At 39.4% G+C, this 72089-nt stretch overlaps 1 protein-coding gene across 1 annotated transcript; it reads left to right on the plus strand.

Moving 5' to 3' along the window:
- The first annotated feature begins 2156 nt into the window (after positions 1-2156).
- Hao1 (hydroxyacid oxidase 1) lies at positions 2157-52010 on the plus strand. The gene is made up of 8 exons (XM_028757014.1): positions 2157-2328; positions 7815-7966; positions 26042-26297; positions 33281-33456; positions 44185-44276; positions 48603-48761; positions 48893-48962; positions 51047-52010. The coding sequence occupies exons 1-8, from the start codon at positions 2192-2194 to the stop codon at positions 51115-51117; spliced, it is 1113 nt and encodes a 370-aa protein (XP_028612847.1). The 5' UTR covers positions 2157-2191; the 3' UTR covers positions 51118-52010.
- Positions 52011-72089: the final 20079 nt, after the last annotated feature.

Raw genomic sequence — 72089 nt, forward strand, 5'->3', positions numbered from 1 at the left:
TGCTGATGTATCAATCCAAACAGTAAATCATTGATAAACTAAACAGATCTCCTTTGATGCAATCAAAACTCTTTGCAAAACAGTTTCAAGCGTATATCCATTCCTGGTTTCATTTCCATTTTTCTCAGTCTACTATCATGGACCCAGTCTTCTCGACTAGCAACTAGTAATCTGTCTCCTGTTGCTGCTCTCAGTGACTATCATTGTGGGGATTTTGCATGACAGTTGACTAGGCTCCTTGTGTCTTCTGTGCTTTCAGATCCAAACTAAGCTGTAGATCACACAATGACGTTTTGATAATACATTTTTCTCCTTGGATGTTTTCTCATCTACAGAATATATTTAGAGATTGTTTTACTCGGTGTAAAATATGTTGATTCTACATTGTATCCCATTCACTCAATGGAGCCTTGTAAATTATGAACTAAGACAGTTCTTCAAAGAGTCTGGCTACATAAAGATCATTGTTGGATGGTAATCCTCATGAGAGTATAGAAAATAACTTGAACTAAGCAAATAACTATTCGATCAGATTGACTTGAAAACAGCAGCAGCTGCCTAGAAACCAAGGAATCTCATGCACTTTCATGTACTTTCAAGATTCATGCTGATATAATTGAGATTAAGAAAGCATTCTTTAAAAAAAAAAATCAGTCCATAAAGTAGAAGATGTGAAAGGGGGGATGTTTGCATAGTATCTGTTGTATTGCTTTCTCCTTGCTGTAAAAAGAATTGCTGATGCTAACTAACACCTCAAAAGGAAAAGTTGTTTATTCTGGTCCATGGTTTCTTTGCCACATGTAATTGGGCAGGACATCACAATAACGGGTAACAGAGGAGAGCTAGTCATTCCTGGCAAGTAGTAGGTAGAGAGGAGAGGACAGATGCTACAAGATATTACCATGGACCTTTCCTCCATGTTTAACTTCTTGTTAGGCCTCACTTCCTAAAATTTCCAGAACCTCCCATATAATCATTTTGGGATTAAGCATTTAACATATGAATCTATGGTGGATATCTCATATTAAAAAAACAACTCCTTCAGTGCACTGTATTTTCATTGATGAGATATCCTTTACATCTTCCCATAGATTTGGTATTAATAATTCTTAGTTTGGGTTTTGTCCAAATAGCACTGCCAGCCAGACAAGTGATCAGTGGAGATCAGGAAGTGAGGCTAGAAGAGACCCCAGAATCTTCCAGTCAGCACATGTTGTGGGCACCTGGAGCCTGGAATACAAGACACAGACTGAAGAGTAATCTTACCTGAGAGAGGAATTATCATAGCTTATGCTTCACTCCCTTTGACTTCTTTGCTGAGGTCTTTCGTAGAGCACCCACTGATACTATGGTACTTAGTGTATCACTTGGATTGGAAAGTAGGGCTCCAAGTTCAAGAAAGTTCTTTCAGGCTTATGCATTTGGAATTCAACTGTTGAACAGATGCGGGGGTGGGGGGGAGCTCACAGTGTGGTCTACTTGGTTGAAATCTAGGTCAACTCTATTGCTCTTCTAGCCATGCATTGCTCACCCAAATATTCCCCAGGTATTTCCTGACAAGGAGGGATTTTTATAATGACTACAACATCTTTCAGAATGGCACTGCCCTCAGCCACTCCAAGAGCAATTTAAAAAAAAAACCCTTAGATCTAGCTCTCTGTATTAAAGCCAAATATTTATGATTGGGTTAAATTTATATTATACAGAAGTTCTGCAGTCATTGGATAATGAAGTTACTTTATAACCTTTTGTGTTATTTTTGTATGGCATGTGCACTATAGAAGTGTACAAGGAAAATGAGGTGGAAGCTCCTTGTGTGTGCCAAAGCAAAGTGTAAAGGTATGGACTTTGCGAAGACCCAGCCTGATGGAGAAGTGGACCAATAGTGGCTTCAGGTCAGCCTCTTCGCTTTTGACTCATTCCCCTGCTTTGTCAATGTGACCAACCCTACCTATTTCTGCTATCTCCCCAATTCTAACTCTGTGGTTTTGGTACATTGGGTGGCTAGCCTGCAAATGAAATGTCAAAGTCTAGGCATACAATGTTTGCTCATTTGATGTAACCAAGAGAGAATTAAATATGAACTTTGGCAAAAGTCTATTAATAATTGACAAATAACGGAATTGTCTGGGCATAGAAAGCAATCCATGAAAACCATCCAGTGTATCTGAGGTTGCCGTACCCTGCCACAATGTTGCCTCGACTGGTCTGCCTCAGTGATTATGAACAGCATGCCCAATCAGTACTTCAGAAGTCAGTATATGATTACTACAAGTCTGGGGCAAATGATCAGGAGACTTTGGCTGATAATATCAGAGCATTTTCTAGGTAAGAAACTTGGTTACTTCTGTTTTTATATCACTCAAAGACATTGCATGAGAATGAAATGTAGTTTTATGTGATGGCGTAAAAATGATCACCTGAATTTGTGCTTAATAGAGTAGAACATTTCCAGCATGTGAGAAATCTTGATGTCTTAAAGATTGGTGGATTGGTGGCAAACGTGAACCATACCTTTTCTTGAACTGTGAAAGTAATTAATTTACCTATACATACAAAGTGTCATAAATGCTGATGGTTACTTTGCATTAGAGTGTGACAGAGAATTCCTGTGTTGATAGACTAGGACAGCTTTAAATGCAACATAAATGCAACATAGCAGCCCTATTCAGTTGAACTAGATAAGATTATTGCTTCCCATGTTCCCATCCTGCTGGCTTTCTCAGGTATCATTCATTTTGATTATGGGTTGCCTACAGTTTTGCTTCAGATTGCAGTAAGTCTGCGTAACATCCATCTTTCACCCTTGCTGTCTCATACCTTCTGTCAAGTGCTTCATCTCAATTCCACATTATTTTCTCCAGGCTTTCATATTTCAGACACAAGACAATAGGTGTCATAGTTTATGCTTTCTTTTTGTGGTAAAAACAAAAAGTAAGATAACTTTAAAAGGGTATGTTTTCTTTCTTTCTTCTTCTTTTTCTTAGCCAAGTAGCTGAGGGGGCTTTCCCACATCTCACTCTTTCCATGCCATTCCTCTTCCACTGTTGTCCTGAGTGATGGCAGTGGGCATGGGAGTTCTCCGTTCATGATTAATTAAGCAGAAAGGGACAGAAAATATCCAGGAGTATCTGTCTTCTTTTCTATTTCTTCTTTGATCTGGAGAAAACCCACTCAGAACCGCCTTTATGTTTTTGATTAGGAGAAATTAAATCATGTTAGTCAAGGCAGTCTCTTGTTGGCGGGAGTCATGTTACACACACGTTGGTAGTAGAGCGTGGGTGGGCATAGTGTGAAGGGCGGGATGTCTTCCCAACCTCTGAAGTCCTTGATTAGGCTTTCTCTGAATCCTTCCTGAACCCACAAATGCTAGGGAAGTTGTACATGGGGAGTTGGTTAATAATGCAGGAGCTGAGAGTGCTGATCTTTACCAAATTATTATTATTGTTATTATTATTAAACTTCTTCAACATTTCTTGCTCTTATAAATATTCCTTCTTGGGTTTATGCCTCTGTGTTGCCCAGGTAAATAGATTTCCTGAGTGCTCTCCTTAAACAACATCTTAGCTCTACTGGGCTTTTATAGCCAAAGACATTCCATGTCCTTGACTGATATGTAGGGCTGATATCTGAGCACTGCTGCTGGTGGTCACCAATTCCATTTCTATGCAGCCTTCTCTACCGCTTTAGACAATTCAGCTCGTATGGTCCAACTTATTAATGTATTTATAGTCCCATTACATAACTTTGTATGTTGTCAAACTAGCCATTCACAACAGGCTGACCTGGGACTTACAGTCATCCTCCTAACTCTGCTTCCTGAGAACTACAGGAATGTGCCAACATGCAGGATAATGATTGAATTATACTTTGAACTATTTCACAGGCAAGATTGCTACAAGCTGAGGACCCAACAATGATGCAGATAGAAAGTTCCTACCAACAGAAACTTGCATTTCAACAACTACACATTGACTTAGCTTTCATAATCTAATTGTTGGAGATGGTATAAAATACCCCCCAAACAGTTCACACACACATACACACACACACACACACATACACACACACACACAAAGAAAAAGAAAGAGTAAAGGACAGTAAGACAGACTGCCTTGCTAACCCTACAAATTCTAGAAACTTTCTGAGGCATAGAAGACTTGATGTCCAAGTTTTAACCAACCACAAGAGTCTCATGGCTTTTGTGAATTTGACCACACTCCCAATAGAATACCATCCTAAGTGTGGACTAATTTATCCCCATGACACAGATACTGAAACTGGGAAAGACAAGTGCCATGTCTTTCATGGAACTTGATGATTCTTTTGTTTCTTTAAATAAATAGAAAGGCATTCAGCAAAGTTCTTCAAAGGACAGCTGGTCCTTACTCCATGTTTGTACTCCAACAAATATCAGGTGTGATCACCTCTCTGATATCTCAACTCCTCCCCTGCCTTGTGGTTCTCTCCACGACCTGTAATACCTTGATTTGTTCTATTGAGCTTGTCATGTGGAAATAGGAGAATTTCTGCTGACTTTGGTAGCATTGTCTTGATACCAGGAAGGAAATCACCCTGAGGCTTCTCATTCAGTTTCAGACAAAGGCTACAAAACAGTCAGAGACATAACGAAAGGTCAGGGTGTTTCAAAGGCATTTGTGATGTTCATCCTCTTTTTCTTCCACCAGTATAGGAGACTCTTCACCAGCACTGTTCAACAGCACACAGATCTGACAACCATATTTTAGAGTTCTGGAAACTTGGGCCACTTGTGTGACCCACAACTAGCTGGAAATGTTTTTTGGTCTGATTCGGGACTAACATTATCATGGCCAGAAATAATATCATGAAAGGATGAATAAATTGAAACACCCAGAAGGATGAAATTTCCTGTTGCAAATATGTAAGAACAAGGAAAAAGATCAGAATGCCAGGTTGCTTCATTCGGAACAGCCTGACCAGATTGGAGCTAATTTGGAAAAGTGTACTACACCATTTCTTTTCCACACTGACATAAAGGAGCCTCCTCACTCAGGTTTGTCACACACTCCCTGGCTTTTTCTGAAGGTGTTTCTGATGGAAACTTTCTCCACGGTTTGGTTCTTTAGCAGGATCATGAGATCAGAAGTAGAAGTTGCCCCTTCCTGCTGTATCTTGATTGACACTGACAAATGGGAGGTTTAAGTTCAACAATCTGCTAGATAAAAATTATGCCAGTCTCAGTTTGTTATTTGGGAAACATTACAAAGTCGATAGTGGTATTTTCAATATTATGTAAGCAGAACCATTACAGCATCTCTCCACTGATCCATGAAATAAGTGAGGAGGTAGTATTTTCAATCAATGGCTTTAAATTTGTGGAGGTAAAAGCTAAGATAAAGAAACTGGGACACTGTACGTTGGTATTTTAGGACTATAGAAAAATTAATTCCTGGTGGTTTGCCATGTAATAAGTGGGCATAAGGCTTCAGTATTATGGAATTTGTGAATTCTTTCAAGGCGTGGTTTTGTCTGTTGGAGGGAGCATGTGCCTCTCTTGAGTTTTTGATTAGTTAGAACCTAGGCCTTTGTTCTATGTGAAGTGTAGTCTGAAAGTCCTGTTGTAAATTCCTTTGTTCATTTTGGTCTTTTAAAACAGTAGTTACTCAATGGTTCAGTAGATCTCTCTGTCTTAACAGGCTCTTCCTAAAGAAGACACCACAGGAATGCAACATAAGGTTATGGTGAAGAGTTATTTGTTGTATAATTGAGGCAATAGCTAGTTAAATTTGAAGTAGTTTTGTGTGTGTGTGTGTGTGTGTGTGTGTGTGAGACTGGGGGGGGGAGGGAGTAAAAAATGCTTTGAAACTGGTAGTTTTTGTTATTTGTAAAACACCAAAACCTGGAGGATGCTTTACAAGATGTACAATTCACCTTTTCACTTGCTTTATTTAATTTTACCCAGAGACGTAGGGGTTGAAGAGTTTCTGTAATATCTGAAACAGAAAATGTATTTCTGGAAAGTATGAGCATGTAATTATTAAGGTGACTGCACCACCAAGTGGACAAGTGTAGGGCTGTTGTTTATTGACAGATGGAGCTTTGGTTTGTAAATGGGTGACATTTATAAAGGTACCTTTTACATATGCACATGCACATATGCATGTGCAGGAGCGTGCACTCGAACACACACACGCACATGTGCACACACACACACAAGGGGGAGAGAGAGAGAGAGAGAGAGAGAGAGAGAGAGAGAGAGAGAGAGGGGACTGGTGTCCCACAGTGCTGTGTGTCTTCCATTGTTCTTTTAGTCATAAATAAATATTAATATAAATGCCTTTCAAAACCTGTGTGTCTGTCCCCATTATTAAATTCTCTTCCTCTCATTCTAACAACACTCTTAGAGATGTTTGGTAATAAAATCTCCCTCCAGGGCTTCTGCCTCTCCCCCTTCACATTGGAGATCAAAGCATCGTGCTGTAAGTGTCCATGGTGAGGAACAGATTTCCAGGAACAGAAACTGTGGTGTGATGGAAAATGATGACTGTTATGATTGTCAAAGAACAGCTCAGGGAGAAACCAACCAACCAACCAGCTTAGGAACCACTCGCTAAATTTCTTTATCACTTCATTCAAGAATGCTTTGTTTTAGTTTACGTGTAAGAAATGTTAGCTTGCAAACTTCTAGGAGGTCCTCAAGGTAGAACTGCTACTGCTGTGCCTCCTCCTCCTCTTCCCCCCACCCCAGATAAAACAGGTTTTATTCAATTAAGGACTTTCTCCTCATTTCTCCAGTGTGAAGCCACTCTTCACTATATTTGCAAGAACAATCTAAACCTCATTAGAAGTAGAGTTAAACTAGAAAATCAGCATACAGGACTGTTGGTTAGGCTTATATGTGTGTTATTTATTTATTTTATTTTAATAACGCCCAGTCTTGATCTGCCTACAATGAGGAGACTAAGTGACATAAGCAAGTAGAAAATATACATTCTGCTCATAGGAAAGATAGGTTAGTCTCCAGTAAAATTTATGGATACAATTTGGCTTAATAACTTCTGTTCTGACTTTAAGGAATCACAGAAAAAATAGTTTACAATAATTTCCAAGAATTAAAAATGTTAGTTTCTATTAACTATTTTGAGGAAAGTGCTTGACTGACAAAACGAGTAACCAAAGGTTTAACTCTTCCCTCAGGCTCATTCATCAGCAGACACAGTATATTTAGTTAATAACTTTGAGGAAAATAATCATAATTTTAAAAGCAATTGCTTTGAGTTACTCTCTCTTACAGAAGGAAGATCCATACCTTCTCCAGTCTAAATGTAGCCTCTAGGACTTTGTATATCATCATCTAGGTCTGAGGAATGTAAAATAAAATCTACATTTACCCCAAAGCCTATAAGTGGATGTTCATAGTGACTCTGTTTATCATCGATACAAAATAGAAATATCCCAAGTGTCCCCCAGGAACAAATATGCAACTCAGGTTCCCTCTGGGATGTGAAATAGATCAGCCCAATGGTACAAGCTGATGATACACGCACCAGCACAGGTGGCTATGAAGGAGACTGTGTCAGGCTCAAAAGGCTGTTCACTATATGAGTCCACCATATAACATTCTTTAAAAGCAGAAATATGAGGATGAAAAATGCAGACCAATGTTGGTCAGAAGTTTGAGGTAGGGAGAAAATTTTACTATGCAAGGATAGGATTTGGCTTAATGAAAAAAATATATTGTTTTATCTCTTAAAATATATGTTAAAGTTTTGGTTACGCCTTTGAAATTTTAAAATTATATCTATTGACATTAGTATTCTTTTAAATTCCAGGTGGAAGCTCTATCCACGGATGCTTCGCAACGTTGCTGATATCGACCTGTCGACTTCTGTTTTAGGACAGAGAGTCAGTATGCCAATATGTGTTGGGGCTACTGCCATGCAGTGCATGGCTCACGTGGATGGGGAGCTGGCCACTGTCCGAGGTAGGAAGAGGGAGACAAATAGAGGCTTCCTCCTCGAACACCCTTCCCAGGATGCCTGTATATATATATTTTTAAAATTACTTTCCTTGGTTCTACCATCAACTTTCTAGCCTGTTGGTTCAGGGCAAGATCCTCTCTATGTGCTTGATTTTCCTCTGTGAAACAGGGATCAAACTAGTAATTGTTGCATTTGGTTGCTGTGGGAGGGTCACAAAAATTATACATATAAACGCCTGGCACAGAGTAGTGCCCAGTTCATGTTAGTTGTTTTATGAGTAGTAATATCAAGATCTCTAAAACTGGAGATCTGAGAACTAGCTTGCCCAAGATCTCAGGTCTTGAGTGCAGAGGTAGGGTTATTCCAAACTGAAATGATTTGCATACTGAAAGAACAAAGGCAGAGATCTAGTTGGCTCTGTTTTCTTCTATGGAATTAGAACTTGATTCTGTTTTATAGGTGGATTCTTTTCCTAGTAGAGCATTTCCCACCGTCTCAGGAAGGAGCGGAGAGGAAAGGAAAAAGACTACAAAGAAATTTCTCCCCCTGGCTAATAGATTAGCTTCCTAGTTCCCTAGCAACACTGAATATGTGAAAGGCTATACATAGACCTCTGTGCATTCTGCTTTACAGACTAAGAAGTGTGGCTGAGGAATTCCTATTTGATATCTTTTGATGCCAATTGGGCAAGAAATGAAGGGCTGAAAGAGCATGAACTCAATGCTATTTTAAAGCTTTTTAATTCTGAGAATTAAGAATCAAATGCCTCTACCTTCTTCACTGAAATGACTCCCACAGAACTCTGCCAAAAACATCAAAATTTTGCTTTGACACAGAAAGTTTGTACTGAATACAAGCATAGGTCAGAGGCTGGCAGCATCCTTGATGCTGGAGAGTCATATGCAGCCGAGTGTGCTCAGAGACCCAGGGATTAGCTGTGGTAATCCAGAAACACAGCCCCTGGGATGGAGGTGGTGGGAGATGAGAGACCAGACTAAATGAATGTAGAGGGTCGGCCTATTTAAAGAAACTTAGGGTAACAAAAGCGGAGAGATGGTCATGTTAGATTAAAACTTGAGTGCACCAAAATTTTCATAAATATCAAAAGGAATTATTCCTTAGGATATTGCAATATTTTTGAGGAATTGAAAAACAGTTGAGAAAATAAGAGACTGCAAAGGGATAATGTTCACTCCATGTCAATATCCCTCAAACAAGAAAATGATGCAAAGACAAAAGTAAGAAAATAAGAAATTCATGAATGGAGACAAGAGTCAGCCAAGGAAGATATTCCACTAATATGCAAAGGAATATAAGCCAGTATCATAATTTTATTTTCTGGATGTGAGATTATTTATTTGGTGGTGTGATTTGGGAGAAATGTTTAGTTTCCAACATGGATCAGAAGAATGGAAAGCAAGGAATGTAAGAAATAATGTGGCACTCTGTATCAAGGATTTTAGATGTGAATTCCATAGGATGCTGTAACTTTTTTTTTTTTTTGGAAAAAGATTTGAACAAGAATTTCCATGATTTTAATTTTATATGACAGATGTTAGAAGAACTGATTTCTAATTAGAGATACTATAAGAAAAATGGCAAGCATATCAAAAGAAATAAAAATTTGAAAATGGTGCAGAAATTGATTATGATCTCTGTCCTTTGTCTCTTTTAAAATCCATCTTTCCTCCTATTTCTTTTTTCTCTTTTTCAGTTTTTTTTATAAGAATTTATTGTGTATCTGAGCTTGATCCCACTGCCTCAACCTCTTGAGTGCTGGGATTACAGAGGTACTAGCTACTACTCTTGAATTATTTCAATTAGCAGTTACAATTGGTAGAAAGGCACACAATTTCATGTTTTTATTAGTGGGCAGAAACAATGTTAGGGAGACTGTGTTGGAAGATGGAGATGCTCTTTGTAATTTACTAGTTTTTCAAAGCGGTGAGTGGGAGATTACTTTATGTTCTTCTAGGTTTTAGGCCATCCTTATAAACTATATTTGAATTATTTATTGTTCAAGAAGGAGACAATGAAAAATAGATTTGAAAGAGGAGACAAACCCAGAAAACAACTCAGAGGACAGAACAGGGGGCAGCAAGTAGATCAGTGGGCAGAGCTCTCCTAGTAAGTCAGCATGGGGCCAGAGAACTTGGCATTACTGTCCAATTTTGTGGATAAATTGCTAGTGTTTCAGAGAACCGCTTTCATAACCAGTAATGTCATGCTGTAGTCTCTAACTTCCGCCCAATGGTTCCAAAGCCGCGATTCTGGTAAGCATGGGCTGGAATAAAATGAACATGCTTATTTAGAAACTGTTAGGGAGGACTATTCATCAAATGTTATGTCTTCTGGCACGCACCAGGAGCTGATATTAAGCCCATTAGTTCTTACCCTTTTAGATTTATTTAGCACAAAATGATAACCTTCTAGGCACTTGTCTAAGTACATCACAGCTGTTAGGTTCTCATATTCTCAGAAAGCCCAGAGAAGCAGCTACATTACTAAGCCTATTTTACACATGAGGAACTGAGGCACATATAAGATGCGTCACTTGCCCAGGTCTACATGATTCATAAGTGACTGGAAGTGTCCAGATCCCAGCAGTCTCTCTTCAGAACAGTGGCTCCTAACTACTGTGCGCTGCTTTGAAAATGCATCAGAAGCCATGAGTTTATAGCTTTAGGTATGTATGAAGCAGGACTCTGGGACAGTGAAACATACAATCTACCTTCGAACGAAGTGTAAAAGGCATAAGGAACAGGGTTTGGAGATCCTTGTCTTCAAGAATCTAAAACATCTGAGTCATAGCATCTGAGGTTATAAGACAGCTGTATACCAAGGACCTCCTTCAAGGACCTCCGCATTCTTCCGGTTTCCATCTGTGTTTTCACGATCATCTATGATGCGTTGTTCTTTTTAATATAGGAATTAATCAACTCAGAGCAAAGGCTATTGCTTGGTCCGTGCATGTGGGCGTGGTCTGTGAATTTGGCCACAGTCTGCGCATTTAGGTGTGGGATAATGAGTTTCTTTGGCAGGAAAAGGAGGGGTCCTTGAGCTGATGCTGCTTGACTAGGGGTTTTGAATTCATTACTTCTTCCTGCCACTGTTGGTTTCTGGAGGAAATGTGGGCCAGGATAATAGCTCAGTGAAGGATGTAGTTAGCCACAAGAAACTTTAAGCAAGAGTGGAGCAACCTTCATGTTTAGTAGATTACTCTCTGAAACGCAGGAAACTATCACAGAATCAAGAATCTATTAATTGATTTATTCCATTATTCCCAGAAAGAATTAGACAGTCTAAGTCTGATCTTTGAAAATACTGTGAAATCTGTTCAAGTTACCATGGAAGAGTTTTGTCAACCTCTTAATTATCTGACCCCTAAATTTTGTATTTCCAAGGACACAGCCTATGTTGTAAAGATAGGAAGTTGGAGCCAAGTTCAAAGTACAGAGGTTAGTTTGTGATCTCAGGACAAAATGTCCCCATCAGCCTGTCAAATGAGACTAAATGAGGGTCATTCACATCCACAGGGAAAGGTCTGACCTGTGAAATTAGCATGTTCTCGTCACAGTTCTAGATATGGCCACAGCACCACAGTCTCACATTCCTTGTGTGATTTCCAGATTTCTTCCCAGAATCTGACTCAAGGGTCCTTTACTTTGTCCTGTCACCACTGTGGGCTCAAATCGGTATGGTGTAGATTCACAAATAGTATTCCCTGTTTTCCCATGGTCTGATGGTTTTAGAATGCACAGCCCATTTTATTTTTAATTTTGAGATGCAATGAGGATGCATACAAGGTTACCCGGTAAAACTCAGGGGCCCTTTACATTGTGGTGAACAGCTAGTCACTGGATGTAAACCAGAGCTCTACATTCTAAGCATTCTAGTGTGGAGTCATGAAATAGATGCTAGAAAAGCTGACAGCAGTGGTGCATGCCACTCGATCAATTGCTCCCCAGACCCCCAGATTCTCAAAATCTTCCTCTTTCATATATAACCTCTTTCAGGAAAGCACACTCTATTCATATCTTATCATAATGAAAACCTCTCTTTTTTTGAACTAATACTTTCATCTTACACTTAATGCAAGGTCCTCAAAAATGACCTTTCAAGGCTAAGCTTGATGTTTGATGTACAGAGTAGAGGAGGTAAGGAAACTAACAGTCTGTGCTCAGTGATGGAGGCAGTGGTTGCCTGTTTTATCCCAAAGGGGGCAGCCGTGAACTTGCTTAAGCTGACTGACTGTTCCTGAGGGAGTGAGGAGAGGCTGCCAGCTCTTCAAATAGCTCAAAAGAAGCCAGCAATTTCAATTTTTTTATGTACGATTTCTTGTTTTTATATGTTGGCAAATAAATCAAAAAATTTTAAAACACTATTTGGGGCAACAGCCTGTGGGCCAAAACAAATACTTTTGTGGGTTACAACTGTCCCCTGGCTGTTCAGCAAGGACAACCAATTTATGTGCAAATTCACCACTAACTGGTTTTGCATCTTAGGGCTGCTCCTTTTCACTTTCTAGGGTTACTGCTCTCTCACTGATAAAGTGAGTAGCTTAAGGAAGCCCAGAGTTTTACACACCACGTCCCAAGGGGCTTGGTGCTGTTCTGAAGGACCCGAGAAACTTAGTCATCACAAGAGCATGCCTGCTGTTGTGGATTTAGTATTTTTAAAAAAGTTCTTTAGGAAAAGCTTTTCACTGCTAAACAATACATGAGGGAAAACCTGTCTGTGAGAAAACTGCAAAACAAAGCCATCTCAGCATGGTGGCTCATGCCTGGAACCTCAGCACCTGGAGATGGAGGTTGGGGGTGGAGGCTGCAGTGAGTTGGTAGCAGTTGGGGAGAACTACTTAGCAAAACAAAATAAACACATCAACACAAGACCCAAGAAACAAAGCCAGAGAAAGAAATCAATGAAGACAGAACTCAAAAGTCCAGAAAAGTTCCGAGGAGAGTAAATGATCTTTACACTTAAAAAAAAAAAATGGTTCTGAATAAATCACATTTAAAATTTCACCAACTACTAAAGACAGTTCAAGGTACATAACTGGCCTCAAACCTTTTCCAGGGGTTCCATCTTTTTTAAAGTGTGGTTTAGGGCAGTGATTGGACAGCTTGAACAGGGTGAGCACCCGTGTGCACGTGTGATTGTTTCTCACACTGCACCCCTGGGATATAGAATAGGAGTGGAAGCATATTTAACTTTGAATCTTGGTGAAGACACAGATAAATATTTGGTAAATATTTCAGAAATTCAGAATATAATACTTCAAAGCCTGTGGGAAGATAACTGACATTTATTGAACCATTGATGTGTCTCAGATTTTTAAATTTATCTCATCTATTGCTTAACACTGTCCTAAACCACATCCACCCAAATCCCTAAGGTCTGACCTTTAACCCTATTAATGCAGAAACTGAGGCTGGGTGACATTTTGCTCAATGTTTTTTTTTTTTTTTTTTTTAAAGATTTATTTTATTTGTATGAATACACTGTAGCTGTCTTCAGACACACCAGAAGAGGGCATCAGATCTCATTACAGATGGTTGTGAGCCACCATGTGGTTGCTGGGAATTGAACTCAGGACCTCTGGAAGAGCAGCTGTTGCTCTTAACCTCTGAGCCATCTCTCCAGCCCCCTTGCTCAATGTTTTTATCCCATTAGTCGATGCTGACTGTGATAAACTGATCAACCACCGATATTTCCCAATATCATTAATTGGGGCAAGAGGCCCAAGGCAAGCCCTATGTGCCAATCTAGGAATATTAATCAAAACCATAGCAGTTCTACTTTTGATTTTTGAGAAGAAGGAATAAACCAAAGACAATGAAAGCCACTAGTAAATACTTGGTTGTCTTGTATCAACAGAAACGAAAGTCTCTAAAACTCTTGTGAAGTAGAGGGGTGTGGCAGGGAGCATCACAAAAAAATTTTTAAGGCATTATGCTGTGACTAAATGATTTGCTGCAAAACATTGTTTAGCCTTATTAATCTACCGTAACAACTGGAAATTGTTCTAATAGTGAATGGTAAATGTCTATAAATAAGAGACTTTAGCTTCCACTCTCCTTTTTCTTTTTCATTTTTGTCTTTATTCTTCAAGGAAGAAATCACTTCTGTATTTCACATATTAAAGGCACTAGCAAACAGTGATCATCAATCTTAGTAGCTGACAAATTAGGTGCTACAAACCAAATTAGATTTGGTTTCTGTGTGGCAAGATGGGTAGACCACTCTGATATAGTTAGATTTGGTTTCTGTATTGCAAGGTGGGTAGAACACTCTGATCTCTTGTCTCTTTCATGGTCAGCCTAGCTGTTAATAGCTGAGCTATCTCTTCAGCCTCAAATCTGATTTCTCAAATGCTTGTTGCTATGTTACAGGTGTTACCAGGGAAGCTCGCTCATTGTCTGCATATAGTGACCATCATCAAACTTTACTGTCTTCCATGGAGGTGCATAAGCCTCCTTATTTATTGGCTTTAAACGTGGGGAATAATAATGAAAAAAATTATGTATTCTTATATTTCTAGCTTGTTATGTGGACAAAGACCACACGAGGGAGTGCTGGGACCTTATATAGAGAAAGTCACCACTGTCTAATGCGTTCCAGGAACGCTCAGCGTATTAGCAAATTCTTATTAAACTGTCAAAAAAAAGTTTTTAACGAAATCTCCTCCGCTGGATGCAATTAGAGGCTATCACACAGGATTTGATGGACCATAAAACTATTACATCTGAACACTTTCTTTTTGAGCCTAACACATTCCAAAGTGAAGTTTGGGATTCAGCTGTGATTGGCCACCTATTAAGATGCAGGTGGAAGGGAGAGACACAAAGAGCTACACACTCCAGAGAACGGATCGCAGCGGAGGAGCGCGTTCTAGCTGTTGATTTTTCTGGATTTTCCGAGATTAAGTGGTCAGCCTTAGCACCGATGGAAAGAGCACTCAGCAGGAAAACATTGTCATTTCCTTTGCTTCCAACTCAAAACGATGCCGTTTTGAAAGTTTTATTGATTTATATATTTATGTGTTATTCTAGGTGACCAGGGAGATATATACATTTCAACATTCCTACTAGGAAAAGAACTTCATTGTTCTCAGTTTTACGGAATCCAGGCAAAGCAGTGGGGCTTGCTTAAAAAGCCCCATTTTTGACTTTTCTGAAAGTGGAGGCTATTTGCTGTCCTAGGTGTAATGTTTGGATTTTACATCTCTGCCATTCTCCTCAAAATGGGCCTGCGGGACTGTTGCCGTTTTCATTTGACTGTGGAGGAGAAGGAGATCCGTGGGCAAGGAATAGTCAGCGGTAGACAGAAGAATTTAATCTAGGTCTCTCTCTCTCTCTCTCAACTCTGCCCAATATTTTGTCCATTTTTACTAAGAAGAAATGAAATTAGGAACAAAGTGTGAGGATCATCTCACGCTTTCTCCAAATTATGTTAGCTAACCCTTTGGAAGGCAATATCTTATTTTGGTAAAAACAAAACAAAAATCCAAGCATACCAACAAGTAAATTAAAAATACAAAAATAACCAGTCCAGTCCATGCTTTTTAAAAAATCCTTACTTCAAGCAATTTTAGCTCAGTTTTATGGTTTGAATCTGCTTTTCCAGCATTCAAAAGTAATGGGTGGAGCACACTTCATATGCACTAAACACACACACACACACTCCACTCACATGCAAACACTATATGAAAGACTACTATACCATATTGCTTGTAGATATTCCTGACTTAACAATAGATGGTATCCTGGTAAACCCATTTTAAGTTGTTCAGATAAAATGTATGGAATGCACTGAATTTGCTGAACCCCACAGCTTAGCAGTTCACATGGATTGTTTGTCTTGACTTTCTCTTGATGACTGAAAGTTGTAGCTCACAGCTAGTGCACAAGCAAGAGAGAAGCATTTGGCCTATTGCTGAGCTGGGAAAATAATAAGGTTCAAAGTTTGAGGTATAGGTCCTACTGAATGAATAATATTTTCTTTCTGCCATGAACTAGGAAACCATAAGCTGACCTGTTGTAAGTTAAGGAGAATCTGTAATTAAACAAACAATTTCATGTCTAAAAATTCATAAAAGCTGACATTCCATTTTTTTCTGAAAGTTAAATTCAGTATCAAAAACAAACTTCAGGAAATAAAGTTTGTTCATCAAAAAATGAGTATTAAAAATTAGAATCTGGCTGTATTATAATTAGAACCATCATCAAGTGGTATGATATTAAGGATTGGCTACAAAAGTGTAAGCAATTGAGTAGCTTTGTGAAGAGCATGAGATTGCTTTTGTGACTTCTTAGTGGATGTTGGATTGTGGCAGTGAGCAAGTGGATTGTAGTGTGTCCCACCATTGAGGGAGTTACGCTGTGAGAATTGATTGAAGTCACCAGGGATAGCCTCAGTGATCTTCAAAATCATTCAGCATTAGGAAGTGTCTGACTGCAGGGTGGTCTCTTTCTCACTATCTGCCAGTTATATCAGGACTGGACCACTCAGCACAGGGGAATGACAAGCAGGTGAGGTGATGTTTTACTATATCACAGTGTTGTACCCTAGCGATGGGCTGGAACAAGACAGGCAGGTCTAAGGAGTCACTGGATCCGATGGGTCTTTACACACACTTCTGTTTGTTAACCAAAAAAATCTCAAAGTACAGTGACACGCTAGTGTGATCCTAGAAAATGTACTGCTGCAATTTGGTGAACAACTCATGTTAAAGGAATTGTTATGATAAGCCTGTTTTCCTCACCTTTGTTTAAAGTACTTAAATTGATTAAAGTCCTTAAATGTTAAGATTTGTTTTACCATTTCTAAATAGTTTGAGCATAATTTACAGTTCACTTAGTTAATTTCCTCAGAACTCTATTTTTCCAAAGAAGCCTAATAATACTTTGAGACACTCTTGCAATGTTGGTCATGCCCTGAGTCCTTGCAAGATGAAAGGCTGACGCATGCAAACGGACATTAAGGTGTATGTTTTTACAAGTACTTCAGCATGTCAGACCTTGAATTTAGAGCACAGTGGCTTGGTACTCTGTCACCGCATATTTTCCCCATTACACAAGGACTTCCTGTGCAGATGACAAAATTCGTTTTCAGTGCAGATGTTTTGGTGACTAAGTTTTGTAGAAGCATTTTAATCAAATGCATCTTACAATGTTTTAGACCTTTTGAATAAATTAGACCTTTCTTCTTGCTTCTCTCTCTCTCTCTCTCTCTCTCTCTCTCTCTCTCTCTCTCTCTCTCTCTTTAAAAAAATGTAACTTTGAAAACTCAAGTCTCTTTTCACATAATGATCAAATAAAGCATTTGAGATCACGGTACTTTAAATTGCTCAATGTTTGGGCCCCAGTCAGAGTATGAGAGGGTCTCTTCTGAGATAATGTTTTGAATAATAGTCATAACTTCACTGGTGTGACTGTGGATGGAAATCTTCAGGTCTATCTTTTTTTTTTCATGTCAGGCATAAGCACGAAGAACTTTTGTTTTATTTGATCACCCAATACCCTATTCATAAAACTCTTGGACTTGACATTATACATTTGGAAGCTATTTTATAATTGGTAAATTGTAATTTTCCAGATTTGAGTAACCACTCTTTATTTCTTTCCATCTTTAGATATTTAAATTTGGATTCAGTCCTTAATGCATCCTTCTAATCTGAAATCTAGGAAGCTGGGGAAATGATGGATAAATCAGCTTACGAAATACACCTAGTGATGGTTAAATGAACTGAGGCTAGTCACTCTCATGCAGTTTAACTCCTCGATGCAAAAATAGTAAGAGAGGAATGAAGAAAGAAATATAGCATATGACCTGTGCCCCTCCCAAGGGGGACCAACAGAAAACAGAGAGGTGCTACTAGGTTGACATCAACAATTGTCAAGTCATGTGAGAGTTAAGGCCCACTCTGTTACTCCTTAGTCAGTTTTTCTCCCATTTTCTGGGAGGTTTATCCAAACTCGTATGAGAACTGCAGAAAGAAAATACATACTACGTTGTTCTCAGGGGATGATCAATGGTCACCATCCTCGACACGCATCAGCTTTGAAGCAGTGTGTATCTGAGGACTGACTTAAGGTCAACTAGTCAGAATCTGAAGTTCATCAACAGCTATATAGTTCCTCAGACACCAAGCCTTAGAAGGATATACAAAACCAGGGTTGAAATCTCTGTACATTTCCCAAAGGGAATGATTAAGATATATTATGGAAATCGTGCCCTTTAGAAGACTGTCCAGCTCTTCCAAGAGCCTGCTGATCTCAGGATGAACATATAAAACAACACAGCAACTGTAGTACATGAGAGAGAGAGAGAGACATTCAGAGTCCCTTTTGATTGCAGACCCTGTGTGGGTGGACTTGGAACCCAAGTTTTTATAATCTACACAAAACGAAGGCATACCTTTTTTACTCTTTCACAATCCACATTAGCTAGATCAGAAGGAAACATTTTGATTAAATGTTGAAATAACGAAACCTGTCTCAAATTCATGGGCCCAAAGGTACTAAGGCAGACCTCACCAGGTAGTCTGTTTTGTTGAGCCATTAACTTGTTTGTAGTAATATAAGCTACTATACATTGGACTTCAGGATTTCTGTTAGCTCATTTCTTATGTAGCCAATTACAGATGCCACAGAGTAAGGATGTAGTTAATACTTCGCTGGATGGCAGCTTCATGGGTCATACTACTTACTTCATGAATAGTCCTGCACTAGCGTACATAATTTAACTTTAGTAAAGACACTTTATTTGGGTGGATCTGAGAACTGAGCACTGCTATCATTACTCTGCAGCCTGGTATGTGGGTTGTTTATTTACTAGTGATCTGAGTTTTTCATATCCATTTGAGAAGGGCCCCTTATCAGGCATATGGCTTGCCCATGTTTTCTTCCAGTCCACTGGTAGTCTCTTGATAACTATTTTCTTTGTTGTGCTGACACATTGTAGGTCAGTGAAATCACTTAAAAACTAAAAAATAAAATTACAATGTGACCCAGTCATCCTACTTTTGAAATATTTAAGGAAATTGAAATCAGTGTGCTAAATATACAGTTGTAATCTCACATTCAGTTCAGCATTATTCAAAATATGAAAGCACCTAAGATCCCATTAATGAATGATCAAATAAAGAAAATACGGTGTGGATACATACACAATGAAATATTATAGAATTATAGAGTAAAGTGATAGAAATTAGAAGCTGTGGTTGGGTGAATGAAGATGGAGAAAAGATGTCAATCAAAGTCTAGGATGATGTGATAGAAGTGAGAATCCAGAGTTCAGGATAAGAATGGGGAGAGGAAGGTGTCTACCAAAGTCTACTAGACTAGAGAAATAGCTATTGGGAAGCTATTGTGCGATATGAAAGCACTCTGAGTACTGATATATATTTCAAAATTTGCTGAAAGAATAGGATTTTAAAACATTTTTTCAGTGCTATGGGTTGAACTCAAATCCTTATTATACATACTATTCAAGTCTCTACTGAGCTGCATACCCAGCCTTGAAGAACAGATTTTTGATGTTTTCACGACAAAATTAGTTGCACATGTTACTACCATAATTGATTATCGTTTACTATATGATATAAGTCATATAAGTCAAAAGATCACATTGTATCACCATCATATACACAATTACCACCTGTCAATTAAAATACATAAATATATGTATGTGAAAAAAAAACATTGTTGACTATGACGTACTTTACCTTAAGATGATGTTAAAAAGTATGTCTCTGATAAAATATGAAGAATTTGACAATGCTCTTGGATTTCCTTTACCATATGGTTGTAGAAATTACTGTACCTAACCCATCTCAGTCATGTGACCTCAGCATTCATAGGCAATATTCACAGACCTGTCTTAATTTAAATAACTGTCTAGTGATGCTCTAAAGTAGGCAAGACAACTGGCTTAGAGTTACTTCGCATGAGGAATGTGCCTCCTAAATGAAAGCTGGGGCTATTGGCATGTCTTGGATACTAAACTTGTTATCACCTATTGCCACTCTAAGGCATCAGTGTCATCTCCAAGCTATCTATCTCTCTATTTCTCTATCTATCATCTATCTATCTATCTATCTATCTATCTATCTATCTATCTATCTATCTATCTATCATCTCTTTGTTTTCAATGCCTATGTGTATGAGACCATACTGTTGTCCCTTTTGCTGATGTATGAGTGTCATAGATTTCCTCAGAGCAATGGTATAACAAATGACTCCTACTGCCCAATAAAGAGAAGGAAGGTACACAGATTTCAAAAGCTTAGTTGGGAGCTAGAGCGATTCTTAGTGTTTCAAAGCACTTGTGGCTCTTGCAGAGGACTCAGATTCAATTCTCAAGCAACAATATGGCAACTCCCAACTCTCTACAATTATAACAACACACACACACACACACACACACACACACACACACCCCTGTAGAGTTAGGTTAGCAAACATGAATCAGCAGTGGTGGCACTACCTAGCAGAGACAGCCAGGCCTCAGCCTCAACACAAGCCAGCAGGAGGGACCAGCAGGAATGCCAGGAGAAGTTCTCAGTTGTGCCTCTCTCAGCAAAGTGCAGATTAGTGAAGACTCCAGACTAACAAGCGTTGCCCAGCTAGCTCTATAAGCAAACCTAGCTCAGCACCTCCCTCCCCAGAACAATCTGTTGACTCCTTTTTTATATTCCCTCTAAACATCACATGTTCTCCAGGACATGTGTCTGTCTCAGCTGACATCACTGCCAACCAGTCAGAGTCTGTATAAGTGGCAAGAAACCACAGCAAGCCACAACATACCACCAGAAGATTATGGTGTGTTTCTTTTTATGGAGTCAGAACAAATGGAGCTCAACTACACAATGTAAGGCAGACCAATACATGTCCTTAGTGAAGAATCTCTCCTTTCATGTGCTTGCTTTAGCAAAACATCCTTTCACCTGTGTCTGCTTCAACAAAATCTTCCTTCAGGAGTCTGCCTTAGCCTTTCACCTGTGTTCAATTCACCTAAACGTTCCTTCACATGTTTGTCCCAGCAAAACACCATCTAGCCAACTTTCCAAAGAACCCTTAAGTTTCTACTTCAAAAAGGTTAGCTGCATATGGTGCCATGCATCTGAAATCCCAGCACTTAGGAGGTAGTGACATAGTGACAAGAGAGTCTCTTATTCAAGGCCAACCAAAAATACATATCAAATTCCATGTCAGACTGGGATACACAACAAGACCAAGGAAACAAAGAAATTTCTCCTGATATTTTAGGGTTCTACTCTTGAAGTTATACCTTCAGGATGATAAAAAGAAGCAGTAAAAATAAGAAACCAAAAGTTCAAGAGGTCACATGAGATTTCCATTTACTTGGCTGTGTATTCTCCTAGATATGCTATATTAAATTTATTATTATTATCATTGTGTGTGTGTGTGTGTGCATGTCAGTCAGAGGGTAAATTTGTAGAGTTGGTTTTCTCCCTCCACCTTTATGTGGGGTTTGGGGATTCTGTCTCCCTAGCTCTGTATATGTTATCTTTAGAATGCACTCACTACCATGAATCTTCAACCCTGGAGCAGTGTTAGAAATCTTCATCCCTGGAAAGAGTCAGGCTGTGTTTTCATAGCAACAGTGTCTCATCCGAGAGCTCTGTTCAGCAGGTAGTGGCCTTGTGAAAATGCAAAATCACCTTGCAGTTGAGTGATGAACAGCCACCATCTGGGGATATCAAGAGGAAAGCTGAAGCCTATTCTTTGTAGAGTTAAATCTACCTTTGAGAGAGGCAGGTCACAGATTCAAACCTCACAGGGAGACTCAAAACCTCTTAGGAATAACAGGATGAGCATCTCTATGTATGCAAGACACCAGAGGAGTTTTCTGACTAGAACTTTGGTACAAAGCTTGCCCATGCTCAGGTACTTTAAAAATTTTTAAAATGTAATCTTTATCTCCAAAAATGCCCAGTGAGCTAGAAGGATTTGTCTTTATCCCTTGGGAGAAGGTGATATGTGAAATCATTAGTATTCAGTACAGCAAAGGGCTTTAATATATGAAAAGTGATGGTTGGATACCAGCATCTTATGGTGTAACAGGCATGGATGCTGCAGAGTGTGCCAGGTATTATAGAAGTCACTGGTCTAGAAAAGCTCCAAGGAACCATTGGTGAGGGGAGGAACTGAAGGTGTAATAAAGTACTCTGGTACATTTGAAGGATACCAAGGACAGAACAACAATTATTTCACAGCTATGGTTACTTACCTATTAGAATGGAGTATATTAATTTTCTTTTTTGAGATCAGGTTTAGCTGAGGCTGGACCTAAACCTGCTCTGTTGTAATAGGAAATCCAGGCTTGAAAACTTCAGACCTCAGCTTTCCCAAGAGAGATGAGTGATGGCATTTGGGTAAATTTCAATGCACTGAGGAGTCAAAATGTCATTTTCTGATCTACTCTTACTTGAATAGACTCATTTTCAGTTTTATTTCTAACTGGGCCTTTAGTTTATTTTAAGGTAAAAATATGTTGAAAAATAACAGCTGTGCTGCATTAGTAATTTTCTTTGTGCAGGGAGAGTCATCACAAGTGAATAGGAATCGGAGCGATCAGTAATGTTTGTTCAGGAAGCAGGGAACCTCCCAAGTCGTCTCCCGTACATTTTCCTGGTTGTAATAGCTTTGCCTCAGTAGATGATTCATCCTGCTCAGATTCTGCTATTCCCTCTGTTGCCAGTAGGCTCTTATTAAATCCCTGACATTTGTTAAATTCTTGCCATCTGAGACAATTGTAGAATTTATGGTCCTCACCTCCAGATTTAAGCCCCTATGATGTTAGCTGTTGAAAAATAAACACATTGCCTGGGACCATTGCTCAGTGACAGCATTCAGAACTAGCAGGTCCTGGGTTTAATCTCCAGCACTGGAGGGCAAAAGTAAGTTTGAAAACATTAGAGGAGTTTGGGTAGCTCCAGAGCAGGTGGGAGCAATGGAGGCATGGACTGCCCTATTTTCTATGGACATCTGTACTTAAGTGACTGTGGAGAGGTGTCTGAGAATGCTTACAGAAGGTTTGGTGTTGGTGCATTGCTGTTTAACATTGTCACAAACTCAACGTCAATGCCTGTAGATACTTCTAATATGGTAAAGAAAGTCCTTGAATGTAATGACCCATTCTGCCCCACATTAGGCACCACTCTGTAACAGCCTGTTCTGCCCCATGTTTGGGGGCCACTTTGTCCCGGCCCGTTCTGGTCAGTCAACAGGGTCTAGCAAGAGAGAGAGTGGGGACAGAGGGGCAAGAGACACAAAGAATGGAGATAAGGCAGAGAGTCTGATCAAGTCTCTCTTATTGAAAGGAAATCCTGGGTATTTAACACATGCCCTGCCCTCGTGGAAAAGCAGGGGAATACAGCTGAAGGCACTATGCCATGCAGCGTGGATACCATGTGCTCCTTGCAGCTGGGGGCGCTAAACAACAAAACAAGATATGTGAGAAAAGCAAGATGTTTATCAGAGTGTGCTCAGCTGTTGTAGGCTGTTGAAAACAAGTCTCTTGTCAGGGTATATGGCCTGAGATGGATGCAAAGATGATAGCCGCTTTCTGCTAGGAGTTGGCTCCCAACACTTGAAGACTTCCATGTTACCACTGGCAGAGCTGTGATTGAATGCACTGCTAACTCCATGAAGGTCCCCAATTTTCTGAATATCCCCTTTGCTCATCCCTTTGTGAGGAAATACTTTTATCTGTGCTTGGTTACCGGAGACAATCATGGACACCAGTCCTAAACAAATAGGCACGTTGAATTTTTGTCTGTCTTTGCTGCCCAACTCTGTGTGACATTAGTTAGGTCACATCACCAGGACTTCTTTTTTATTTTATTTATTTATTTATTTTTGTGGTAATGTGATAGCTAGAACTTCTGACTCAAGCACTCAGTGCCCCTGGTGTTGTTTCCACATTGCTAAATTTAATGAAAATCAGACAAGGATCCAGATGTATTATTATCTAGCAAAATGTGTTTCTTATGGACAGTGATTTTCAAACCATGAGAACCTATTATAGAAATTCTCAAACAAGCTCCTGGGATGAACACGGTCAAAAAAGGCACTTCAGCTCACATATTTTGTTTGAGATGAAGATACTATCAAATGTATTGGAAAAATAAGGTCCATGTTTCAAAAACCAAAGTCACTTTAACATCACTCGAATTTTAGACTTCTAATCTCATGAGCTAATGCTAATATTTTGGTGTCCTAGTGAGGTCCAGCATAGATGGCAGCAGCATGTCTGGAATAATTGAATCCTTGGGGGTACAACAGAGACCTATCGAGTAAGAAACTGTTGATTGGACCATGAGGCCCAGTTTTATAAGCGCTCCAGGAAATCTGGTTGCTGGTTAAAGTTTGAGCATGGAAGCTCTTGACCTTCTCAGAGAAACTTCATACACATCACCTCACTTGATTCCCTTTATTGTTTTGTGAGTGTCACTTGGACAAGTATGTTCACTCCCATTTGACACAAGGTGACCTTTCATATATGAGTGGCTATGGATGTTTACAATCTACTTCCTGGAATTCTCTGTATATCATCCAAACATCAAATCAGCCTCTCCTCCACTACACTCTTACTACTTATTAGGGAGGAAATCCCACCACCCATGTTCTTTTAAGTCGTCCAAGGCAATGTTCTCACTGATTGCTACCTTGCTCAAAAGGATGAATCTGCTTTTGATGTCTAATGCACACATTTTTAAAGGGGGCAAAAAGGTAGAACGTGTCTTAGTAAACACTTAAAAAGAAATTCAGAAATATGAAAGGTAAGGAAAACCTGAACTCACCAGGATTTTATAAATCGTTAATGTTTAGTTCATTTAGGTGAGTTATAATGTTGTACAAATATGGACTCATGTAATAAATGCTGCTTTTTGGACTTTTAAAGAAATCTATCTATGTATCTTTATTGTATTAAGATGCACCTATAAGTACTTTTAAAAAGATTTATTTATTTTATGTCTATTAGTACATTGTAGCTATCTCTAGACACACCAGAAGAGGGCATCAGATCTCATTACAGATGGAAGACTTAAAAGAACATGGGTGATGGGATTTTCTCCTTAGTAGGTGTAAGAGTTTAGTGGAGGAGAGAATGAGTTGATGTTTTTATACTATACAGAATGTGCTTGCTGGGAATTGACTCAGGACCTCTGGAAGGGCAGCCAGTGCTCTTAGCTGCTGAGCCATCTCTCCAGCCCTATACGTATTTTATAATTATAGCAACTAGAGTTCTCCAGAGAGATGGGGTCAGTAAGATATATCTCCCAAAACAGATAACAATATCATCTATATCTATCATCTTTCTATCATCTGTCTATCTATCTATCTATCTATCTATCATCTATCTCTTTCTATACCAATATTTAAGATAGAGACTTCTTTTTAGGACTTGGGTTATATAATCCAAAATCCAGTTTGGTGGGATCTAAACTCCAAATCTGCAGACTAAGCAGAAGGCTAGTGAATTGATGAAAGGTGATATTAAAATCAAGTTCAAAGGCAGTCAGCTGGGAGAATTTCCTTTCCTTCCTTGGGAGAGATTAGTCATATTTTATATTTGAGGCCATACAACAGCAGGCTATCTGTTTTGTTCAATTCTACTATTACTTTAAATGCTAATTTCAACTAAAAATATCTTCCTGGTAATATCCAGATTTATTTGATCTGACACTATGTCTTAGACAAGCTGACACATACAATTATCCTTCACAACAGTGCTATCTTTAATGGTTGTATGTATTTTATATATTAATTACATATGCTATAACCAGTACCCTGAGATAGTCATTTAGTTGCTTTTAGTGTTTCCACCTTCAGCTATAACACATCTTTGGTTATTTACTTATTCTTCTTCAAATTATGTAATAAACACAGAGTGAAATTTGATGCACATTTTATGTATTTATGCTTAGAGATTTTATTTCATGTTGACAGGTTGTATTTGCAGAGGTTTTCCCCCTTGAATGAAACACTAGTCTTAAGAGAAGGAACTGTGCTAGGTCTACCTCAATTTTCTCCTTTTCATTACAGCCTGTCAGACCATGGGAACTGGCATGATGCTGAGTTCCTGGGCCACTTCCTCAATAGAAGAAGTGGCAGAGGCTGCCCCTGAGGCGCTTCGCTGGATGCAACTGTACATCTACAAAGACCGTGAGGTCAGCAGGCAGCTAGTGAAACGAGCTGAGCAGATGGGTTACAAGGCCATATTTGTGACTGTGGACACCCCTTACCTGGGCAATCGCTTTGATGATGTGCGGAACAGGTTTAAGCTGCCGCCACAACTCAGGTAAGTATGATCTCACAGACCCAAGTGGAGTTTCTCTTTTCCTTTCATGGACCACCTCCAGAAGCTGCTTGCCTTCTTTCCTTCTTTCCTTCTTTCCTTCTTTCCTTCTTTCCTTCTTTCCTTCCTTCCTTCCTTCCTTTCTCCCTCCCTCCCTCCCTCCCTCCCTCCCTCTCTCCCTCCCTCCCTGTCTCCTTTCTTTCTTTCTTTCTTTCTTTCTTTCTTTCTTTCTTTCTTTCTTTCTTTCTTTCAGTTTGCAAGTAGATAGCACAGAGTAATAGATCTCCATAAAGACATTAACTATAGAGATATCAATGTTATCATTAAAAGGGTCTCACTGGAAATGATTGTCTCTGTGTTTTAGAGAAAGTACTGCCATACATCTGCTTAGGAATGCCATACATTTCAGCTATTCCAGCAGGAGGGATTACTGTATATTTGTAAAAGTCAAAAGATTTTATTACCAAAGTGCATTAAAGTTTTTGAGAAATATGAAACATCATACAGATAAGTTTTGTATAGGTCACAGTTTTATTATTGTGGTCCTGGTACCCTATTTCTGTGGAAATCAAAGACTCATATTCATTGTTTAATTTTAGTTGAAGTAGAAACAGCTAGAGGGAGGAGGACTGAAATAACGACAAAGACATGGAGGCAGAAGAAGCCATACATTTGATCCTTTATCTTCTATTTCATTCTCTTCCTCTGTCTTGTGGTTCATCTATGATCAAGATTCATTGATTCACTCACTCATTCATGTTGACAAAAATCATGCACCAAATCATCTAAAGTTGAACTGATATTTCATCAGGACATTCAAACTTCTATTGACTTTGAACTGTGCCTTCCCTGGTAGCATCTTAGGAACTTGAGTCAAAGCCAGGGCCTCAGTGGAGCTCAGTGAGAAGACCCCAGGTTCCTTCAGCTCTAACATCTTTTCCCATTGCCTTTTCTTTCCATATTTTATACCAAAAGGGGCTCTTCTGCAGTTTTCATACAATTAGTGATAGATATATCCTTGGAACTATATATGTTTAAACAGACATCTAACCTTTGTGTTAGTGGATGACATTTGATGTTGGGTGACTGTGGATGCCTTCCAGAGAGTCTAGGCTCATTCCACAGGGGCCACTGCTCACTCTGTGGACATTTTGTTTGTGTTTGAAACAACTAGGGCTTTAAAGATGGAAGAAATATTAAAGAATAAAAACAAAGGAAGTAAGCATCCTCTGTTTACCTTGTAAGAGAATTCAAAATGAACAGCAAAGCTCAAGTCAGGTTTCTCATAAAGAAGACAGATCACTGGAAATGTGACTTCAGTGTGCATTATAGACAAGAGTGCCAAGCCTTGTGTAAGGACCACAAAACTTACATTTACCATAGCCACCAACGTACTTAAGAGACTTTAAAGTACCATACATAAGATTCTGCTCTTATGCTGTGTTGAACTAGTGATGTAATTAGTGGGAATGCTCGTCACTCCCAGTCATGTTTTGTGGATATTATTTCTGTATGCGGTAACGAAAGACCTGGTAGTAAAGCTAGGCAGCAAGGCTGATGAATAGGCTACCTATATCTGATGCAGGGAGCATACAACGTCTTCTCCTATGCAATCTATACTCAGCTTCTGTAAGTTGACTGCCTACTTTTTATAGACTTTTTAAAATAGTTTTACACTGCCACAGTTTCCTCCAGGAAACACTCCTATTTCCCTTTAGTCATTTGTGAGGCAATGTCCCATTTCCTCTTTTCCTAATGACATCACTCTTGACAACTGTGATAGTGATAGAACCATGGAGTTTGCTTTGTGCTTCCTGCTCTGGGTAGCAAAGGAATAGGTATCTAGTCCTGTGGGCGGGAGAATACTGCTGTGTATCCTGGCTGGGACCCCGTGCTTCTCAACTGCAGGGCGACTGTATGATGAGCCGCAGGCCTTCCCCTCCCCCCTTTTCCTTTGCCCCTGGACTTCTGCCCAGATGATGTGGAGAGCCATGAAACAAAGACCCCTTTCAGCTGTTAGTGTTCACAGGAGTGGCCCAGCTTGTCACAGCTCTGTTCTGAAGAAGATCAAATCACGAGCAACACATCCAGGTTATGGGGAACACGTAAAAAATCCTGCAGCTGGGCACACCCCATCTGAGCCTCACACTGGGGGAGCTTGTCCTGAAGGCATCAAGGCAGCCAGTGGCTCCTGCTCAGCAGCACCTCAGTGATCCACACTCTGTTAGAAGACAGAACACCCAAACACAAACTGGAGGTCAAGCCTTCCGCTTGAGGCTTCATTCACCCCCACCCCACCCCCCAATTCATCTGTGAACAGCCCGATATGAAATCAGTTTCTTTTTGCACTGACCTGACTCATAGAAGGTGAAGCCTGCTTTTCAGAAGTGAGGTTTGGCAAGGGAGGGAGACAGGAAATCCAGGGGAGAATGAGTCGCTAAGCCTGGCTCCTTCCAGCCCTTGCTACTTCCTCTGCCCGGGTGGAGGGGAGGGCCCTGAGTCTTGGCACCCGGGAGCAGAGAGAGTTCAGAGGGTTGGTAATGGCCACTTGGTCTATATGCAAAACATGCGTGTGTGCTCTTTACAAACCATGCAAGTGAGAGACAGAATGGAAATCCTCTCTGAAGGGTAAAATAAAGCCAGTTTACCACGAGGATTCCGGAGCCTGTGAGGCAGAGGCCTTTTGCCTTGCCCATGCTCCATGGACACCATTTATCCCTTGGGTTAAGATTTGTCTCTTCCCCTCCCTCCATGGTCCCAGACAGTTTAAGGAAAAGTGACAAGAGCAAATCATTGTTGGGAATAGACACAGAGGCAGAAGGTGTCCATCCACACCTGATCCCTGGAACCTAATACCTTCCACGGAAAAATGAGCTTGGCAGAAAAGATTGAGCTAAGGATCTTGAGATGGGAGATGATCCAGTTTCATCACATGGGACATTATATGCAATGAAGCGCTTTTGTTAGGGACAGACATTCATGCTGGGCAGAGGAGCTGTTGAGATGCTAGAGCAGAGTTTGGAATCACGTGGCTCATGGAAGCTGAAGTGTCCACTCTGAGAGCAGATGGGATAATCTATTCTTGTCTAAACAAACAAAGAGATTGGACATCCCTACGTATCTTAAGTTGAGCTCACAGAAAACCATTTTGGTCTTTCTAACCATTGAAAATATAATATATATGATAACATTCCAATGTATTTTTATGTATATGAGTGTTTTGCTTGCATGTGTATTTGTGTAGGGTGGTATCCCACTAAGTCAGAAGCAGGCATTGGGTCCCGTGGAACTGGTGTTATAGATGGTTGTGAGCTGGCATGTAAGTGCTGGGAACAGAACATGGATCTTGGAAAAGCAGCCAGTGTTCTTCACAGCTAAGCCAAATCACCAGCTCTTAAATTTGCAACATTGTAAACCTCTATATCTGTGGCCATTTGTTATAGCAGCAAGGACAAAATAAATGTAACCTTATTGAGTTCATTGTTATAGTAGCTTTACAATGAGATCTGCCCTTGTTGCCACACTTAACATGTGTATTTGAGCCTCTGCCAGTTGGTTTCCCTCCTATTCTATCCTGTTGTTGTCCTCCTTTATTTTACACTGTACTTACATTCCAACAAACTTGACAATTTAAACATTGTTTCTGTAATGAATGGAGATCTTTTACTCTCTTTACTGGTATTTACTAAATATCTAAAACAGTGACAGATAATAGGTGTTTTGCATGTAATTGTTTAATCAGCATATGAAATTTACTAATACATATGGGATTACCCCAATATAAGATAACTACGAAATAGTTGAACAGGATCGGAACTCCAATTTTATGGCTCTGGTCTGTCTTTAGATCGCTCACCCACACTGAGGAGGAAGTGACCAGGGTATGCTGTAAACATTGTGCTTTCCTAAGCACGGAAGAAAGGCTGACTGCCTGTCCTCATCTCCTGTGAATTGTAAACATTTTTTCTTTTCTGTACTGATGAAATTGCGAACTTAGCTGATTTGTATTTTGCTTTATTTTGGAAGTTTTCAGTACAGAGATGCGGCTTTATTCTTAGTATTACATTATCAATATTTATAAATCATATGTTACCATCAATGTTGATTCTTATTAGACTATTAGTTTCTTCAAACATATTTAACTTTAGTAATTATTACTGTTGCTTGATACTGACTTACTAAAATCAAAGCCAATTTCTATGTTAGATTAAAAACTATATCAAGAACCACTCCAGTGATAACAATTCCTTTACAAGGAAGAAAATTTTAGTATTTACCAGCTCAGGATTCTGAAAATTAAACTCTAAACTGTTATGTTAGTATTTTGGTGTTGTATTTTTCATTCCTTACAAAATAAATATCAGAAGGTACGAATAATATACATACATATATGTATATTCATATATATATATATGTCACAATCTGAATAAAAATAGCATTTCTGGCAGTTTCTTTCAGAACCATCAGTAAAACACTCTGTCGTGGTTCTCTGTCAAGATATCTGAAAACTTTTTCTTGGCTTCTAGCTTTGAACAGAGTTTAGAGTAACAACAAGGCTTCATTGTGCCCTGAGATTTCTGTAAGGCAACATTCATTCAAGTGTTGATCTGCATTGCACGGTCCAAGAATAACAACAGTTATTTATATAATTTTATCCATGTTTCTGTTTTTTCCTATCCATCTCACCCTTTCACTGGCCCCTGCTGAAGCACTGCTGCCTGTTTGGAGTGGGGGCAGGGACACATGCAGATGGTTTCTTTTTTTTCCCCTCCTTGTCTGATGATGGGATAGATTGTGCTTTTTTTCTTTTTAACAATATTATTTATGTTTGGAGTTTAGTATTATTGATGCAATGGGATGAGTTTCTCTTCCAAGAATACACTTATTGAACAGAAAGCTTAATTTAATTCACACTAAGGAGACCGCAGAAGACCTAGGACTGTGACACACTGTATAACCCTAAGTGCTTTGACAAATGGAAAAGCTCAGGCATTTCATTAAAAGCCAATAACTAGATGGGCGTCAAGTATTTCGGGGTGCTTATGACTTTATATCCATGGATCTACAGGAGTATGTTAGATCTACCAAGGAAGCTGCCATGATACAATGGCTTGGTTAGGGTTGTTTGGAACTGAAAGTTACTGACCATGATATTGTCTGTCCTCCCTAATTACTCCATCCTTCATTTTAGCAGAAATGCTCCAAAAGTGTAAAGTAAGTATCAACCTGTTTTGTATCAAAAGAAGATCTACAAATAATTTGAAAATAAAATTCCTAGATAATTCCATCTGCAGACATGCAGTTTTAGTCATGGCTCGAGGGTCTTTGCTACATTAAGTGGCAGAGATGGTGGAGGGAGGGGAATGAGCTGGGATGAATCCAACAGTTGTGTCATCACCTGAAAATGGCTAACAGCTCAGTTAAAGTGTGTAGGAGAACAAGTTGAGTTCCAGCGATTCAAGAGAAGTCTTTCATGTGATTAATTTGCAAGTAAATTGGGGGATTGTAGATCGCTAAGCCACAAGGAAGGGACCATTTGCATGTCCACATTGCCAGTCATCCATGGGGTATGATTAGAACTGCGAGCAGAGTGAACTTTGTCTTTAACTTGGGACACTGTCCAAATACATCCAAGAAAGGCATGCTAGAGCAAAGAAGAGAATATCAACCATAGGGGGATCCAGTAGTAGAGTCTTGGTCATGAATTAGAGAACCACTTGGTCAACTAGATCAACAAATTAGACTAGGAGAATTTGATAGCTTAGCAGTAACATGTCTAGGCTGTGGCTCTCTGGGAACAAAACAGCCATTGGCCTAGTGTATTTCGAGAGATGACGAATGTTAGCATATAGGGAAGTACGAGCAGGAGAGGAAGACAACAAAAGGGGTTTTGTGAAGACTGATAAGACTGTGGGCAACCTAATTAGGTGAAGACCTAATCCAGTGAGAACATTCTGGGATCATATTCATACTATATCTCAGAGTAATTCTACCCAGAGGGGCAGGAGATGACACTTCCAGTTTGCTGTATGGTAATGAACGTCTAGTACTAAGACATACACACACAGACACACACACACAGACACACACACACAGACACACACACAGACATACACACAAACACACACACAGATACACATAGACACATACATACAAACACACACACAGACACACAGACACATAGACACACACACACACACACACACACACACACACACAAGAAAGAATGATGGTTGGTGATCACTTGATCACTTGAAAGCAAGGATCTTGTCAAGGTTCTTTAGAAGATAAGAGTTTGAACTAGTAACCAGGCAACCAGAGAAGACAGGAGGGAACAGAGGGACACTTCTTTATCCCCATCAAATCCCACAGCTCAACACATGTAAGCCAAGAATATATAGTTAGCAGTCAAAAGATCCAGACCAGATCCCCAATAATGTCCTGAACTAGTTTTATTCTTGGTCACCTCATTCTGCACGTGAGTTATTATTTTCTGTGTAAAACAGGAATTGTGGTGATTCAGTGTTACCTTCTAAGAGATTTTCAAAAGGAGAAATGTGCAAATATGAGTATATAAAAGGGCTTTGTAAACCATAAAGCAAATGGTTTCTATTATGCTGAATTTGTGTGGCTGGCTGAAAATAGCATCCAGTCTATTGTCTGTAGCTGTAAACGGACTGAAACAGGAAACATTTGAACATGACCACATATTGATAATCAAAACTGATTTGTCTGAATAAAAACACTTATGTAAAGTAAACTTTAGGTGGATAGTTGAAATCACTTGATGGTCACAGTTAGAACATATTCGTACATCAAACTAGAAAACTTGCAGACAACCAACCCATAAGTGGCTGATTATATTTCAAAAAGGGAGACTCTTTTCCTTATTTTCACCGTCAGATATGTGCTGTCTTTAATTCCTATTCCATGTATCAAGTCAAATATAAGCTGTCTCTAATTTATATTCTATGTATCTATTCTAGGATGAAAAACTTTGAAACCAATGATTTGGCATTTTCTCCCAAGGGGAATTTTGGAGACAACAGTGGACTTGCTGAATATGTGGCACAAGCCATAGACCCATCTCTCAGCTGGGATGATATTAAGTGGCTCAGAAGATTGACATCACTGCCTATTGTTGTAAAGGGCATTTTGAGAGGTTTGTCACTTCTCTACTTTGCTACACACTGATTTTTACCATCATTTATGGATAAAAGTCATGGCAGATGTACTATCATTTGATAGAACAAATGATATTATAAATTGAAAGAAGTATAAGCTCCAATTTCTCTCCCAAAATATTTATGTATGTCCACGTGCTTTCATGTCGGTATGTGCACTACATGTATATAGAGTCTTCAGAGGTCAGAGGAGGGCATCAGATCTTGTGGAACTGGGTTATCAGCACTTTTGAGCCACAGTAGCTGCTGAGAACCAAACCTGGATCTTATACAATAATAGTCAGTGTTCTTAACCACTGAGATCTCTCTGTAATCTTTTTAGACATCCAATTCTCTCTTTTGGCTTTAGTAAATCTCTTGATTATGGGCAATATTCTGCAATAGAGTTGGACTCCGACTAAATAGGAAGTAATTTTTTCCAAAACATTGGAATGTCATTGCCTTATTTTGGAGCTGTTACTGAGTCACAGAGCTTGACAGAACTCAAACAGAACATCATGAGCTCATTACTTTATCTGATGACAATAGTAGTTGATCGTAGTCCAAAGAGATGCTCCAAGGATGGCACTGTGGCTACCAAAATTATTTCAGGAGAACTTTTATCTTTTTATTGCCTTCTTTCCCATGACGAATTTTTGACTAATTTTTGAATGTGTCAGACTCTACAGAGACTCTTGTTGGACAATGGTAGAATATTGTAAAATTCCAAGTTATTAAGCTGTGGGTATTAAGAAATCAGGCTCTGAATTTGGCACTTGCATGTATTTAAATTTGCCTGGAAACTACAAAGATGATAATGACTGTTCAGTAGTATGTTCATCCATGGAAATGTCTTCTTGCCTATAAAAATATTTAAAACATCTTAAAAAGAAGATACAGTCCTAGGGGAACTACCAAAAATAAGTTTAAAGTAAGGGGTTTGAGTAAGAAACTTTGATATGAGAGCGTCTACTAAAACCTAAGAATCTAAAGATACAAATTGAACCTGAACACATGCCTTTGTGTCCATATGTGCAGTCCATGTGCATAGAGTCTTCTGAGGTCAGGGCAGGGCATCAGAGCTTATGGAACTGGGCTATAGGCAACTGTGAGCCTCTGTAGGTACTGGGAACCAAACCCTGTGTCTTCTGCAAGAATAGCCAGTGTTTCCCTGTTCATGCCATGTGTTCTTAGTCTAAAGCTCTGGGCATGTCATCTACTTTGATTCTGTCATATAATTTATATAGAAGTGAAGCTCATAAAGGTTAAAGGAAGAAAAGGAGTCCGCTGCTACTCTGGAGTAGTGGAGGAGTGTTTAAACAGAGCTCAGCATTAATTTTTGCATTTCGATTTAAAAAAAGTTATATTCTTACCTGTTGAGCACTGTTGTAACAGAATTACTGTGGATTCTACACCTCAGTGTGCATCCTGTACCACACACTGCTTTAGTTGTACTTATCTTACCAGTAATGACCATTACTCCTAATTTTTAGAGCTATAATCAACAGTGGGTACAAAAGAAATTCAGCCTGGAAGTTCTGTGCTATTCATTCATCCACTTAGTTATGCATTTATTATGGTGGCTCTGTGCTAACTTTTGAAATATAACAATTTGATGGCCTTGGCCAAAATTATAAAAGTTTTTTGCAGGAGACAGACATTTGGAGAATGATAAAATAGAGAAGATGCTGTTGGTGAGATAGAGATCTATAGAGTAGACTGCAGTAGATATAAAGTGGTATCAAGCAATTTTAAAGGTAGGCTAAATAATCCCATTTCAGGGTGAAAGTTGCCAGGATGAGTTTTGCAGTCTTTTCAGACAGCCAGACTATTCCAGACTGAAATATTAGTAGAATAAAGCAGTTGTAGGTAACAACTTAGGTAATAACATATTCAAACTAAAGAATGTCGACTTAAGGGGGATTAGCATTCTTATTCATTTATGCCTGCTGCAATGGCCCTCACACCATGTGCAGTCACTATCCTGAAGTCAGGGAGCACAGCTATTACGTGGGCTGATTGTGTGTAAACTTAGAATAACGCTAGCGAGAGACTGGACATGTGCAAGTGATTAGAAGATTAACTGATTCTAGAGGAACTAGCTTGAATACAGAAGGATGAATGAGATTTTATTCTAGTTCCCAGGTTGACTCAATTAAACAGGGGACAGATGAAGTAACAAGGTCATTTCTGAAGTCTTTTCACTTAACTGGCATCACAGTTTTGGATTCTCAACTTACATCATTTCATACAACTTTATCCTGTGGCATAGCATGCAAATCTACCAACTTAGGTTTGATAACAAGTGGTCTATTGAAAACCACTCGCACATCTAGATCTGTAGCTTGCAATCACTGTACCTAGGACTGCCCCCACTCTATACCCCCAGCAACACCACCTCCCTTTTTATCCAAATGGATCATCTGGCTCATTTCTCCAGGCTTTCACAATATTTAGAATATAATAGATAAAGTGTTTACTAGGTAAAATGCTTGGTGAAAACAATGAGTCTATCTAATTAGACAGAGCTCAAAAGGCAAGATGAAGAGAGTAGGGTTTGAAAGGAAGTTATTCATACATGTAAAGTTTATACGGTCTAGTTTTTTTCTGTAACTGTTTATTTCACTTATTTATTAAACAAAAATCATCTCCATGACAACAGCTGTATCAAGTAACACATATGCTCAGCCTGAACTACAGGAAAAGCTAAGGCAGCTCTGAGAAGCCCAGTTCTCATCAATTCACACGTTTTCACCTAGAATTCATGTAGATGAACTGAGAACATTTCTTTCCATACCCTGTCCTTCCCTCCCCTCCCCTCCCCTCCTCTTCCCTTTCCCCTTCCCTTCCTCCTCCCTTTCCTCTTGTCCCCTTCTCTTCCTTTCCCATGTCCTTTCCTTTTCATTTATCTTTTTTAGCAAAAGAACAAAGATTATGGTTTGAGAATGTGAAACCATTGGTAGCTGGGACGTTCTAGAAGCATCCACCCTTACTACCATTTTGGGAATTGCATTTTAACAAATGCAAATTGGAATGAGAGATGTAATCTGTTGCTGTGGTTAAAATCTGCCCTGGGAGAATGTTAAGAAAGTTCCAACTATGTGCTTCAGACAGGATTTTGTCTTCCCTAGAACAAACAGAATCTATGAGCAAATTCATAGTGTTTCTTACAGTTTCCTTCCTTTCTCTTGTTTTTTAAACTGGCTATTTTTCACTTTCATTATGCGTTTTTGCTTTGAAGAAACACTTCTCTAATTAGATCTTTCCACATATACTAGGTTAGAAAATTCTTAACTAATATTACTTCATCGTCCCTGGATTACTTTCAAAAGTGTCGACACATATTTAAAATATTTTGGCACTTAAACTTATACAAGTTACTGAATCCCCAAATGTCTGATGTTAGCTCGATGGGATTTAAACTAGTCTTTGGTAGTTTAAATATGTAAAGCAATGTATGAAATGACAGCACACTGTGTATTACCGTCTAATGATTGTCTTTCTTAAACACTCAACTTACTTAAGGACAAAAGCACAAAACCAGAAGGCCACATTGTGTTCTCTGAGGATTAGTGAAAATGTCAATGATTTGTAAATATTTTGCTAAGTCAGAACATTGTGACCCTTTAAGTAGCTTTTTGGTCTGAGTTATAAAATAAATAATTAAATTAAAAATTAAAACACAAACTCATGGGAAAGTTTCATAAGCAATTAACAAATAAGAAACCCTTTTATCTGACCATGTTTCTTCCTGTCTCACACACTCATAATTCCATCATAGCAAGCCATTTTCTCAGTTGCCCAACAGCCCCGCAGTGCCTAGAGAACATGGAAAATAGCTCTCAATGATCTGGATGACATCATTTTTTAAAGTGTCATTTCTTCAAACGGAAGAGCCTGTCTAATTTTATCCTGACTAAAGTATGACTTCCTTGTTTCAAAACATTCAATAAGTGAGTCTTGTCCAACTTTCTCTACCTGCTTGATAGAGTAGCACCTACTCCTTTTCATCCTAAGAAATAGCAGTTTCTTTATATCTGAGGGTCCAATGTGTGTTGGACACTATCTGAACACCCAACTTCTTCACTCCACAAACCCATATAATGTGGATCGTTGTGTTCACAGGGTGGTTTAAGACATTGGCACAGAGAGGGCAAGGGATTCTCTGCGCACATAGCTGATGGACTACTTAAAGGCAAATGGGAGACTGTCCATGTGCTCAGCTCTGGACTTAAACAATCTTAGTTACATTTTTTTATATATATTTGGTTTGATACCTAAACAACCAGAGACAGCATGTCAAAATGTATTTTTGGCTCTGTCTGTATTTTTAACACCATACTGAACCATATCTCTTTATGGCTGCAATGTCAAGTGTGGTGGCATCTGCCAGTCACAGCTGACTATATAAATTAGTAAAGATTAAAGTAAAACTTCAGTTACTGAGACAAGAGGCCACGTTTCAATTGTTTTCTATTTTAATTTTTTGTTAGCATGCAAGGTATTGAGTTCTATTATGGGATTTTAGAACCTAATTTGTACCTGTTCAGCTAGGCCTCTATCCCAATTTTCTCCCCCACTACCCTAGCCTAATTTCTACCTTTCTACACCTACCACCCTCCTTTCTGTTTACATAGTACATGTCCTATCTTTTTCCTTCTTTTCCTCAGCTCCTCCGTTTCACACGCTCTCATGTTCTTCTTTCTATTTTTGTAGCCTAACCCCACATGGATGTGTGTGTGTGTGTGTATACTGAAGCCAGCATCTTCATTTGAGAGAGACCACACATGTCTGTCTCTGTGAGTCTACAACACCTTGCTTAGTTAATAATCATTTCAGGATCCACCCATTTTCATGAAACTTACATTATTGTCTGCATTTGAATAAAATTCCATTGTGTATATGTACTGCATTTTCATTTTCCATTCACAAGTGGAACAGCTAGGTTGATCCTATTTCTCAGCTCATGTGAATACAGTAGCAATCAACATGGATGTGTAGCTATCTGTGGGAGCATGTAGAGGCCTTTTGGGGATGGCTCCAAGTGGTTTAACAGTCACCTGGTGGTTCCTTTCATTCCCTTTTTTAGTTTTCAGGAAGTCACCACTCTGACCCTCCATGGGTCTGTGTTCATTATCACCGGACTCCCATCCCAGCAGTGAATAAGTGTTTCTGCTCCTTCACATCCTCTTCAGCACTAGTTGTCCTTTGTTGTCTTGATGATAGTCTGGTTGACTGGAATGAGTTGGATTTACTAAGTAATTGCTATGTAGATTTCCCTGCTGGCTAAAGGTTTTGAACAACTTAAAATATTTATTGCCCATTTGTGCTCTTTTGAGAGAGATATCTTCCTTTTATTAGTCTATAATGACTGGTAGTTTTGCTTGTGTGAAACTTTTAAAAAGTAATTATTTCTTTATAGTTAAAATTGTATTTTATGTGTATGGGTGTTTTACCTGCATGTATGCTTGTGTATCACATGCATACATACATGCATTCACATGCATACAGTAACTCATACAGAGTCAAGAAGAGGGGTCCGATCTCCTGGAGCTGAAGTCATAGATAATTATCAGTGGGCACTGGGAATCCAACCTAGGTCCTTTGGAGGAGCAGCCAGTGCTCTCAACTGTGGAGCCATCTTTCCAGATCATGGTACTTAAATTTTTCAGTTTAAAAAAATACATATTGTAGATATTAACATGCTATTTGAAGCATAGCTGACAAATATTTTCTCCCATTCTATGGGCTTTCTCATCCTTGGTTGGTAGTTTACTTTGTTGTATAGAAACTTGATAATTTCATGTACTACCATTTGTTAATTCCTGGGCTTTTTCCTGAGGAAGTGAAGTCTTTTTCAACAAATCTTTATCTGCTCTTAAATTTTGAAATAGTTTTTCTGTTTTTCCTTATAGCAATTTGGTGTTTCTGATTTTAACTTTTTCTTTTATTCTTTTTTCTTTTATTCTCTTTGAATTATTTTCTGCATGATAGAATATATGGATCTAATTTTATTCTTCTGTAGTGGATACCCAGCGTCACCAGTACCATTTGCTGTCCTTTAGCAAATGGTACTGTCCTTTCTCTATAGTTAAATGACCATATCTGTGGGAACATTTTTACCACCACAGGAAATTCTAATGAATCAGATACATACACACTTAGATCCAGTTAGTCTAGATATCTTACTGGCAAGGCCTTGTGATTGTCTCTTCCCTGGGATTAAGGGTGGGCCACCATACCTATCTGGCACTTACATGGGTTCTTGGAACTTGAACTCTGGTCTTCAGTCTTGTATAGTAAATGCTTTATATGTTGAGCTATTTGCTCAGCCTGATATCTTAGTTTCTTAAGAGAAAAAGTAGAGCATTAAAAAAGAGGTGCAAAACACTAAAAATAAAATAAAAATTAGATTATTGAGTAGTTGAACAAAAGTCAGAGACATTTCCCCTTATTATAAACAAATAACAATGAAAATAAGATCAATAGAACATCGTAGCTAAATAGATGTTAGATACACAGATGGGTTTAAGATGTCAAATATCTAACTGACATACTTCTTTGATAGAAAATACACAAAGAAAGGACAGGAAGACATTGTTAAAGACAGACAAGTCTGAATTTTGGTGATGTAAGTCATTAGACTAAGAAAAAAATATCATACTTTATCATAGATGATATGGCAAAAAATAAAATGGATATAAAGTGATAAAAATTGAGAAAAGAGTTTATTATGAAGGACTACAGGTCAGACTGTCATCTGTCTTTAGGTCAGTGATGGTTCCCATCAAACAAGGAGAGAAGTCTGTAAGGTTCTGTGGGAAAACGATTGCCCAACCTTGAGTGTGTTACAGCTCATCTAGGGAAGCACACAAACAAAGGGATCAGTCAGGGGTTGCCAGTTTGTTTCTCATTGAACTGTTTTTGGGCAGCTATTTATGAGCATACTACAAATGAGAGATTACATCCTTCTGTTTGTAAGAGATTTAAAGCAGAGGAAACAGTAGAGTGAAGGTGGATAGTAAGGCCAGAGAGAAATCACGGATAAACAAAGAAAGAAGGCAGAGGGTTCTGGGCAGCTGTCAATGGATGAGCGGAGATAACACAAAGAGGTTAGTGGGAATAATGGGATGGTTTGAGACTTTGATATTAAAGTCTCATAATAACTGGAACATTAAAAAGTCAATTAAAACTCTATGTAAGTCATGTACCAAAGTCTGTAAGTTGAAGCATGAAGCAAAAATAAAATGCAAAGTTGGAATTGTTGATGTTGGAAGCCATCTTGGTATCTCCTTTCCTCCACAAACTTAACAAATTTGTTTTTAAAAATGAAAACAATATGACTAAAGAAATTAAATTATGAGCAGATGAAGTTTTTCCTTTTTATATCCAAAAGATTGACAGTTTTCATCAGTGCCAATAATCTGCCATAGTAAATAATACATCAGCTATGTTGAGAGGTCTAATCCAGCAATGTCAAATGGTTAGAACACTTAAGCTCATCAAAGGAATACATTTAAACCATTCACTCATATGAAAAGAAAACAGACCATTCCTCTTTATAAAATGTCTTTGGGGCTGTCAATCAGAGCTTATACTTGCTAATTTTATTTTATTCTTTTAAAACCTACAGGATAGAAAAGTAATTCTTCTTTTCCTATTTCATATATCTATATCTATATCTAATCTATATCTAATCTATATCTATATCTATATCTATATCTATATCTATACCATATTTGCATAATTTCCCCTTATTCTCCTCTCTCCAAATACCCTGTGATTTTTTTTCAAATTCATGGTATCTTTTTCTTTAATTAGTAATGTTTTACACACACACACACACACACACAAACACACACACAAACACTCACGCACACAGAGTTTTAGTTAGGGTTTCTACTGCTGTTGGTTTCTCCAAAACCAACTTGGAGAGTAAAGACTTTAATTCATCTTACAGTTCCATATCACAGTTCATCACAAAGATCACAGAAGGAAGACAGGGCAGAAAACAGGAGGTAGGAACTGATGCAGAGGCCATGGAGGGATGCTGTTTACTGCCTTACTTCCTAAATCATGCTTACTCTCTTTCTTATATACTCCAGAACTAGTTGTTGAGGGATGACACTACCCACAAAAGGACTGGGACATCCCACATCAATCATCAACAAAGAAAGTACCCTAAAGGCTTGGCTACATGCTTATTTGGTGGAGGTATTTTTTTCAATTGAAATTCCTTATTTTCATACAAAGCTAGCTTTTTTGGCATTGACATAAAACTAGCCAACACACAGATGACATAGACACAAACCCATGCACTTTATAAATAAATTTATAAATATAACTTGCTGAATCCACTTAGTGTTCCTCACACACACATTCTTTTAGCGTTGACCCTTTGCTATTGTTACATGGCTTTCCCCGCCTTGATTTCAACTTTGGGGAAAATGATTCTCCAGGTCATGGCAATTCTTAAGCTGGGGCCTCAGATACCCATTAGTAGTAGTAAGAGTCACAGTGATAATAGTATTTGGCTCAGCAAAATACTATATACAAGAGAAATGTTTCTTATGATTCCAGAAGATGGGAGTCAAGGCTTAGCATAGATGGTTTCTGGTGAGGGCTCACATCATCTCTTTCTTCAAAGAGACAAGAAGGCAGAACCTTTTCTTATAAGGGAAATCTTTCCCTCTCTCTTTCTCTCTCCCTCAACTTTTAGCTGATGTTTCACGCTATGCACTCCAATCTCAATCATCCCCCTGTCCCTTAGTACCTGCCCCCCACACTTGCAATGCTCTTGTCATCGTGCTTCACTTTCATGAATGTACCCAATCCTAGTTACCTATCAGAGAGTCTATCTGGAAACACTATCATATCAGACACAAAGTGTCTTAGTTTTCATTGTTGTGTGGAGATACCGCGACTAAGGCAACTCTTATAAAGGACAACATTCAACTGGGGCTGGTTTGTAGGATCAGAGGTTCAGTCCATTATCATCAAGGTGGGAGCATGGCAGAGTCCAGGCAGATGTGGGGCTGGAGGAGCCTAAAGTTCTACACTGGAGCAGGAGACTGGCTCCCTTGTGGCTGGGAGGAGGATCTCAAAGCCAACCCCCACAAGTGACAAACTTCTTTTAACAAGGACATACCTACTCCAACAAGGCCACACCTCCTAATAGTGCCACTTCCTTGGACAAGCATATTCAAACCACCACTCTAAGGTTTCAAAAGAATTTGGAGAGGACAGAGGTTCCCAGACCATAACATATTGGTGCAGCATCAATATATACCCATAATTTAAAAATAATAGTATCACCATCATTCTTAAAAGAGTTCAATTTTAGTATTTCATGACATATAGTGAAAAATGATGTAGCACAAAAATTAAATTAATCATAATTACAAATTGTTGTGCATCCTTTGTAATTATTCTTAAGTCTGCCTTTGATCTCTATTACTGGGTTGATAGATTTGTGCATTTTCTGTATCTGCCTGCTGAGCTCTTCAAAGTCTGATTTTCAAGACAACATCAAATTAGTTCTACCTAATATTACATTTAAGGGCTAACAAAATAGGAGCATCCCAGAAATAGTAGTCTAGAAAGTAAAATTTAGCAATCATTTCAACAGTTTAAAAATTTAACCTATTTAAAAACTAGATTAAGAAATCAGCATTTTGAAGCACAGTTTGTGAATTATTTTATTATAATTTTAATATCATGTTTATAATGTATTCCATTGAGCAAAATGTAACTATATAATAAACATAAAAAATAGTTACTGAAATTAAAACATCAGTGTATTAAATATGGTTTGGAATGGAGTCATTCATCCATGGCTGCTTTTATACTGCTCATCACATACATACTATTTTATTTTCCATATTCTAGGGTAATAGTTCTGCTAAATGGAAATTGATATGATTTTATTAATTAAAAATTGCTAATATGGGCTGGAGAGATGGCTCAGTGCTTACTGCTCTTACAGAGGACTTGAATTCAAACCTAGTAACTCTACTTCCAGGAGAGTTAACAGCACTCTCTTCTGACCTCACTGGGTTACCATATTGATGAGGTGCATATTAACTCATGCACACACACACACACACACACACACACACACACACACAAATAAACAAACAAATCAATCTTAAAGTATATCACTAACAGTTAAAGTAAGTTTTATTTAATGATGTGATACTTGTTATATTGACCATACTCCAGAGCAATACACATGCCCAGAAAATAGCCAATATAACTGGATCTGAGAGAGAGAGAGAGGGTGGAGAGGGAGACTGAAGTGAAGAAGTTGGCAGGAAGGGAGGTGAGAAAGGATTTGGGAGGAGTTGGTGGACTGAGATGAATATGACCAAAATACATTGTATGGCATTATCAAAGAACTAATAGAACATAATAAATAAATAAATAAATAAATAAATAAATAAATTTAACAGGAGTATGTCTTTACAACGACAAATTCCTTATTAATGATAATTTGCTATCTACTCACAGTTTCACCACATAATTACACTGCTCTAATTCTTAATTTTGGGTAATGAAACCCTTACTAATGTTCTACATGTAATTATTGGGTGTGCTTTAATGGTGAAAGTACTAAGTAGAACAGGTGGGAGTGAGGTCCTCCTCCCTTTACTCGAATGCTGGAGATTCAAAGTCCAAGCCTTTTGTCCAGTGGCTGTTTCCATGGGATGGTGTTTTGTTCTTTTCAGGTGATGATGCCAGGGAAGCCGTTAAACGTGGTGTGGATGGGATCTTGGTGTCCAATCATGGGGCGCGACAACTGGATGGGGTGCCAGCTACTGTGAGTTTCCACTGGGATTTATCCAGTCTATGCATGTCTACCTTGTGAGTGTGTGTGTGTGTGTGATCATTTATGGTAAAATGTGTGGCGCTACATGATATCTCAGATTTTCAGTGGTACAGAGTTATCTAAATTAGCAAATACATTTATTTTGAACTAGCCAAGTGTCTATTTTTAAATTTATGAATGGAGGCCTTGTTAACTAGTAAGCAAGGGATTATTCTTGTGAGCACTTAGGTGTTATATGAGCCAAGGAAGGAGAGAGAAGATTCAGACATGTCAATCTAAAGGAAATGATGTGGCTACGTCTGCAGACCACTTGGGTTAGAGTACAAGCCAGCAGGGAAGACTAGTATGCATAGGTACTCACATGGTATTCCCAAAGCTCTGAAGAGTGCAGCAAACCAAGTCTGCTGGAGGTTGGGAACCCTGTCTGATGTACTCTTGGGGGATAGTAAATGTTGCCCACAGGTGAAAGAGGTGAAAAGTGATGCTCCCCCCTCCCCACCCAAAGCAGAATGCAGAAGCTGCCCATAGCTTCAAGTGTTTCCTCAGGTTTATGTTTCACTTGTGCTCAGAGACATAGACTTAGTGTGCAGGCCAAATTAAGTTTGTTTTCTAAAAATAAACTATAAATCTTCTGAAATAAAATCTAACTCTATTTTAAGGGGAAAATATCTAAATGGTGTGGTTTTTTTCCTTCTGGCCTAGGACATATGGAAACTTATCTAAAAGGGCTTTTTGAGTTGTGGTCTCTGAAACTACTTAGGAAACAATAACCGTCCCTTTTGCAGGCTGTGTGCATGAGAGGATAAACTTGACTGTTTTGCCTCATACTTATAGCAAATTTAAGGCCCATGATATGAGGGAAATGTATGAAAGTACTCAGTCTGTGGCCAATGGTGTTTTCCCCCTTAGGTGGGTATATGGATTTTGAGGTGAGCAGTCAAAGGCTTAAAAGGAGGCTATGGTCTAAGCCTTTACACTAGCTGCATAGAAAGTCTTGGTTACATCTCCCACAGATTTGGTTACATCATAAGTCAGGCCACAGTGGCAGTATGAAATCATGGGAGGAGTTTTCAAATAGGTGGCTTGGGTTTGAGTTCTTTTCTTGTCTCCAGCGTATATGAGAGACAGAGTGGCAAGTCATTCAGACTCCTGTGCCTGAGCTTCTCCTGGTATTATGTTGGTTCTATAAAGGATGTGCCTGGACTGTACAGTTCTACATTTCTCTACTTCGTAGCATTCATTCCCTTGTATGGAGAATGACTTGCTGCTTGAATTTCTGGACTAGGAATTTAACTTCTGGTTACCTTGACACATTATTCTCTGGCTTGTATGAGTCCTTAGAACATTCTCTTTTTAAAATTTTGTTTTCAGATTTGCATTTCATTTTGATGCCAACAAGACCTAAACTACTTCGGACTTACAGATATAATGTTCTTTTCCACTGTAAGTGTCTCATATGCCAAATACTTGTACTGAATAAGTGTTTATGCTATTAATTTACTAGCTCTCAAATTGAGTCCTTAGGCATGTTCTGTACCATCTAAGAAGTGGGTTTTTTTTCTTTTAAAAGGTGGTTCCTGGGGCTAGGTGTGGTGCTCAATGCTAAAGTGTTTGCTTAGAATAGCAGAGCCCCTAAATTGAATCTGCAGCCTGGAGTGTCACAAAAGTCTAAAATAAAATGTAAAAGCATACTTTATATGTGTCATCCTTGAGAAGTACTTGATGTATTAATTGGCTTTTGCGGTATAAAAATAAATCTGAACTTACTGGTTAAAAGAACTCCCATTTATTTATATGCCAGTTTTATAAGTTTGCTTTTTGGCCTGAGAATTGTGAGGTTCTGGGTTCTGGTCTTGGATAAGCTCAGTCCTGGGTACATGGAGTCAGTTGCTTGTGCAGTAGATCAGCCTGGTGTAGGATAATCTCACTGTCTTACATCGCCTAGTGTAAGAGCTTGGTTTGCTTTCATGAAGGGGCAGGCTTCCTAAAGTATCATCCAGTTCTTGTGATCTATATACAGAAGTGACACATTGTTACTATCTCTCTTGCTCCATTGGGGACCACTAAGGCACAATTCTGAACCCCACCATGCTTCTCCTAAGGATGTCCCAGGAGCATAGCACCCCTACAAATTAGAGTGAGGCAGAGGAAATCTTCAGAGCCATTTCGGGGTGTGATAAATCTCTGGGCTGGTGCTTTTTTGACTGTGCTGTGTGGAACTCCTGGTGAGATGTGATGTGTGGTCCAGGAAAGAGTCTGAGGATTGATCACAGCAGCTGGAACTCTGGTCTCCTCTGCTCTAACTGCAGCAGCTTGATTAGTGTTCAGGTTCTTTGGTTGGGTATTTTGAGGGTTCATCTTCAAGATGAATGTTATAGGGATGTGAAGGAAAGGCAAAAAGGAAGCGTAAACAGGGCCTTAACTAGTGTGCTTGTCTGCTCGATTTATTTACTCAGCCTGCCAGGATCCCTTGATTTTACATAATGTGTACCGAGTGAAATTGCAGCTCTGGAAAGGGAGGGAAGTTAGAATTGCTCAGTGTTGGATGAGACATACCTGTCCATAGACACAGAGACACAAATGCAGGCTCTGTTTTATATTCTAGGATTCATATCTTAAGTGTCCTTATTAGTGTACTTTTAGGCTAGGTTAGGCACTGGAAATAACCTAAACAGACTTGATTTGTGTGACTTTGAAAATGTGTATTGAACCCAAGCTAGCTAATATTTTTCTTTGGTTCTGGTTTCAAATGGGGAAATATGCTTAATTACGGCTTGCATCATGGCTTGGAAATTGTAGCATTTATATGTTGATGTAACTCGCCTGAATGTAAAAGGGGGGACTATGTATAGGTAAGGGAACGTATGTAAATGGATCCGAAGCATGTTTAGCAAGGCATGGAAGCCAAAAGGGAAAGGGGAAAATTACACTACCTGCCAAACATTTAGGGGCCACTTGCCAAGGGTTGCCTCCACTTCCTCCAAATTGTAGCTGTGTTTGGTTTTCAGCCTTTTACATAAAACTCTATTTAAGTTGAGCCACTAAACTTCTAGGAGAGAAGGAGGAAAGCCTTTGAGTGATTTCAGCACAATTATTTCTGGAAAAAGTGTAGTTTAAGTGTGTGGTGGCTTTCATAGCATACGTAAATGGAATCAGGACATCATTTTGGATCTAAATGTTTTTTGGGACAAATGTGGATAATTTCTACAAATTTTCACCTACATCTAATGAGCTAGCTGTATCACCTACTACTATGGCTCTAGGTCAAAAAAACAGTGATTTAAACTGACAATTGTTCCCTTGAATCATTCTGCTTCTTAGGTCTTCTGATCCAGGCTTGGGATTAGCCTAATGGCTGGGTTGTAAGTTTTAGGGCCAGCTGAGTGAGTCTCAGATAGCTTTGCCTCCAGAGTAGCCTCGCTGGGGCCCAAGCTTTGTGTAAACCAATCCTGGGGGACCCCTATCTTGTGACAAATGACAGAAGTACAAACATAAGTAGAAATACTGGCATAGCTTCAGGTCTGTGCCCAGAAATGGCCTCCTCTACCTTCTCTGCACACATATGATTGGTCAAAGTGAGTCATATAGACGAAGCCAGTGTCAAGGATGTGGGTAAGTACTTTATTTTAATGGGAGAAAACTATATTGATGTCTTAGAAAGGCAATGCATTTAGAGGAGGGTGGGGTATGAGAAAGGGCAATATAGCAACCACTTCACTCTTTTGAGGTTCTTATATTTTCTATGAAAAACTATGCCAACTGACAACTAAGACAGGGATCTTCGGAGTTCACATGGTCATATTCCTATAACAGTGAATAAAGTGCTTCCACAGTTATCTAGTGCTTATCTGGATGTAAAGTGTGTTAGAAGAGGAAATCAGAGAGGAGCTATGCTTGCATGTTTCATATAGCACTGCTTATACCATCTAATGTGAATTTTAACTATCACTTTCTGAGAAATAACATTCAGAATAATGTATACCAGTTCATTTACTTTTATAAAAAAAAGAAACATGTAAGACCAAGTGCTTGAGAATTGTTTATCATTTTTTAGACACAATATTTGCATTTAAATATAAGAAACAGAAAAATTAATGCTGGACTTTGAAAACATAGAAGCCAGTCAATTCCAAATTCATGTGAGTTTCTAGTTCCAATCATTCGTGGAGAAATGATTCCACCACCAATCTTAAACCTACTGTCCTCTTTTAAACCTCTTTTCTCTTGGAGCCTAAATTGGGTGGGTTTCAACTCAATGGAGGTGACAATGAGCAGAGTTTTTCACACAGTGTAACATTGTACTTCCTTTCTCCCTAGATTGATGTCCTGCCAGAGATTGTTGAGGCTGTGGAAGGGAAGGTAGAAGTCTTCCTGGATGGGGGAGTAAGGAAAGGCACCGATGTTCTCAAAGCTCTGGCCCTGGGAGCCAAGGCTGTTTTTGTGGGAAGACCCATCATCTGGGGTTTGGCTTTCCAGGTAACTGCACAAGAAAATAAATAGATAAATAAATAAATAAATAAATAAATAAATAAAATCACTTAATAGTGAAATAAATAGATAGAATCTGACAAGTTTACTCAACACTTTAATGTCTTTAACCTGCTTAGGGGGAGAAAGGTGTTCAAGATGTCCTCGAGATACTGAAGGAAGAATTCCGGCTGGCCATGGCTCTGAGTGGTAAGGCTTGACATTTCTTACATTTGGGTCACAGTAACACACTAATTGATGGACAAAATTTACCAGAAGAAGCAATTATTTGAGCTCATGGTTTCATACACTTTCAGTCCATCACTATAGTGAAGGCTTTGTGAAGCTCATGGCGGAAACTGAACTAGGGGCTAAGTTATAACCTTAGAAGTCCTGGCCTTAGTACCTACTTCCACTATCTAGTTCCTACCTCCTAAATGTTCCAGAGTCTCCAACATGGCACCAGCACTGAAAATATGAGCCTGTGACGAACACTCCAGACTCAAACCACAGTGGATTCTGACTTTCATTTACCAATTTCTTGTTTTCTGTGAGCTTTAAGCCAGGCTCCCTGGAGCAAAGATTTGAAGGGAGAAGAAAACAGGTTGTTTGGGACACGGAATTTGTAGTTGGCTTTATAGTTACGGCTTGGAGGCATGGCATTGAGTGTGCATAGATCTATGGCAGTTAGCCTTCAGCTTCAAGCATTCCATCCATCTCACCAGGGATGCCTTGGTGAGCAGAAATACTTTAAAGATAAGTATAGCATCATTCTTTTTCTCAGTTCTTAATATATGAGTAGATAGAGCCAACTGGCCAGTCAGTTGACTAAGTGCGAAGTCAGACTCTACTCTTTTCAAACCAAGTCTCCATTTCTCTTATTACATGTGTTCTACTTGCAGCCTCTCACTCCCAGTTCACGCTCATGTCAAAGGTTCATTTACTCTGTCCCAAACTCCCAAGACTTGCTTCTTTCACATTTTTCCACCAATAGGGGTTGCTTATTACATAATGTGACCCCGTTTACCACCTCTACTGCCACCACCACTTGACTGTGTGTACCATCAGTCTTTTCCTTTTGCAGTGGGTATTGGAGGTCTGCCTCTGTAACTTGCCTTCCCTCAGTCTGCTTTGATCACAGAAGCCAGGGTGACTATTTAAAACATTAATTTAGCCCATGTTCTTCTTGTAGTCATTGGTAGACCAGCACCCACCAATAACTCTTGACTTACTTAGCATAGATGCTGAAGTCCTCACAGTAATTTACAAGGCCCTTGTTCCCCTTTCAGTCACAGCTGTCATTGCTGCCATCCTCACTGAAGCACTGAAGCTTCCTTTGCATCTTTAAAGTTCCTTGACTATCAGACAGGCTCTTGCCTGTGTCCTGGATCGTCCCTCATCCCTCATCCATGACGCTCCCCCAGATGTCTGCATAAAGAAGTTCCTCCACCATCCAAGCTTTCATGTAAATTTTTCGTTCATAAAAGGACAACCGTGGCTGCTCATCCTTCCCCATAGTCCAACTTTCTGTCTGTGTTTTTGCTTTCCTTTTCCTTAGAATCTATCACTGTTCATAAGTCATCTGTCACATAAGTTATTTTTAAGACAACACATATTGTATATTTTGTGTTTCCTCTCTAGAATATAAAATGTGTGACCAGGGATCTTTCCATCTTTTATCTCACTGTAGAGTTTGCAGTGTTTAAATGGTGCCTGGCCCACAAACAATAAATGTTTGTTAAAAGAGGTAGTAAGTGCTGTGTTTACTGACAATTGCTTAGAGTTTGACTCAAAATGGACCTTATACTGAGGAGAGGGGAATCTTTTAGTGAATTACCAGCTTCCTCATTTTAAGGTGAATCAAGATTCGTTTTCTATGATCCACAAAGCCCATATCACCCTGATGGCTACAACTCCCTAGATGGATTATCTCCCTGCTACTGTGCAGCCCGAGTCTGTCAGAACTCTCAGGAGAAGAATGGCATTCTGTGAATCCTCACTACACATTTTAATTTGCTGCAGACATCTCCTAAACGAGAGCTTTCAGCCTCTGGCTGTCTATTAAATGTGGCAGAAAGAATACACTCTTTGTGTTAATAAAAATATGTGCCAGTCATTTTGTATTAAGGACTGTTTAGGTAATAAAAATGGTCTCATGCCACATAAGATTTGGCAAGCCTACCTTGAATCATAAACCTTACATTTGTCAAGTTTTACATTCCTTGGGAAAACGATTACCTGCCTGATTATTATTGCATTCATCTCATATTAAATGTATGCATTATTTTTTTCAGGGTGCCAGAATGTGAAAGTCATTGACAAGACATTGGTGAGGAAAAATCCTTTGGCTGTTTCCAAGATCTGACAGTGCACAATATTTTCCCATCTGTATTATTTTTTTCCAGCGTGGATTACTTGACAAAGAGACACTGTGCAGAGGGTGACCACAGACTGTAACTCCCCACTTCAATACAAAGCGTGTCGTTCTTTTCCAACAAAATAGCCACCCCTTCTCCTTCATTGCTTTTGACTTTTCAATGGGTGTCCTAGGAACCTTCTAGAAAGAAATGGACTTGCATCCTGGAAATATATTAACTGTTAAAAAGAAAACATTGAAAATGTGTTTGGGAAACGTCATCCCCTGGCAGGCTAAAGTGCTGGGGAACAAAAGATATCCTCTGGAGAGATTGGAGGTAGCATGCAGAAGTGAAAGATACTGACCTCACTGTTTATTAACCTGTCTTCTGTTTAGATTTCCTTAAGACAGTGGCTCTTACAGTGTGCACTAGGCTTTGACTTGCTGGAAATGCCCAGAGAAACATGAGGTTTGGATTTGCCGTGTTCAAAAAGCAGCATCGGGTAGAATTGAAATGGATGGTGGTAATTTGTGATTTTTCTAGAGACTTTTCATTTTTTAACACCCTATTTCTTTAAAGGTGGATTTCTAGCTATATATCGCTTGTCTGAATATGTCTGAATGTTTTGTGGTAGTCACCGCATTTGAAAGGGATGTCTCTAGTCCACTTGGGACCACACAGAGTTATTTTTATTTTTGAACTTTGTCTCCTCATTCCCATTTTAAAGTAAGTGTCGACTTCCTAATTCCTCTTGAATTGTTTTTGATTTCTGCACTTCTCCTCATTTTTCGTCATATTGAGTGTCAAGTATTTTTTTGTGGGGGTCCATGGTGAATAAAGATTTGAAATTCTTGTTCAGAAAGAAGGCAAAAAAAAAAAAGCCTTTGCTTTTATCACAGTATTTTTTTAATTGTCTATGTTTTCTTTTTATTTTCATTATTTTATTGATTTAGTGCCACTCTTCCTTGGGCATGGGCTAGTGGAGGCACTCTACCAATTGAAGACTCTATATAGGTACTGTGGTTCTCCCTGTAACTTGCCCTTCTTGTATCCACGCCCAGGACTTGCACAGAGTGACTGAGCCAGCAGCCAAGAGCCTATTCCTGGGGCATGGAGGGATATCAGAAGGGGCACTGTGTCATGCTTGGCTCAGTATATACTCTACTTGTCTCATTGCATGCTCCCAGAGACTGAGACACCAATCAAAGAGCAAGCATGGACTGGACCTAGGTTGCCCTAGGCCCCCTGCACATATGTAGCCAATATACAGCATGGGCTTCATGCAGTTCCCCCAACAACTGGAATGGTGGCTTACGCTGACTCTGCTGACTAAACCCTGCAGCGACTTGATGTGCCAGGGTGAGGTGATACACATGGGGGCTCCCCTTCCTCAGAGGAGAAGTGGGGGTGGAATACAGGGAGGATCTGTGTGAAGGGGGGCTGGTAGCAGAGGGAGGCTGATTTTGGGATGTAAAGGGAATAAATAAATTAATTAATGAAAAAGGGAAAGAAAAAAAGAGACACAATTTCAAAGGTAAAATAGTTAGTGTTTTAAAGGTAGCAGCCAAAGAGCATTAAACCCTGAACATGATGAGATTCCTTCTGGATATGGAACCCCAGACACTGAGGGGTTAACAGCACTGGGCTGTTAGGTTTAGTCCCAAAGAGAGCATTCCTCAATGGGAGCTACATTTGGCTTCTGAAGTCACTTTTTTCGACCATCACAGAGTGTTGAGGGAGGCCACCTTAAAGAATGGTTGTGATATTGCTTTATTGTTGTGTTTATTGTCTTGTGATCTCCTTCAGCAGCTTCTGAATCATTGCTGAATGATAAAAATGTAAACAAAGATTTCCCTTTTCAAATTATGTGTGTTAGATTAAAGCACACAGTCATTTACTCTGATAAAAATGGGGTAGTTAGCTTTCATCTTTTCATCTTTTCCTGTGAGGAGGAAATGACGTACTCATTTTATCATGCTGTCAGTACTAGTTAATCAGTGAAGAAGTATGCCCAACTGCTTAGTAAATACTGTTGCTGTCAGTGAGTATCATCATGGCTACTTTGCTGGATGATGCCATCCTAAGATGTTGATAGTAGCTCAGGAAGTGAAGCTCCACAAGAGCTTCACCAGAATAGCTGCAGATGTGTAAATTTCCTATAGTTTTTGAAAGCTGAGAACTATGGCATGCAGATTTCTTTTTTGTGTTTTCAGAGTTAGAATCTGTCTGAAACCCCATGTTGACCAACTTTTCCAAGACTAAAAAGATCGTTGTTTTAAAAAGAGGAATCAGATCCACTGGAAACAAACAAGATACAGGAATGATTAAGGCAAGAATGGAGTGTGTCTATTATACATCCCTTCCCAGGAGCCCTGCCGTTAAATTTTGTCTTTTCTGTTTCTGATTTTTTAATTAAGTTAATTCTTAAACAAGTACACAAAACACAAACATTATACATAATCATTGTGTACCCTGGAGGTTTTGACATATGTGTATACACGTGTATACATACCGTTTAATATTCATCTGATCTCTGAGCTTTTGTAAATCTTGGGGAGGAAAGAAAAGATTGTTTCCTTAAGCTGCCTCCTTGTCCGTTGTGTCATCTAGACCAGAGTGCAGTAGGGCAATATCAGAACAACTCAAAAGTGTTAAAGCAGATCGCTGAGCCCATGTGCTATGTGGCTTCTCATTCATCCAGCTCAATGCCTGTGAGCTGTAGAGACAGGCCATATACCACCAAGAAACACCAGGCACTCTTTAACAATTGATTCTTCCTGTTTTCTTTTGTATTTTACTAAGGCATCAAATGCTTACATGGAACATGTAAAGCTGTAAAGATCAAGTGTGTAGGTGGATACATTTTATACAACCATAGGGTCCCCTTTAGATGCTGATATAGAAAATTTCCATCTTCCTCACTGTACCTTCCCTTTCAGAAGTAAACATCATTGGCATCTGTGGCCAAGGATTGCTGATGAGAGCTGCTGAAGATCACGTGATGCAAACTGTATGGCATTTGCTTGGGTATTTGAGGTCTTCTGTTCACTCCATGTGGAACTCATTCATGCTGAATCTATCAGCAGTTACTTTTATTTACTGATCTGTAGTATGTACTGATCCACCCTAAGACTTTGCCACAGTATAGTGATCTCTTCTTCCATTGGTAGACGTTTGGGTTATTTACATGTTCTTTTTTCCTCCCTGGAAGTAGCTTCTGCTTTGCATTAATGCACATGCATTAATAGTTGATGCTTTTTCCAGGAAAAGCTATACAGTGTGAACACTGAGATGGTCATGTTCTATGTAGATATGGTCTACATCTGGTTCAAGATCACTAAGTGCCCCCTCTCCATAACATCTTCCTGTAGTAACTGTTTTTTTCTCTCAGGGATGAAATACTTCTTCTACCTGATACAGAGTTATGCCTGGCGCCTGCATAGTTTGGGATGGCTGCCAATAGAAATCTCCAGAATTTCCTTTGCTTAAGCTTGCTTATATGCTACTATCTGGAAGAGTGTGGGTGTGAAATAAACTTCCTCCGTACTACCAGGCTTGGGTACCCAGTTCTCAGGATTGTAGAGCTGAATGCAGTGGGACAGATGCTTCTTAGCGTGCGGTTTGCAAACTGCATCTGTATCCTAGCTGTGTTATTCATTTGATTGTTTATCTGGCCCAAACCTTGGTGTTTGTGAAACAGCTTGAAAAGGCTGTGGTGCATTAGGATAGCATGAAAGGAAGTTGTGGCTGGTTCTCAAAGAAGAAGAAAGGGTTTTTTTCTTTCTCTGTAAAATCCATAATTTATTTACATGCACTGTGTTGCATGTAAGTTGCATAGCAACAAAATAAAGTCTGTGTATGAAAATATGAAGGTTTCGTATTACATAAAGATGTAATACGACATAAAGGACACATTCTGACCTTGTACTCTTTTTAGTGTGCACTCTGTCATTTGGCAATTATAGAAAGACCTCAGGGTGACAATTTATTTTAAGCAATATGTTAACCCAAGTGATAGCAGGCTATCATAATATGTTTATAGGATGGAAATTTTTTATCTTTTTTAAAGGATACAATTTCCTGTCCTTTCCAAATCTAACTTGTGCAATAAGGGCTCTTCCCCCCTCAATCTGATTCTCCAGCTGAGGGAAAAGAAAAGGATGCTTTTTTCAAACAAATCATTTCCTGTTTGCTTCTCTAAGGATACTTTTCTGAATCTAGATAATGACAATGTTCAACTGAGAATTTCCCAGATCCTTCTAGAAGTCAGGAAGTGGGGAATCCCAGATGCTGGCATGAGGGGTAGAGTCTCTGTAAGCAATGCAGCTTTTGAACTTATCACAGCAGCTCTTTCCCATATCACAGACATATAAACTACAAGAGTAAATAAAATATGACTTCTAACATATTTGCACATCAAAAGTATCAATTGAAATAATACATGTAATTATATTTTAAAACTATTTGGAAGGGAAGTTGATCTAAAGTATCTTTGGCTTTTATTTTCTTGACTAGGTTTTCTTATTAAGATTTTTAGTTATGATTCATTGAAGCAAAAGCAAGAATTTTGTCTAATATCTTCAGTCCAGATGCTGAAAGGACACATCATTTTAAGAAAACAATCCTGGATGTTAGATCTCATTGTCTAGGTGTCTAGTAATATCACCAACCAGTAGGACAAGATGACAAACTGTAAGAAAGTAAGATTAAGATGAACATGTGGTATGTGCCTTGATGACAGACCTTGGAAGCTTAAGAAGAATGACAGTGTATGTTAGACAGAGGAAGAATGCCCAACAGAGAGTATGTAAAATGGCAAAGTAGGAACTGGTGTGAAATCATTCTTCAAGGAATTCTGCCACCTATTTGGTATCTAAAACAATCTTTATCATAAGGAACAAGCAACATTACTCCAATTGAGAACATCTCTTGGTCCCACATTTACTTATTTGTTTATGCTACATCAACAGTCTCAGTATAAACAAGCAAGTCTCAACTAAAGATTAAACCCTAATAATAGACCATAGCTCTCCTCAAGTCAAGATTCAATTTCTGTCCCAACATTAGTTTATATTCTAACTCTACTGTGTAGTTAGTTGTCTGTTGCTATAATAAGACACCTGAGATAACCAGCTTATAAGAAGGGAAGAGGCATTGGCTCCTGGTTTTCAGACTGAACTTCACAGTTATCTGGTCCTATTGTTTTGCACTATGGGGCAGCATGTCCTAGGAGAAACAAAATGAAGAGAGTAGATTATCAACATCCCCTTCCACAATTCCACAAACTTTAGTAGACCCATCTCTCTTTTTAAAGGTAATTAATTAATTTACTTTACATCTCAATATCAGCCGCCCTCCTTCCAGTCCCACAGCTCCTTCTCTGTTCCCCCCTCCCCTTCTCCTCTGAGAAGGGAGAGCCTCCCTCAGATATACCCCCTACCCTGCCCCTGCAAATCAGTTACTGCCGGACTAGGCAAATCCTCTCTCATTGAGGCCAGACAAGGTAGATGAGTTAGGGGAATGGGATCCACAGTTCAGGCAATGAATTTAGGGTCAGCCCCATCTCCTGTTGTTATGGGACCTTTATGACGACTAAGATGAGCATCTGCAGTGAATGTGTGTGGGCTAGGTCCATCCCATGCTTTGAATCCCCAAGGTAGACCATCTCTTAAATGCTGCATTTACTAATGGTGCCACAAAATAACAACTGGACCTTTTACCATATATAACTTTGTGGAACATCTAGATCCAAGCCATAACACATCCAGTGTAGTTTAAACATTAAAGAGTTGTATATGATAGTCTTTTGAAAATTTTGAAGTATATGTTTAAATATAATCTGTGTCATGGTTTGAATACCCTTGTTTTAAGTAGTACTTTTTTTTTTTGAAAGCAGAAAGAAAGAAGAGTGTTTAAAAAAAAAACCCTCAGTCATTTTACTGAACACTGTTAAAATTCAGTTTTCAACATTCCCAAACACATACCCACAACAACAGCAATAACCACAGTGCAGTAATACTCAAGACTCAGTCATAAGTAAAACCTCAATCTATCAAGGAAAAAAAGAAAATGATTTATTTCATGCAACTCTTAAATAGCCATGATTAGGCCAGGATAGTGTACACAAAAGCCAGAATTAATGCATTTGAAAGGCAGCCATTGGTTCAGCTGGTGGATTTGTCTACACAACTGCAAAAATAAGTTAGTTGTTCACTCTCCAGTAAATATACCACAGGCTTTGTTGTCAAGTAAACATGATTTAAATGAAATCCACAGATTTCCCCCCAAACCTCATTTTAGATAAATGTTTCTTGGCTGATCTTAGTCTAGGTCTGTTAACAATTTATTCAGGATTATTTGATTGGCCTTCAGCTCTTTGGCCATCCCTTGTCCATCCTGCACCAGGCAGGCAAATGATGGAGAAAATGATGCATGTGTAAACAGAGAAATGGGAAGAAAGGCTCTGGGAAGTCAGGCTCGGCCCAGGGTGTGTGGCTCTACTTAGGAAGGCAGCAGTTAAAGGGCATAGGACGTGCATGCCTCAACTGCCTCTGCTTTGAAGCAGTCCCACCAAGAGCTCAAGAATGAGAGTCTTGTCCTCCACTAAACACCGTATTAACATATCTACTGTGGAAGCTTTGGTTGCTTCTGTTAGGTAAGTGAAGGAAAGAACACACATTTGAAAATATTGATTAAAGGGGATATATAATGAATGGATCTCAAATACGAATTCTCTAATAATTTCCCCAAACATACACTTTCTTAATGCTGGATGTTAATAGTCTTCCTGTGATTTTCAACTGGTCCAATAAAAGGAAAATGGTAAAAGTACCAGCTACAATGAGAAGAAAATATGACATCATTCAATAATTTAATTTTATTATTTTACTTTCGAGAAGTATTTTCATTACTTTTAAAAAATTTATCTTACTAATTTCAATACATCTTATGTTCTTGTGACCCTTGAAGATTTTGACTGTCAATCAGAAATCAAACATAAGCCAGGGATCTCTTGTACTTTTCCCCAATGTAAGAGTCAGCACGGTTTCCTATTCTACATTCATCATGGTTGAGTGTTCCCTGGTCTGTGAGTTGAGAAGAAAAATTACAGATATTAGAATCTTAGAAATGTTCATATTCAGACCCAGGTCACAACATGGAAACAGTTCAGTGAAATAAGTATATTGGTCATTGGATATCTCACACTGACAGTTACTAAAACAATATTCAATTAATAAGAACATTTTAACAGTTTTACTGGGAGGATGCCAGGAAGCCTGGGAGGGGCAGTGTTTCGTGTATGATCTTTGATTTTTCCAGAGGTTGATTCCATGCCTCAGATCTCTCTCTGAATATCGGGGTCAGGCAATGATGAATAGTAGAGCAGGAGTTGTCACTCAGACTTTGGGGTTCTTACTAGTGCCCCTCCATTAGGATAAAGTATTCTTTGCATTGCTTTTTACTGTTTTACTATTTAATTTAGGATGGTAAGATTCCATCATCATTAACTTAGGAACTTTAAAACCAGACTATTTGAAAAAAGAACACTGACTTTGTACATTATTCTGAAAGTACAAATGAGCCTTTATAATCACAAAGTGACATTGTGAAGTTATTTGATTTACAATAAGAAATAGTAATAATAATATGATAATATTAAAGAGTATGGTTTTCTTAAATATAGATTCTGACATTTAAATTCAGAATCTTTTGATTCTTCAGTAAACATCAAATTGAATTTGAACAACAAATTTTAATTTTAAGCAATAGAAATTCAACCAAATGACAGAATTTTTGCATCCTTGGAGCATGTCAGCCATGTATCTATAGACATTCCTGACACGGGTCAGAGAAAGAATTCTTTGGCCAGATAAGTAGGGCAAAGGTATGTGATGCATAGTGGTCATGCTGTATTCATCTTAAACAAGATGAATAATTAGTATTCAGGGCGTCTGAGAAAATCATGTTTCAGCATGACAAATGATGCCAATGTGAGATTTTTAACTCATGGTGATTTGTTGGCAATAAGACACAATTTGAACTAAATCAAGAGAAAGGGTGAGCACCTTAGAAAAACCACAAGAATAGGCAAATCCCCAAGCAGTAGCAATGGCATAGTGCTGCAAGGTTTGGGGTAACATGGTTTGAAAGCAGCCATAATACTTTGGATTTTCCAGTCTTGTTCCTCTAGAGTGTTGCCTTGATATTTTTGAGTCACAGACCCAATAGCTTCCTATAGTGGGGCGATCAGCTGTCTATCATTCCTCAGGTTCATATCTCCTATATTTGTTGTGAAGAGAACTTTACTTATTTTTTTTTTCAATCTCCTATCCAAGACAATGAGGAAAACCGAGCTCATCCAGGCCACTTATTTGTTTCTTGACCTGTCATATGTGGTTAGGAAGAAGAGCTACTAAGGAATATGGGACCCTCTGGATCCTCAGTATTGTGAATAGAGAAAAGCAGAGTTAATGCTGTTCCCAATGTATGACGACTTTACTGGCAATAAAACAGTAGATACTCTATAGGAACAATGAAATTTGTTAGTGAAAATATATCCCAAGCAATGTTTTGGACATGCCTTCAAAATATCACTTGTTACGTGAAATTCAAGTTTAACTTGGCACTCTGCACTGGGATATGTGTGTGTTGAACCTGGTAACTCTCTCTTTGTACCATTTTACAAACCAACTCCTGTTTTCTGGCTGTATTTCTATTTTTAAAAAAAGAAATTTTGGAAACATACAATTAACCATCTGTATTGGTGGGTTCCATGCCCATGGATTCAAACACCCATAGGCCAAATAACTCTGTGCCTGCATTGAATGCATGCACATTTTTTTCTCACCTTCATCCATAAATACTACAGAATAATGATTATAAAGTCTTTGTATTTTATCATGTTGTTAGCAATCTAGAGGTGGGTTTAAATAAATTAGACGGTAAGTGTAGTTTATGCACAAACCCTATGCCATTTTATCAAAGAGACTTGATCACCTGTGCAATTTAGTTTCTGTGGAGGTTCTAGGATTATTTCCCCATTGATATACCAAAGGAGGATGCATTTATTCTCTGATGGTAATCTTGTGGTGCCTTGTGAATGCATCATCCTGTGACAACTGTGAAATTACAATGTGCAGGAGCTATCCTGAGGTCTCACTAATTCATCTTTTTCTTTGTTTGCTCAGTCTCCCATCAGTGACCCAGAATAAGTTTGTCAATTTGAGATCATGGAATGATGAAAATGTAGCAACACAAATTTCTCAGTCTTTCAAATTTACTGTCTTGTTTTTTTTTTCTTTATGATGTACCTAAATCAATCCCATAAATCTAACATTGAGTCCTGAGGTTTGCTGAGTTGATTGCTGCTGAGTTGATTTAAGAAGTTAATTACTTTCCCCAGCCCAGGTATTTATTATGAAAGCTTTCGATACAGATATGACAGAGGGAAGGGCTGGGATGCTGTGGCCACTATGGGAACTCCAAACTCTTGCCTATTCATCTGCAGTTTTAAAAAACTTACCCATAAAAAGTATGACTTACCCAAGGTCAGCCAAGTGACAGTAGCAGAACCAGTGATAAGCTTTAAGACAATAAAAACTAGATTGAGTTATAAGGAATGAAAAATCTATTTATGTAGATCCCCAGAATAACTCTTTTAATCAGTCTAAGTAAAGGTATACATTTCAGGTAAGTATTACTTTAAAAATTACCAAATTTAAAATTGAATAATTGTGGCTTCCACAAGAGTGGCTGAAGGCCCTATACGAAGCTAGAGAGGTACATGAGGGGAAAGCTCTCAAGACCAGCAAACAGAGAAGGGAACTCAGAAGAGCTGGAAATAGTTGTCACAATGGAGCCTTCAAATCCTGATGCCAGCCATCCTGTTACCATGAACTGTGCTTGTGGTGACCCTCAGCTGATCTGAAGTCCTCTCCATTGAGTTCCCTGATTACACTGAAGGCAGAGAATTGGAATCATGTCAGCAGATTGTGTAGGTCACTTTCCATCACGCCACTTTCTTCCTTGACACCAAGAAAGCAATGAGTATTTAAATGAAATATTATTGACATTGTGATCTTATGTGACACTCTAACAAGAGAATTTCATAGGCAGATCAACAACTGATTATATTCTGTGTTCCTCTTAGGTTGAAACGTTCAGCGTTGGGCAAGAGATCGAGGGAGAGGAAATGTGGTTTTTTTTGCCTTTGCTAACTCAGCTGTCTTTCCAGCTGTCTCTGAGTCTGCATGACAATCCATCATTGCTGTCTCCTGGGTAGTTTTTCTGCAGGTCATTGCCTGTGACTCCCTCCAATGGCTCTCCATCAGCCTTGCTCTGGTAAGGACTGGAGCCATGGAGAATACAGTTGAATACTTGCCTCTGGCTCCTGTTCTGGTCTTGGCAAGGGCAGACTCCAGGATGGAGACAGAGACAGGAACCTGGCTATTCCAGTCAGGTTTCTTGCCAGCTTAGGATCTGGTCCTCATTTGAACACCTGAGACCCTGTTCTCCATCTCTTTGGTTCTGTGGTCTAGACAATTATTTCCACTGTCAGATATGGCAAGCTGAAAAACCTAGAAAAAACACGGGGCCTTGACAGTGAGAAATACTGGTCTGTATGCATGCTTCGAAGCTCATAGCACTTAGCACAGAATAGTTCCAGGAAGCCTTTTCTATGTGTGGCATTTGTAGTGATACTTCCTATCAATGCCCATCAAGTTCTAGATTTATCCAGTGACTATTAACAGTGACTATTTAACACAGGTATCATTTCCCAGAGACAAGGAAAGACCAAACATTGAATTTTAGCAAAGCACAGTCAAAAGCAGAATACTGCGTGTTGACAAACTTACCCACCTCTATGGCAGCATGTTGGCTTCTGGTTTACTCACAACTGGATGGTGGGTTCCTAACACCTCCTCTTGCTTCCAAAATTCATACTCAGCTTTATACTAAAATGCCTTTGAGCCGGAAGCTGGAAAATTAAGAGTCCATATTAAAAAGCAGCAATTTGTGGGAAATACGCATTAAAGAAAGACTAATTATACTGTAGGCCTGTCAGGCTTCAGGGTCCCCACCCCCCATTCTGTCTCAGCACAGAGGACCTGTTTGATGTGCTGTTATTCAAGAACTTTCAACATCCTTTTTGAACACCTGTCTGGATAATTAGCCAAGTAGTAGACAGAGATCAAAGCTGTGGCTATTTTCTCTGCTCTTTGAACAAGAAGTGCCCCAGGTATCTGTCTGGAATTTGATATAAAAAAGACCTTGCCACAGTGCAATAGAAAGATCCTGCCACAGTGGCATCCATCCCTAGACCCATTAATGCTTTGAGCTACTGACACGTGCTCCCCGTTATGACAAGACATCTAAAAGTTTAAAGTTTGGCAGAGCGGTGGTGTTTTTCTTCTTCTATAAACCCAGAGTAAACATTAAGCAGACAGCGTTTCTTCTTAGAGTTTTAAAGGGGGGAAAGGGACTGAATCTGGAAAGGCTTTCTAGTACGAAGTGGGGTGTCCAGTAAGTGTCCTTTGCCTGGGAGCTGCATGGAGAAGCTGCCATATTGTGGATGGGGTCAGAGCTAAGCCGCGTGGCCTCATTCATAACTTCACAGCTACCAACATCAGCTGATGAATATTTATGTTACTCCTGGCTTAGACTAGAAAGACAAATACGGGGCGGAGGGAGTTAGGAAAAGGTCGTCTGAACTCTGTGGGATTTTTAACCAACACTTTCCATGCGCTAGCAGTAGCCCTGAATGAAGTCATTCTGTGCAGAGGCCCCGTCTGGGAGAGCAGCCTGTTCATTAGCTCTCTGTAGAAACTGAACCTTGTGCATTCGTGAGGTCCTGGAAGGAAAACCCTTTTACTTAAATCAAACACATGGGGTACATAGCTACTATATTATTATTTGGGAGGGGGTAAATTATTGCAAATTGCTCCTTGCTATATAATAACTTTAATGGTTCAAAGAAAGAGCGAATGAGTGAAGGAGATCTTTTAAAATATCTTTTAAAGGAGCACATTCTAGTCTGGAATAATATTTTACAGAGTGACAGTTTTGGGAAAAATGTTTTAATGTGTATGAAATCGATTAACTAGGTCTACTAATTATCATAGCTAAGCAAATTATTTTCTTAAAATGTTGTGGAGTTTTTATTTCAGGAGACTGGCCCCTCATCCCCCTGCTGAAGGACTAACCACATTTCATCGCTTGCACACTTTCTCCAATCCTCCTTGGCTATTTCCTTTGACCATTACTGCCACCTTTGCTTCTCCTTCCCTTGTGTTATAGTTGTCACCTCCAGCTTAACTAGAGGCTGCAGGAAGAAAGAAAAGGAAACACAAAGATGGGAAAGGATTAGAATAGCTAACATTTCTATGGTCATTTAGGTTGAGAACAAGGCTAAAATATTTGACCACAGTGCTATTTTCTTTGAACATTTGTTTCAGTGCCACTGTCTGACAGGCACATTGAGGCAGGTGTTCATTGTGGGGATACCCCAAAACACTATCTTTATGAAGATGGAGCCCATGTAGTTTCCTAAGGGACCACTTTCAAGAGACATCAGGAAGTGAGGTGGTTTTGAGGAACAGCTGCAAAGAGCCCTTAGGGTACAGTTCTGTGTGTAAGTTTGTCTCAGTTAGAGATAAGAGGGGCAAAGGTGCTGCTTGATGTTTTGTAGGAGACAGTAGCTTGAATGAAAATCATTCTTGTTGGCTCATATATTTGAATTTGCTCCCTGCTGTGTGGAACTGTTAGGGGAAGGATTGGGAGGTGGAGGTGGGACTTAAAATTTTTAAAAAACCCACCAGGCCCAGTAGCTCTCTTTCTGCTTCCAACTTGCAGATCAGGATGTATATGCTATTAGCTATGTCTTCAGCACCCTGACAGAGTAGTCACTGACGAACCCTCTGAAACTAAGCAAGTATTCAACTACATGATTTCTTTTATAAGTTGCCTTAGTCATGGTGTCTTCTCATAGCAATAGACAAGTAACTAAGGCCATACCAGGAATGAGACTTTGCTGTGACAGGCCTGACCATGCTCCTGTTTGGGACTTTGGATTAGGAAAGTGGTTAAATACTCTCAAGTGAGGTTTAAAGGGCCTTACTGGTAAGATCGTGGGAGACAACTGAGAACAATGTAGACTATGGAGGCCCAGCTTGAGGGGCATCAGAGGCGACAATATTGTCGTGTGAGCTACAGACCATTCTTGTAATATTTTGCAAAGAGTGTGGCTGCTTCTTTCCCTTGTCCTAAGAATCTGAGTGAGGCTAAATTGGAGAGTTTTGAACTAATATTATCAACAGAAGATATTTCAAGACAGCCAAGTATTAACTGTGCCATGTGGTTATTAGCAAATGCTCTTATGAAAGTCTACAAATTAAGAAGAGCAAGCAGGGCAGAAAAGATATAAACTGCATAGTTTGAGGAGAAAAAGAACACCAGGGACTGTGATGTTGGAGCTAAGGTCTTTTGATGCTGAGAGGAAAGAAGAACTCAGCCACAAATGGAGGAGAGTAAGAGTAACAACTGCAAAGCATTATGAGTTCGGGGGCCAGCGGATGGCTCAGTTCAGAGAGAAGCAGGCTGCCAAGTGTGGTGTCTGGAGTTTCTTCCCTGGACCCTAAGTGGTATCTGGAGAAAACCAGCTTCCATAGCTTGTCTTCTGAGCATACACACACACACACACACACACACACACACACACACACACCAGACCCAAGTCCTCTCTATCTCCAACCTGCAGATGATGTAAGCTCTTACCTACTTAGCTAAGCTTCAGCTTCTAAAAAAATAATATTTGTAGAAACTCTATCTTTAAAATGTAACAGGTCCTTATCTATTGTCCCCTGAACCTTCACCCAGCCGATACTTTGTTCTGAAAGATACCTGTATTCCCCCTGAACACCCACGCTCCAGTGTCATCCCCTTCCCCACATCCTGCCTTTTTGTGTTTATAACCCCTGTGTGAATAAGTAAAAGTTACGATTTGAAAAATTAAAAAATAAAAAAAGCAACAGGTCAAAAATACAGCTTCTTGTGTGAAATTTTAGCCCTCTCTTTATCATCAGGTTGAGGACCAAGGAAGCATTTATTTACCTAGGCATTTAAGCTGGTGGCTAAATAGTTTTTGTACATCTTTAGGCTTATATGATTGATAAGAGCATTTACTGAAGTACATAATATAGATGAAGATCCTGGGTCATAGTGATCGGCCTTTTCTATGAACAGCAATGCTCTATGCAAAGGAATAACAAGGCAGATTCTCCAGGTACTTTCCTGAGAACATTCCCAGGAAGCAAATAACTGTAAAATGACATCTCTCTGAAGTTAGGATAGTCTGATCCTATCTCAAAGTGCACAGAACTTTAGAGCTAGAGGAGATGATTGAGACCTAACCTCTGTGGGGTTTTGCCCATTTGAGACCATTTGAACAGAGCTGAGTTGTTGGCCACTTTGATGCTGTATCTAGGAACACACCGATAATGCCATTTCAGAATGGAAGACTCCAAAGGCTTTCTCAGTGGTTTGTGCTTGGTACTATCTAGATCAATTGTATAGACTACTCAAAGATCAATTAAATTGAGATCAGAATTCTACAAAAATCTCCACAGAGTTTTTATATTTCCTAAACATAGAGTAATAAAGCAAGGTCCTATCAAGCTAGAGAGTACTAGTCTTTGCATTTTCAGACACTGAAACTCCCTCCAACAGGCCTAGGGCAACGGCTCAGTAGCTAAAGTGCTTCTATCACAAGCAATGAAGGGGGAGGTCCAACCTCAGACCCACCACAAATGCTGGCTGGGCATGGTGATTCCCAGGAATTCTACCCTAGGGAAGCAGAGATAGGATTCTCAACCTACTGGCCAGCAAGACTATGTTAGTACACACTCTCCTTGGTGACCTCTCTCTTCTAGGTGAGTCCTTGGTCTTTCGGATCTCTACATCATAACATTTATTTTTTAATCACATAAGAAACATATTAATCAGTGAAAATTTTGCAGTCCCAGAAACATATTAGCGGATCCAGAATAAAACCGGCAGTAGCAGTAGCAACAGGGACGTGGCAAGTGTGAGTGTAGCACAGACTTTCAGTTGAGTAAAGGCTTTACTGATTTTCTCTTCTTCCTGCCTTAGTTGACACTCACTCCTGGGGTGGTAACACAAAATAATTCATGTTCTGCCTGTAGGTGGCGACATCTGAACTCTTTTCCTTGATGCTGAGATGAAGAGCAGGATTTCTTCCCACAGGCAGGTGAGAATGTAAGCTGATGTCTGAAAAGGAAGCAACAGGGGCTACAGCTGCATCCAACTACTTCTACTATATTTGGTTCAGAAAACATTACTGAAGGCACAGAACATCCGTGTTGAATGTGTACTCAAGATAGTTGGGGAATGTGAACCTGGTTTACTGTCTAGGCCATATTTCAGTCATTATCATGTGGCAGAAGGAAGTTTGTGTTATATTAATGAGTGGCTGATTAAGAGTATTTTTGTACTATTGATACTATCTGCCCATCAATTTTCTCTTCAATTACTGGACTTTTGCTGTTAAATATAAGACTTCTTAGCCCTAGCCAAAGACCACAAAGAATTTGTCTTTTTCTCTTTTCTTTGTGAAGTTTTATAGTTACATTTTTATTTATATGTAAGATATTAATTTAACTTGTATACAAGGTATGAAGTATGAAATTAAATTATATATACTTTGTATAATGCAGTGTTTTGAATACCAACATTTCTTGGTCTAAATGCCTTTGAAGCATTGGGAAAAAGAAGTGAACTCTATGTGATGACTAGTTTCTGGCCTCTGTTCTGTTATCTAAATATCTATTCTTGACTATTACAGAAGAGTCATTAATTTTTAAACTTGAACAGTGTGAAAGCAGGTTTCCGTCTAAGGACATCTGCGGGTCCTTTGCCCCCTTTGTGAAGGTTATTAGATGCTCTGAGCTTAGCTTCTGGATCTGTAGAACGTAGAATTTTATGAACAGTTGTCTAAATCCATTCCTTCCCCCACTTCTCCCTCTTTCCCACATCATTTCTCGCGGTTCTGGGACTCTCTCAGGTTCCCTTTCTCACTCATGTCTGTTCCACAACTGGTCAGTAGGTGGTGCTGTGCAGCAACATATCCACTTGTTGATCTCATATCTTTTAAAATACCGGATTATGTCATCTGTCAGTCCATGACTTCTGTCTACACTGTGAAAAATGATCACTAAATTGTTACTAGAACAACAGTTTAGAAGCCTCTTGCTCTTAACATCAGAGTCTAGGCTTGAGTTAGGTTGCTTAACTCTCCACACTGTCAAGATTTTAAGGCTTTTCATTATGAAAGGAGAATTCAAAAGACTATACCATCTTTTTTTGCTGGGGATGAAGGGTGGGGGTGGGGGTGAGGCTGGAAATGTATAAGAACCAAGCGAGCATAAAAATGCCATAAAGAAACCCATTGCTTTGTATGTTAGTGTAAAGACTTGTAGCCAAGAAGGCAATACGGGGCCTTGAAACCCCACAACACAGCCCAAAATGACATTTGAGTTGGTGTTTGTTTATCAAAGAGTAAAAACAGAGATGGTTCTAAAGAACACAAGGGTCTAGCTAGCCCTACTGCTCAAAATAAAATTCAAGGTTACTTTGTTTGTGAATTACTGAGCCAGCTGGCTGTCCTGGCCCAGTATGACTTTTGTGGTGACAGCTGTTCCTACCAGGATTTGATGGCTGGGAGTGGTGCGGACAGAGCTGGTGGTTTTGAGATGAGCTGGATATGGGAGATGGGTTGCGAGGATGAACTCTGGTTTCCTTAAAGAGGAAATCCACAGGTTTGAGATCCTCTCGATTGAAATCATAGTTTCTGTGCCTGCTCTTAATGCGTTTGCTTTCTGCGCGAAGAGGGGTAGGCATGAGCAGGCGGTTGTTACTCTGCATCCCCTTAGGTTATGATTTAATGATGGGTGGTTCCATTTGCAAGAGCTTAGCAACTGTGAGGGTTTCCAGCAAGGGCACTAGACTAGCCTGCAAAGAATCTACCCTGTGCTGCTCTGGCCAAGAGCCCCGAGGGTGCTGTGAAATCTTGTTTCCTTTCCCAAGTTCCCAAAAGCCAGAGGAAAAGCTCTCCTCTTTGGGGTTGATGGCATCATGCTGGGGTTTCCAAGTGTAAATGCTGACAACACTCCCTCCACAGTGCCTCACCATTTCACAGAGCAATTTCAGAAGTGCAATTCTTTTTTTTTTTTTTAATTTTTTTATTGGATGTTTTATTTACATTTCATATGTTGTCCCCTTACCCCATCCCCCACCCACCCAGGAACCCCCAATCCCCTCACACCTCCTCCTTCTTCTTTGTGGATGTAACCTCTATCTACCCCCCCACTCCCACCTCCCCACCCTCAAAACTCCCACCCCCTGGGGCGTCCAGCCTTCATGAGGTCAAGGATCTCATCTTCCACCTGTGCCCAGCAGGGCCCTCCACTCTTATATATTCAGCTAAGGCCCTGGATCCCTCCATAAGTGCTCCCAGGCTGGTGGTTTAGACCCTGGGAGCTGTGGTTGGTTGGTATTGTTGCTCTCCTCATGGGGCCACAAATCCTTTCAGCTCCTTCAGTCTTCACTCTAACTCCTCCATTGAGAACCCCATGATCACTTCAATGGCTAGTTGTGAGCATCTGCCTCTGAATATGTCAGACTCTTGAAGACCTCTGAGGAGATATCCATATCAGGCTCTTATCAGCATGCACTTCCTGACTTCCACATCAGCATCTACCTTTGGTGACTGCACATGGGATGGATACTCAGGTGGAAAGGTCTTCAGACGGCCCCTCCTTCAGTTTTTGTCCCTCGCTTTGTCTCCATATTTGCTCCCTTGAGTATTTTGTTGCTCCTTCTAAGAAGGACCGAATCACCCCCACTTGGTCTTCATTCTTTATGGACTTCATGTGGCCTGTGAGTTGCATCTTGGGCATTTTAAGGTTCTGGGCTAATATCCAATAATCAGTGAGTGAATACCATGTGTGTTCTTTTGTGATTGGCTTACCTCACTCAGTGTGATAATTTCTAGTTCCATCCATTTACCTAGGAACCTCTCAAATTCATTGTTTTTAATAGCTGAGTAATACTCCATTGTGTAAATATACCACATTTTTTTAATCCATTCCTCAGTTGAAGGACATCTGGGTTCTTTCCAGCTCCTGGCTATTATAAATAAGGCTGCTATGAACATAGTTGAGCATATGTCCTTATTATATGTTCGAGCACCTTCTGGGTATATGCCTAGGAGTGGTATAGCTGGATCCTCGGGTAATGCTATGTCCAATTTTCTGAGGAACCGCCACACTGATTTCCAAAGTGGTTGCACCATCTTGCAGTCCCACCAACAATGGAGGAGTGTTCCTCTTTCTCCACACCCTCGCCAGCATCTACTATCACCTGAGTTTTTAATCTTAGCCATTCTGACTGGTGTGAGATGGAATCTCAGGGTTGTTTTGATTTGCATTTCCCTGACGACTAAGGATGCCGAGCATTTCTTTAGGTGCTTCTCGGCCATTCGAGTTTCTTCTGTTGAAAATTCTTTGTTAAGCTCTATACCCCATTTTTTAATAGGGTAATTTGGTTGCCTGGAGTCTAATTTCTTGAGTTCTTATATATACAGAAGTGCAATTCTTAACCCTTTCTTCAGGAGACAGAATCTCGAGATAGGACACTGGAAGCCAAAGGCAGAGAAAGACAGGTGGAAAGAAGCACATTAAGAGCCCTCCACTTCGGCACTTCAATCAGATCCCAAATGAAGCTGTCCTCTGACACCACTCTCTTCACTTTCCTGTCTTACACACCCCAGCAAATGGCATTTCCCTGTTCTGGTTGTTTAGCTCCAATCTTTGAAACTCTCTTTGAGTTCCATCTTGCATGATCTAGAAACCAAGCCCATTGGTGAGGACTTTAAGTGTCGCTGGGATCTAAGCACTTACCACTACATTCTTTGGCTAACTCTGGTCTTATGTGACATCATATCAAGCATGCACTACGACTAGAGTTTTTTAAGACTTCTCTGTTCCAATCTTGTCCCCAATTCATTTTAATCCCAGCATCTACAGTGGCACCATTAAAAGCTAAGTGGGGGGGGGGGGCTGGAGAGATGGCTCAGCGGTTAAGAGCACTGACTGCTCTTCCAGAGGTCCTGAGTTCAAATCCCAGCAACCACATGGTGGCTCACAACCACCCATAACGAGATTCGATGCCCTCTTCTGGTGTATCTGAAGACAGCTACAGTGTACTTATAAATAAAATAAATAAACAAATCTTTAAAAAAAAAAAAAAAAGCTAAGTGGGCACCTGTTTCTTCTCTACTCAGACCTCCGCAGGCATTCCATCTCATTAGAAGGAAACAGAACTTACACTGGTGAGAAAGGTCCTAAGCGAAGGATGTGCTCCTCCCCAGCCATTGTTTGTGTCAGTTACTGATGATGCTCCGCCATTTGGTCTCCTGCTTATTTCTACACCTGAAAGAAATATGCCACCCTCTAAGAATCTGCTTACCTGCTCCTTCCTTCAACCCTTTCTTCCTGATCTTTATGCAGTGCTGCTTTCTCAACCATAGCCTTCTCTGGCTGTGGGATGTGACATTTACCCTCTGGACAGGCTGGCTTCGTGGCTCCATGGATAAAGATGCTTGCTCCTAAGCCTGCTGAACTTAGTTCAATCTCTGGACGTCATATGGCCAAAGGAGACAACTGATTTCTACAAGTTGTCCCTGGCTTGGATATGTGTGCTCAAATGTGTGCATGTGTGTGTGCGCGCACACACACACACACACACACACACACACACATCGGTAAAACACATTCACAAACACTCTAAACAGATAAGTAGTAAAATAAAATATGATCCCTTTAATTCTTTGTCACATTTTTCTTATATTAATTCTTCATTTTTAGTACTTATTAATACACTTTTTTATTTTGTAAATCAATTCTCTTGCTTAATTTCTTAGGACACAAACATCCTACAAAAGCGATTCTGCGCCATTATTTCAGCCCCCCCCCCAAATCTACTCCACTCTTGTTATATGCAAGACCCTCAAGAAAGGCAGTTTGGCTCCTGGGCTGGCTGTGTTATCCACCTAACTTCTATACTTTAGAGTTCCTGGTGGGTCTGCCAGAGGAGAGGACCATTGCATTGGTTCCTGGGATTCCAAAGTTCCCTACTTAGCCTGGAACACAGAATTCACTTCCCTGTCAACGAGGGTGAAAGATGCAGGTTCATGGTCATACTTTTAAGAATCACTATTCTTACGTGTTTCTTAAGGGATTGTAACTCTTCACTAGCCTTTGGGACAGACTGGCCTGGTATACAGTTTTCTTATTAATTCCATAAATATGTAGTGAACATATTCTATATTCTAGATATCGTGCCAGGGAATGGTCCCAGCCTGGAACCTGATAGGGGAGACAGCTGTATAAAGTTAAACTTGGGCTGCAGTGTAATGAATGCTTCTAGGCATTCATTGCTTGCAGTTGATGCAGACAAGACAAACAAGGATGGATCTTGAATGGTTCTGAAGAGCTCTCAGAGAAAGTGGCTCACAGTCAAGGGGAGGCAACATGGCAGGTGGATAGGAGACCCTGTAGACACACAGGCATCTTGTTCTCTGTGTCTAAGGCAGAGACTAGGCTCTTGGAAGATTTCACTCTTATGGTCTTTGCATAACTCTTTCTTATAATCCTAAGACAATGGCTGGCTAGAGAGAAGACAAATATGTTTTGGGATTCTTTGTCTAGATTCCCTTTTAAAATGGTATAAAATAAAGCTACCCCTAATGTAGAGTAACTAAGGATTTTCTTGGATGTTCAAATTTTAACAAAAACAGTGCAGTTTTTAATAATAACACAAATGGGGAGGGTAGTAACAAATAATAGGGGGTGACTCTTCTGTGTTTGAAACTTCACTCTTCCTCAATTCATATCCCATGAGGAGG

Source organism: Grammomys surdaster, unplaced genomic scaffold (assembly GCF_004785775.1).
Source record: "Grammomys surdaster isolate TR1022 unplaced genomic scaffold, NIH_TR_1.0 129, whole genome shotgun sequence".
Lineage (NCBI taxonomy): Eukaryota > Metazoa > Chordata > Mammalia > Rodentia > Muridae > Grammomys > Grammomys surdaster.

Excerpts from the sequence above, each read along its gene's own strand:
- Hao1 (XM_028757014.1), top strand. The coding sequence starts at position 2,192 with ATGTTGCCTCGACTGGTCTGCCTCAGTGATTATGAACAGCATGCCCAA. Across the intron at positions 2,329-7,814 it reads AATATCAGAGCATTTTCTAG|GTGGAAGCTCTATCCACGGA; the intron begins GTAAGAAACTTG and ends TTTAAATTCCAG. Across the intron at positions 48,963-51,046 it reads GCTGGCCATGGCTCTGAGTG|GGTGCCAGAATGTGAAAGTC; the intron begins GTAAGGCTTGAC and ends TATTTTTTTCAG.